Source organism: Panulirus ornatus, chromosome 63, assembly GCF_036320965.1.
Source record: "Panulirus ornatus isolate Po-2019 chromosome 63, ASM3632096v1, whole genome shotgun sequence".
In the NCBI taxonomy this organism is placed as follows: Eukaryota; Metazoa; Arthropoda; class Malacostraca; order Decapoda; family Palinuridae; genus Panulirus; species Panulirus ornatus.
This window is the reverse complement of record NC_092286.1, coordinates 11285178-11357266: the sequence shown is the minus strand read 5'-3', so window position 1 is coordinate 11357266 and position 72089 is coordinate 11285178. Positions and strand designations below refer to the sequence as shown.

Sequence of the window (72089 nt, the reverse complement as noted above, 5' to 3'; positions counted from 1 at the left end):
ATGACCATAGAGGTATGGGTGGTATGGTAAATGCATGTCTCATCGGTGGAGTAAAAATGCCACCAGCCAACACAGTGGAAGTATCTTTTTTAAAAGCGATGCTGTTTCTATTGCACTGAAAGACTTGGTTATAGACCGGCTGCCAGGGACAGCAATTCTGTGACTATGAAGGAACAAAGGTGTGCAGTTCTACGTTGTTGTGATTTCCATAGAAATGACACACACACGTACGCACATATTGTGGATTGACGCCTTAAGAGGGCACAGTGTTTTCCAAGACGTGTGTGTGTGTGGTGATGAACTGTGAAAATATGGATAAGACCTGAAATGTTAAAGAAGGCATAGCAAAGATTGTAGTGGATGAGAGGAAAAGCGAGCAGCATCTCTTGTCGAAAGGAGTTGCACAAACGGGAGCTAAAACTGGCAAGTCTGTGATGATTTTTTTCTTTTTTGGGTCTTGGAAAGGAATATATTCAGAGAAGGAGGAAGGAGAAAACAGAGAAGGGGAGTATATAGTAAAGCTATTCTATGTGATGGATAGCAATTAATTCAGCTCGAGATGTAATAGAAGCCAGGAGAAGTAGACATTACAAGCAAAGGACTGAGTGAAGACCACTAAAGGATAAGACGTGAAAAGAAATTGTAAAGTCGAGAGTTATTCTGGGGTAAAAAAAAAGACGACCAAGAAAAAAAGAGAGGCGTTCAAAGGAGTGTTTGTGACAAGCGTAATAGAGAAAATAGAAATAGCTAAAGAAAAAAAAAGTGTAAAACTGGCAAGAATCATAAAAAGACAAGAATCATATCATGTCAAATGGAGGAGTAATATTCCCACTTTTAGAACAGGGAGGCTTGAACTAAATACTAGAAAGTGCCTTAGGAGAAAGTTTCAGTATGTACATAACAAAACGCACGACAGTTACTGGCTAAAGGAAAGGAAGTGGAGGTAAGAGATCTAACCATAGGAAGCAACTCTGACTGCTAGAGTGGTGGAGACGAAACTCTCAGAGGAGCTAAAGTCAAATCTAATCTGCCCAGAGGCGTACATGATTGCAAAAAGAGAGAATGGGGAGATCAAAGAGGGTGAGTTCATCATAATGTGGAAGAGAGGAACTGGCCATCGTAATGAGGATGAGAGGGACTGGCTATCGTAATGAGGATGAGAGGGACTGGCCATCGCAATGAGGATGAGAGGGACTGGCCATCGTAATGAGGATGAGAGGGACTGGCCATCGTAATGAGGATGAGAGGGACAGGGCCATCGTAATGAGGATGAGAGGGACTGACTATCGTAATGAGGATGAGAGGGACTGGCCATCGTAATGAGGATGAGAGGGACTGGCTATCGTAAAGAGGGACAGCCTTAACTTCCAGGACAAATCGTTAGGTGGCACACTCAAACAAAACATACTGGAAAGAGCAACTGTTGGGAAATAATGACTCAGTGATGATGATGCCATATAATCCCTCAAGGAAATTTGATTAACTGCGACAAATATACTAACGAGACAATGTGGGGACGATTATAATGGTGTATGAAACAGTGAAATTTGCCATTCTCAGACATGGGAAAGTGCTAATAATGGAAGATGACTATGATGAAGAGAAACAGACTAGGAGGATTTGGATTTGCATGGACACAGATTGTCATAGAAACTCCATTTGTTATAGTGAATTCAGATGTTTACCCCAACCATTTTGACACAAAGCGCACCACAAGCGATGGGGCTGTTACACCAACATTACTAATTCAGCGTTACACCAAATACCATGAAAATTAGAAATGTCACGTAAGGTTTAGCAAGTGACAAAAAGAATATCATCATAAAATATTTGAATGTAATCATTGGGTAACTGAAGACGTAAGATAAACAGAGATTGAAATATACACAAAGAGGTAATAAATTCGCGGAAACTATGCAGAGCTACGCAGTTCCTCTGTGAACATAAATTGTGCAGTGGAGTTCAGTGGACATGATAAATTCTGTGAGTTTTGCAAAGGCAGTAAGAACATGGGTACCATAAGTTTTGATTATAGAGAAAAGGTTAAAAGACATTAGAGACGTAATTCTGTGACACATGTCAAAAAAGGAAAAAAAAAAAAAAAAAGAGGTAATTGCCTACAGACCACTTTCTCTGTGGTCCTCAAATTACTGGAATCAGTAAACAGAAAACAAATCTGTGTTTGTTAGCGAAGGAGATGCGACCTAAGGGACAAACAACACAGGTTTGGGGGAAGGAAGTCATGTGCCACGAACCCCATAGACCTCTATGAGAGAGAGGGAGAGCTCCTGTTTAGACAAGACGTGTGGCTGGATGGAATGTGTCTGTCCGAACTACCAGAAAGGATTTGACACAACGCCACAGAAGAGGCTGGTAAAGCGGTTGGATCTGGAGGCAGGAATAAGAAGGAGACTTCTTCGATGGCTAGGCTGTCATCTTACTGGAAGGAAACGAAGAACCCGCGGCAGAGCAGCTCTCTCTCTCTCTCTCTCTCAAAAGAGGTTGGTGTTACCAGAGGCGTTACGGTTCAGTCCTAGGGCATTTTGCCTCTACTTATCTACGTCAGTGACGTGCCGTCAGGGATCGCTGATACCGAGGTCATGAGAAAGCAAGAAAAGATGAGGAGGATTACCTCAGCCTGCAAGGTGAACTTGTACAAAGTTGCTGTGATACATGGTTCGTGAAAATCAGTCTAAGGAAATGCAAAGCAATGAGGAGAATGTGACGTAATGGTAGAAGACATCATTACACACACACACACTGTCTAAGAGGGACTAAGCTGTAGGAATGGGTATTTGTAGGGGATCTGGTAGTCACCATTGTGCCTACCTTGTTGCCGGAGCTTTACCTTAAAAGAATATTAAATCAGAGAGAGACCGTCTGCTGCCATAGTATATGAGTAAAGAAATATGTGATATACAGCTCCAATATGCCTCTCAAGTTTGGTTACGGCACTGAAGGAATCATAGACATCTGATAGATAAGGTCCAGAGGAACGCAACAAATATAGATGTTCCAGGAAGGAAAATAAGAGCATTACGTTAGAATCAAGAGATTACGGGGCAATGATTTCTCCACCAGAGGAAAGAGGGAATGGCTTTGACCAAGGCCTTCCAGACTTGTCATCCCTTCGATGACGTCAGCCGTAAAGAAAGCCTAGAAACATTCAAAGATAGAACGAAGTGAGGCACTACGATGATATCCTTACGTAGCATGATAGTACCAGATGACCGAAACAGAGTGAGTGAGGAAATCGTGAATACTGAAAGCATTCAATAGGTTAAAAAGTTGTACGATAGCAGAAAATTCTTAAAGAATGGGGATCCGCAGATGTAAAACCCACTCCAATACCGTAAAAAAAGCAATTGAACACTCAATATATATATATATATATATATATATATATATATATATATATATATATATATATATATATATATATATATATATATATATATATATATATATATATACCTGGGGATAGGGGAGAAAGAATACTTCCCACGCATTCCCTGCGTGTCGTAGAAGGCGACTAAAAGGGGAGGGAGCGGGGGGCTGGAAATCCTCTCCTTTTTTTTTTTTTTTTTTCAAAAGAAGGAACAGAGAAAGGGGCCAGGTGAGGATATTCCCTCAGAGGCCCAGTCCTCTGTTCTTAACGCTACCTTGCTAACGCGGGAAATGGCGAGTAGTTTGAAAGAAAGAAATATATATGATTATCATACTTGTCCGTGATGATAGTATGAAGGTGAAAGCGCACTTCAGTAGCAGTTCATACAACTTTACGTAACATGTAATTTTTCTATACATGTGGCGCGACATATTTCGTGGAGACAATCCATCTCATCAGGTGCCAGTAATTAACAAAGTTAGTTAGATCCCAACAGCACACTTGATTACCTCCGTCCAACACCAATCTTTATAGACCAAGCACTGTCTACTCTGTCTGGTCGTAAGCGTTGTAAGGGAGAGTGATTAAGAGATGTCACGTGCGGGGGTTTACCTGGGTAGCTGAGTGTATCTTGAACAATTCTTTTTCATGTTTTTTTGTGTTTTGTCAATGCTAGGATGGGCTTTAAAACTACATGAGGACAAATTAAAGTCTTAGTATCAGCAATTAAAACATTCAATGACGTTACGTGTGGCATAATCAGTAGAGGGGTATAAATTAAGGGAACTTTCAAGATCAATGGGATGATCATTTTCATGACAATGTTTAACGATCGCATTTTTGTGGTCATCCCTGCGTACTGAATGACGATGCCAATAACACCTCTCCGTTACAGTTTTACTTGTCTTGCCTATATGAAAATATCTACGAGCCTTGCATATGATGGCATAAACACTTTCAAATTATTGCATGATTTGGCCTACCATTCATTAAGGTCTTACTGATGGTGTTATTGTACTGGAAAGGAACATTACAAGCACTGTTTTCCAGAACATGTCTTAGATTAGCTAAGTTAAGAGAACACGGCAACACTAAACATTCAGACTTATCCTTATTTGTCACATTTGTTACATGAAGCATAAAATGTCTTCCTAGCTTTCCAGGAAGCTTTGTTAACAAACCAACAGGGATAACATAACTGCCTAAAGATACGTTTTATATTACCACATTCATCTACCAGGCCTGTGAGATCACACATCCGTATTGCTCTTAAAAACATGCAGAATCAGTAGAGAATATCATTTTATGTTCACATTTAGTGCACCATGCGCTGTCCTGACCCATACTGACCATGTTCACTCACTTGTGATGTGCAGCGTGCGGGTGTGGCTGCGTTGGTCCTGGTGGCGTTGGTGGCTAGGGCTGCCTCGTACAACACCAGCGACCAAAACGAAGGAGGTGCTGCTGAGGTAGGAAGCCAAGCTACCGATGGAGAAGATGTCTCTCGACGCAACAAAAGGTCAGCGATTGATGTCACCCCTGGTGACGGTGGGATAGAGGTTGATGCTAGATATGCATGTGGTTGTGAAACGGGATCAGGAAATGAGTCTGGCGGTGAAGACAACGCAAATGTTGCGACTGTTGAGGAGGAGAAAGCTTATATCTTGTTGGGTTCTGCAGTGTATAGAAATCGTATGGGTCTGGAGGTGCAAGAACATAAGGTGGAGGATCTAGAAACGGGAAGAGAGACGGAAATTGAAATTGGTTGTGGAGGAATTCACAGTATCGACAAAGGAAGAGGAGTGATTGAGAGCGAGGAAGCTGATCGTGCAAAAGATCAAGGCGTTAAAGGAGCTCTAAAGACGACTTCATACGTAGATATACTTGCCGCTCTTCTAAGATCGTCAGCGGCTACAACAAATGTTAAACCAGGCACATCCAGAGCTGCTCCAAGTCCTTCTGGCCCTAATGTACCAGACTTAGTGGGGATATTTATGACACGAGTGCCGGTGCCCATGATCAAAGGATCAAATATACCAGCCAGAGGGACAACTTTACTCCCTGTCAATACTCAGCCAAGTTTACCAAACTTACCGAAACCAGATAAGCCTTCAGTGAAAACACCTATACCTTTAGCCTTTTCTGAACTAATGTTACATACCTTTCCTTCAATTTCCAATGAAACTACAAAATATTCACTGAAAAACGATAAACAATCTTCACAATATAGTTATGGACTGCCAATGGATAGTACTTATCTTCCACCTGATGTGAAGGGTTCACACTTGGTGACAAAAAACATGCTCACAGACACTTCTAAACCTACTTCACCAATTAGATTTGCGACATCAAAAGACATGCCGAGAGTTTCAGTCATTCCTAGACTTTGGTCATCCGACACATCAGAAGACAATCTACCATCTACAAAGACTCGTATCTTTCCAACTTTTGCTAAACCAAGTCTATCTACTTCCCCAGATACAAACATACCATCAGTAGAACACCCAGTAGTACGAATCATTTCTGAACCAATTTCACCTGAAATCAAACGAACAAAATGGTCACCAGCGATATCACCCACCACTCAAATTGGGAAGAAATCTGGCATACCAAATGTAACTGGTGCAAATTTATCTTTTTTTGGTATACCAATATCCCCCAAATCTACTAAGCCTACACTGCCAGGTATAACTGAGCAAATCATACCATCAAAAGAAACATCGAACCTACAAGACATATTCAAACCTATTCCGCAAGATATTTCAAGAACTAATGTCCCAGAAATCTGGGTACCAAAGTCTTCGAAACCTCTTCTACCCATCTTACCACATGATATTCCAACCGTACAGACATCTCTCCTTCCAAACATTACGAAACCTACTTCACCTGTACTTCCAGTAACTGACATACCACTAGCGGAGAGAACTGTTTTCTCATCTTCTTTGAAACCAATTCTACCTGATACAGCAATAAATAATATATCATCACTATTGGCACCATTACCACCAACGAACTCTAAACCAACTTTACCTGTTGTACCAGGAGCTACTGTCTTACCAGAGATAATACCTGTACATCCAAATATTTCTAAACCTAATTTTCCTAATATTCAGACTACATCTTCTCCATCATTAGGTCCACCATTACTTCCAGACATTCCTAAACCAACTTTATATGATATTTCATATAAAAATATTCCATTTACAGAGAAATATGCCTTTCCAAGAATTGCGGAACCAAGTCCAAATACTTTCTCGAAAACAAACATTCCTGTAGTAGAACATCCAGTACTACCAACTATTTCTAAGTCTACTCCACCTGATAAAACGGGAACAACATTACCACCAGCAATATCACCCATCACTCGTAACTGGATGAAACTTGGCATACCAGATACTGCTGGTACCAATATACCTGTAGTACGTATGCCAATATTTCCAAATATTATTAAGCCATCCCTACCAGGTGTAACTGAGGTAATGAAACCATCATTGCAAACATCAAACCCACCAAATACATCAGGAAATAATATACCTGAAATTTTGGTACCAACGACTTCAAAACCACATCTACCTCCATCACCTGATGTTATTCCAACATTACAGACACCTCTCATTCCAAGCATTTCGAAACCTTCCTTAACTACACCTCAATCACTTAGCATACCACTAGCAGGAACATCTGTCCTGCCATCTCTTTCTACACCAGTTCTACCAAATATAGTGAAAATGAATGAATCATCGTTATTGACACCTCTACCACCAACAATCACTCAACCACCTTTACCTGTTATACCAGAATCTATCTTACCAAAGTTAATACCTACACTTCCAAATATGTCTAAACCTACCTTCCCTAATATTCACGGTACATATATTCCATCATTAGGCTCACCATTGCTTTCAGACACTCCTAAACCTAATTTACCTGATATTTCAGACAACAATATACCATCTACAGAGACATATGCCATTCCAAAAAATGCTGAACCAAGTCTGAATACTTTTTACGAAACAAACATTCCTGTGGTAGAACATCCAGTACTACCAGCTATTTCTAAGCCTACTCTAGCTGATAAGGCGGGGAATAGATTGCCACCAGCAATATCAGCCACCACTCACAACTGGATGAAACCTGGCATAACGGATATGAATGCTGAAAATTTACCTACAGTAGCTAAGCCAATATTTCCAGACATTACTAAGCCTTCACTGCCAGGTATAACTGAGGAAATCATACCATCATTGGAAACACCAAACCAACCAAACATATCCAAATCTTTTCTACCAGATGTATCAGGAAATAACACATCTGAAATTCTATTACCAATGACTTCGAAGCCACCTTTTCCTCTCTTACCTGATGATATTCCAACATTACCGACACCTCTCATTACAACCATTTCGAAACCTTCTTTACCTACAGCTCAATCACCTAGCATACCACTAGCAGGAACATCTGTCATGCCATCTCTTTCTACACCAGTTCAACCAAATATAGTGAAAATGAATGAATCATCGTTATTGACACCTCTACCACCAACAATCGCTCAACCACCTTTCTTTGTTATACCAGAATCTACCATCTTACCAGAGGTAATACCCATACATTCAAATATTTCTAAACCTACTTTTCCTAATTTTCAGACTACATTTACTCCATCATTAGGCCAACTATCACTTCCAGAAATTCATAAACCTACATTTCCTGATATTACAGACCAAAATATTGCACCTACAGAGAAATATGCCATTCCAAGAATTGCGGAACCAAGTCCAAATACTTTCTCGAAAACAAACATTCCTGTAGTAGAACATCCAGTACTGCCAACTATTTCTAAGTCTACTCCACCTGATAAAACGGGAACATTACCACCATCAATATCACCCATCACTCGTAACTGGATGAAACTTGGCATACCAGATACTGCTGGTACCAATATACCTGTAGTACGTATGTCAATATTTCCAAACATTACTAAGCCTTCCCTGCCGGGTGTAACTGAGGTAATCAAACCATCATTGGAAACATCAAACTCACCAAACATATCTAAACCTATTCCACCAAACATACCAGGGAACAATATACCTCACGTTTTGACACCAACGACTTCAAAACCTCATCTACCTCCATCACCTGATGTTATTCCAACATTACAGACACCTTTCGTTACTGGTATTTGGAAACCTTCCTTAACTACTCTTCAACCACCTAGCATACCACTAGCAGGAACATCTGTCCTGCCATCTCTTTCTACACCAGTTCTACCAGATATAGTGACCAGGAATGAATCATCGTTGTTAACACCTCTACCATTAACAGTCACTCAACCACATTCACCTGTTACACCAGATTCTACTATTTTACCACAGGAAATCCCTACACTTCCAAGTATGTCTAAACCTATATTTCCTAATAATCAGGGTACATTTGTTCCATCATTAGGTTCACCATTGCTTCCAGACACTCCTAAACCTACTTTACCTGATATTACAGGCCAAAATATTCCATCTACAGAGACATATGCCTTTCCAAGAATTCGTAAACCAAGTCCAAATACTTTCTCGAAAACAAACATTCCTGTAGTAGAACATCCAGTACTACCAACTATTTCTAAGTCTACTCCACCTGATAAAACGGGAACAACATTACCACCAGCAATATCACCCATCACTCGTAACTGGATGAAACTTGGCATACCAGATACTGCTGGTACCAATATACCTGTAGTACGTATGCCAATATTTCCAAACATTACTAAGCCTTCCCTCCGGGTGTAACTGAGGTAATGAAACCATCATTGGAAACATCAAACTCACCAAACATATCTAAACCTATTCCACCAAATATAACAGGGAACAATATACCTCACATTTTGATACCAACGACTTCAAAACCTCATCTACCTCCATCACCTGATGTTATTCCAACATTACAGACACCTTTCTTTACACGTGCTTGGAAACCTTCCTTAACTACTCTTCAACCACCTAGCATACCAGTAGCAGGAACATCTGTCCTGCCATCTCTTTCTACACCAGTTCTACCAAATGTAGTGAAAAGGAATGAATCATCGTTGTTGACACCTCTACCATTAACAGTCACTAAACCACCTTCACCTGTTACACCAGATTCTACTATTTTACCACAGGAAATTCCTACACTTCCAAGTATGTCTAAACCTATATTTCCTAATAATCAGGGTACATTTGCTCCATCATTAGGCTCCCCATTGCGTCCAGACACTCTTAAACCTACTTTACCTGATATTACAGGCCAAAATATTCCATCTACAGAGACATATGCCTTTCCAAGAATTCGTAAACCAAGTCCAAATACTTTCTCGAAAACAAACATTCCTGTATATCCAGCACTACCAACTATTTCTAATGCAACTCCACCTGATAAAATGGGAACAACATTACCACCAGCAATATCACCCATCACTCTTAACTGGATGAAACTTGGCATACCAGATACTGCTGGTACCATTATACCTGTAGCACGTATGCCAATATTTCCAAACATTACTAAGCCTTCCCTACCGGGTGTAACTGAGGTAATCAAACCATCATTGGAAACATCAAACCTACCAAACATATCTAAACCTATTCCACCAAATATATCAGGACATAATATACCTAAAATTTTGGTACCAACGACTTCAAAACCTCATCTACCTCCATCACCTGATGTTATTCCAACATTACAGACACCTTTCGTTACAGATATTTGGAAACCTTCCTTAACTACACCTCATGCACCTAGCATACCACTAGCAGCAACATCTGTCCTGCCATCTCTTTCTACACCAGTTCTACCAAATATAGTGAAAATGAATGAATCATCGTTATTGACACCTCTACCACCAACAATCACTCAACCACCTTTACCTGTTATACCAGAATCTACCATCTTACCAGAGGTAATACCCATACATTCAAATATTTCTAAACCTACTTTTTCTAATATTCAGACTACATTTACTCCATCATTAGGCCCACTATCACTTCCAGAAATTCATAAACCTACTTCAACTGATATTACAGACCAAAATGTTCATTCTACAGAGAAATATGCCTTTCCAGGAATTGGTAAACCAAGTCCAAATACTTTCTCGAAAACAAACATTCCTGTAGTAGAACATCCAGTACTACCAACTATTTCTAAGTCTACTCCACCTGATAAAACGGGAACAACATTACCACCAGCAATATCACCCATCACTCGTAACTGGATGAAACTTGGCATACCAGATACTGCTGGTACCAATATACCTGTAGTACGTATGCCAATATTTCCAAACATTACTAAGCCTTCCCTACCGGGTGTAACTGAGGTAATCAAACCATCATTGGAAACATCAAACTCACCAAACATATCTAAACCTATTCCACCAAATATAACAGGGAACAATATACCTCACATTTTGATACCAACGACTTCAAAACCTCATCTACCTCCATCACCTGATGTTATTCCAACATTACAGACACCTTTCGTTACAGATATTTGGAAACCTTCCTTAACTACTCCTCAAGCACCTAGCATACCACTAGCAGGAACATCTGTCCTGCCATCTCTTTCTACACCAGTTCTACCAGATATAGTGAAAAGGAATGAATCATCGTTGTTAACACCTCTACTATTAACAGTCACTCAACCACATTCACCTGTTACACCAGATTCTACAATTTTACCACAGGAAATCCCTACACTTCCAAGTATGTCTAAACCTATATTTCCTAATAATCAGGGTACATTTGTACCATCATTAGGCTCCCCATTGCGTCCAGACACTCTTAAACCTACTTTACCTGATATTACAGGCCAAAATATTGCATCTACAGAGACATATGGCTTTCCAAGAATTCGTAAACCAAGTCCAAATACTTTCTCGAAAACAAACGTTCCTGTATATCCAGCACTACCAACTATTTCTAAGTCTACTCCACATTTCTAAACTATTTCTAATATTCAGTACTTTACTCCATCATTAGGCCCACTCATTCCAAAATTTAACTACTTTCTGATATTACAGCAATTCATTACAGAGAAATATGCCTTTCAGAATGAACATCAATACTTCTCGAACAACTTCCTGTATATCCAACTACATATTTCTAAACTCCACTTAAAGGAAATTACACAGCAATCCCATCACTCTAGGTAAACTGCATACAGTTGCGTACATTCCTGTGACAGCATATTCCAACATATACCTTCTACCGGTGTATGAGTATCAACCTGAATCAATACCAATTCTACTACCATAGAATATCCATTGACAACACTTAACTCCTATCTACGATGTTACAATTACGCTTGTTACGTTGACCTTCTTAACTCTCACCCTAGTCTAGAACATTCCTCCACTTTTCTCACATTTACCAATTAGGAAGGAATGAATCATCGTTTTACACTCTCTAACATACACTCACTGTACCAGATTCTAGATAAAACGGGAACAACATTACCACCAGCAATATCACCCATCACTCGTAACTGGATGAAACTTGGCATACCAGATACTGCTGGTACCAATATACCTGTAGTACGTATGCCAATATTTCCAAACATTACTAAGCCTTCCCTACCGGGTGCAACTGAGGTAATGAAACCATCATTGGAAACATCAAACCCACCAAACATATCTGAACCTACTCCTCCAAATATATCAGGAAATAATATACCTGAAATTTTGGTACCAACGACTTCAAAACCTCATCTACCTACATCACCTGATGTTATTCCAACATTACAGACACCTTTCGTTACAGATATTTTGGAACCTTCCTTAACTACACATCAAACACCTAGCATACCACTAACAGGAACATCTGTCCTGCCATCTCTTTCTACACCAGTTCTACCAAATATAGTGAAAATGAATGAATCATCGTTATTGACACCTCTACCACCAACAATCACTCAACCACCTTTACCTGTTATACCAGAATCTACCATCTTACCAGAGGTAATACCCATATATTCAAATATTTCTAAACCTACTTTTCCTAATATTCAGACTACATTTACTCCATCATTAGGCCCACTATCACTTCCAGAAATTAATAAACCTACATTTCCTGATATTACAGACCAAAATATTGCATCTACAGAGAAATATGCCTTTCCAGGAATTGGTAAACCCAGTCCAAATACTTTCTCGAAAACAAACATTCCTGTAGTAGAACATCCAGTACTACCAACTATTTCTAAGTCTACTCCACCTGATAAAACGGGAACAACATTACCACCAGCAATATCACCCATCACTCGTAACTGGATGAAACTTGGCATACCAGATACTGCTGGTACCATTATACCTGTAGTACGAATGCCAATATTTCCAAACATTACTAAGCCTTCCCTACCGGGTGTAACTGAGGTAATCAAACCATCATTGGAAACATCAAACTCACCAAACATATCTGAACCTACTCCTCCAAATATAACAGGGAACAATATATCCCACATTTTGATACCAACGACTTCAAAACCTCATCTACCTTCGTCACCTGATGTTATTCCAACATTACAGACACCTTTCGTTACAGACATATGGAAACCTTCCTTAACTACTCCTCAAGCACCTAGTATACCACTAGCAGGAACATCTATCCTGCCATCTCTTTCTACACCAGTTCTACCAGATGTAGTGAAAAGGAATGAATCATCGTTGTTAACACCTCTACTATTAACAGTCACTCAACCACATTCACCTGTTACAACAGATTCTACAATTTTACCACAGGAAATCCCGACACTTCCAAGTATGTCTAAACCTATATTTCCTAATAATCAGGGTACATTTGTTCCTTCATTAGGTTCACCATTGCTTCCAGACACTCCTAAACCTACTTTATCTGATATTACAGGCCAAAATATTCCATCTACAGAGACATATGCCTTTCCAAGAATTCGTAAACCAAGTCCAAATGCTTTCTCGAAAACAAACGTTCCTGTATATCCAGCACTACCAACTATTTCTCATCCAACTCCACCTGATAAAATGGGAACAACATTACCACCAGCAATATCATCCATCACTCTTAACTGGATGAAACTTGGCATACCAGATACTGCTGGTACCATTATACCTGTAGCACGTATGCCAATATTTCCAAACATTACTAAGCCTTCCCTACCGGGTATAACTGAGGTAATGAAACCATCATTGGAAACATCAACCTTACCAAACATATCTAAACCTATTCCACCAAATATATCAGGACATAATATACCTAAAATTTTGGTACCAACGACTTCAAAGCCTCATCTACCTCCATCACCTGATGTTATTCCAACATTACAGACACCTTTCGTTACAGATATTTTGGAACCTTCCTTAACTACACATCAAACACCTAGCATACCACTAACAGGAACATCTGTCCTGCCATCTCTTTCTACACCAGTTCTACCAAATATAGTGAAAATGAATGAATCATCGTTATTGACACCTCTACCACCAACAATCACTCAACCACCTTTACCTGTTATACCAGAATCTACCATCTTATCAGAGGTAATACCCATACATTCAAATATTTCTAAACCTACTTTTTCTAATATTCAGTCTACATTTACTCCATCATTAGGCCCACTATCACTTCCAGAAATTCATAAACCTACTTCAACTGATATTATAGACCAAAATGTTCTTTCTACAGAGACATATGCCTTTCCAGGAAGTGGTAAACCAAGTCCAAATACTTTCTCGAAAACAAACATTCCTGTAGTAGAACATCCAGTACTACCAACTCTTTCTAAGTCTACTCCACCTGATAAAACGGGAACAACATTACCACCAGCAATATCACCCATCACTCGTAACTGGATGAAACTTGGCATACCAGATACTGCTGGTACCATTATACCTGTAGTACGAATGCCAATATTTCCAAACATTACTAAGCCTTCCCTACCGGGTGTAACTGAGGTAATCAAACCATCATTGGAAACATCAAACTTACCAAACATATCTGAACCTACTCCTCCAAATATAACAGGGAACAATATACCCCACATTTTGATACCAACGACTTCAAAACCTCATCTACCTTCGTCACCTGATGTTATTCCAACATTACAGACACCTTTCTTTACAGACATTTGGAAACCTTCCTTAACTACTCCTCAAGCACCTAGTATACTACTAGCAGGAACATCTATCCTGCCACCTCTTTCTACACCAGTTCTACCAGATGTAGTGAAAAGGAATGAATCATCGTTGTTAACACCTCTACTATTAACAGTCACTCAACCACATTCACCTGTTACACCAGATTCTACAATTTTACCACAGGAAATCCCTACACTTCCAAGTATGTCTAAACCTATATTTCCTAATAATCAGGGTACATTTGTACCATCATTAGGCTCCCCATTGCGTCCAGACACTCTTAAACCTACTTTACCTGATATTACAGGCCAAAATATTGCATCTACAGAGACATATGCCTTTCCAAGAATTCTTAAACCAAGTCCAAATACTTTCTCGAAAACAAACATTCCTGTAGTAGAACATCCAGTACTACCAACTATTTCTAAGTCTACTCCACCTGATAAAACGGGAACAACATTACCACCAGCAATATCACCCATCACTCGTAACTGGATGAAACTTGGCATACCAGATACTGCTGGTACCATTATACCTGTAGTACGTATGCCAATATTTCCAAACATTACTAAGCCTTCCCTACCGGGTGTAACTGAGGTAATCAAACCATCATTGGAAACATCAAACCCACCAAACATATCTAAACCTATTCCACCAAATATAACAGGGAACAATATACCTCACATTTTGATACCAACGACTTCAAAACCTCATCTACCTACATCACCTGATGTTATTCCAACATTACAGACACCTTTCGTTACAGATACTTGGAAACCTTCCTTAACTACATCTCAAGCACCTAGCATACCACTAGCAGCAACATCTGTCCTGCCATCTCTTTCTGCACCAGTTCTACCAAATATAGTGAAAATAAATGAATCATCGTTGTTAACAACTCTACCATCAACAGTCACTAAACCACCTTCATCTGTTATACCAGATTCTACTATTTTACCACAGGAAATCCCTACACTTCCAAGTATGTCTAAACCTATATTTCCTAATAATCAGGGTATATTTGCTCCATCATTAGGCTCCCCATTGCGTCCAGACACTCTTAAACTTACTTTACCTGATATTACAGGCCAAAATATTCCATCTACAGAGACATATGCCTTTCCAAGAATTGCTGAACCAAGTCCAAATACTTTCTCGAAAACAAACGTTCCTGTATATCCAGCACTACCAACTATTTCTAATCCAACTCCACCTGATAAAATGGGAACAACATTACCACCAGCAATATCACCCATCACTCATAACTGGATGAAACTTGGCATACCAGATACTGCTGGTACCATTATACCTGTAGCACGTATGCCAATATTTCCAAACATTACTAGGCCTTCCCTACCGGGTGTAACTGAGGTAATCAAACCATCATTGGAAACATCAAACTTACCAGACATATCAAAACCTATTCCACCAAATATATCAGGACATAATATACCTAAAATTTTGGTACCAACGACTTCAAAACCTCATCTACCTCCATCACCTGATGTTATTCCAGCATTACAGACACCTTTCGTTACAGATATTTTGGAACCTTCCTTAACTACACATCAAACACCTAGCATACAACTAACAGGAACATCTGTCCTACCATCTCTTTCTACACCAGTTCTACCAAATATAGTGAAAATGAATGAATCATCGTTATTGACACCTCTACCACCAACAATCGCTCAACCACCTTTACCTGTTATACCAGATTCTACCATCTTACCAGAGGTAATACCCATACATTCAAATATTTCTAAACCTACTTTTTCTAATATTCAGACTACATTTACTCCATCATTAGGCCCACTATCACTTCCAGAAATTCATAAACCTACATTTCCTGATATTACAGACCAAAATATTGCATCTACAGAGAAATATGCCTTTCCAAGAATTGCGGAACCAAGTCCAAATACTTTCTCGAAAACAAACGTTCCTGTATATCCAGCACTACCAACTATTTCTAATCCAACTCCACCTGATAAAATGGGAACAACATTACCACCAGCAATATCACCCATCACTCATAACTGGATGAAACTTGGCATACCAGATACTGCTGGTACCATTATACCTGTAGCACGTATGCCAATATTTCCAAACATTACTAGGCCTTCCCTACCGGGTGTAACTGAGGTAATCAAACCATCATTGGAAACATCAAACTTACCAGACATATCAAAACCTATTCCACCAAATATATCAGGACATAATATACCTAAAATTTTGGTACCAACGACTTCAAAACCTCATCTACCTCCATCACCTGATGTTATTCCAACATTACAGACACCTTTCGTTGCAGATACTTTGAAACCTTCCTTAACTACACCTCATGCACTTAGCATACCACTAGCAGGAACATCTGTCCTGCCATCTCTTTCTACACCAGTTCTACCAAATATAGTGAAAATGAATGAATCATCGTTATTGACACCTCTACCACCAACAATCGCTCAACCACCTTTACCTGTTATACCAGAATCTACCATCTTACCAGAGGTAATACCCATACATTCAAATATTTCTAAACCTACTTTTTCTAATATTCAGACTACATTTACTCCATCATTAGGCCCACTATCACTTCCAGAAATTCATAAACCTACATTTCCTGATATTACAGACCAAAATATTGCATCTACAGAGAAATATGCCTTTCCAAGAATTGCGGAACCAAGTCCAAATACTTTCTCGAAAACAAACATTCCTGTAGTAGAACATCCAGTACTACCAACTATTTCTAAGTCTACTCCACCTGATAAAACGGGAACAACATTACCACCAGCAATATCACCCATCACTCGTAACTGGATGAAACTTGGCATACCAGATACTGCTGGTACCATTATACCTGTAGTACGAATGCCAATATTTCCAAATATTACTAAGCCTTCCCTACCGGGTGTAACTGAGGTAATGAAACCATCATTGCAAACATCAAACTCACCAAACATATCTGAACCTATTCTTCGAAATATAACAGGGAACAATATACCTCACATTTTGATACCAACGACTTCAAAACCTCATATACCTCCATCACCTGATGTTATTCCAACATTACAGACACCTTTCGATACAGGTATTTTGAAACCTTCCTTATCTATACCTCAAGCACCTAGCATACCACTAGCAGGAACATCTGTCCTGCCATCTCTTTCCACACCAGTTCTACCACATATAGTGAAAATGAATGAATCATTACTAATGACACCTTTACTAACTAGGATTATCCAACCACCTTTACCTGTTATACGAGGAGCTACTGTCTTACCAAAGATAATACCTATACAGCCACATATTTCTAAACCTACTACATTCCTTCCATCTTTAGGACCACTATTACATCCAGGCATTCCTAAACCTGTTTTACCTGATGTTTCAGGCAAAAATATTCCTCCAGCGATGTATGGCTTCCCAAGAAGTCCAAATACTTTCTCGGAATTAAACATTCCTTTAGTAGAACATCCAATACTTCCCACTATTTCTAAACCTACTCTACCTGATTTGGCAGAAACAAAGTCACCCCCAGCAATATCACCCATCACTCATAACTTGACTAAACCTGGCATAACGGATGCAACTGGCGCCAATATACATGACGTACATATGCCAAGATTTCCGAACATTATTAAGCCATCGCTACCGGGTGTAACTGGGGTAATCAAACCATCAATGGAAAGATCATACTCACCAAACATATCTAAACCTATTCCACCAAATATAACAGGGAACAATATACCTCACATTTTGATACCAACGACTTCAAAACCTCATCTACCTCCATCACCTGATGTTATTCCAACATTACAGACATCTTTCGTTACAGGTTTTTGGAAACCTTCCTTAACTATACCTCAAGCACCTAGCATACCACTAGCAGGAACATCTGTCCTGCCATCTCTTTCTACACCAGTTCTACCACATATAGTGAAAATGAATGAATCATTACTAATGACACCTTTACTAACTAGGATTATCCAACCACCTTTACCTGTTATACGAGGAGCTACTGTCTTACCAAAGATAATACCTATACAGCCACATATTTCTAAACCTACTACATTCCTTCCATCTTTAGGGCCACTATTACATCCAGGCATTCCTAAACCTGTTTTACCTGATGTTTCAGACAAAAATATTCCTACAGAGACGTTTGGCTTCCCAAGAAGTCCAAATACTTTCCCCAAAATAAACATTCCTTTAGTAGAACATTCAGTACTTCCAACTATTTCTAAACCTACTCTACCTGATATGGCAGAAACAAAGTCACCCCCAGCAATATCACCCATCACTCATAACTGGACTAAACCTGGCATAACGGATGCAACTGGCACCAATATACCTGTAGTACATATGCCAATATTTCCAAACATTACCAAGGCTTCACTACCGGGTGTAACTCAGGTAATCAAACCATCATTGGAAAGCTCATACTCACCAAACATGTCTAAATCTATTCTTCCAAATATGACACGGAAGAATACACCTGAAATTTTGGTACCAACTTCTTCAAAACCTCATCTACCTCCATCACCTGATGTTATTCCAACATTACAGACACCTTTCGTTACAGGTATTTGGAAACCTTCCTTAACTACACCTCAAGCACCTAGCATACCACTAGCAGGAACATCTGTCCTCCCATCTCTTTCTACACCAGTTCTACCACATATCGTGAAAATGAATGACTCATCGTTGTTGACACTTCTACTACCAAGAGTCACTCAACCACCTTTACCTGTTGCATCAAAATCTAATATCTTACCAGAGGTAATACCTATACATCAAAATATTTCTAAACCTACTTCTCCTAATATTCAGACTACATTTATTCCATCATTAGGCCCACCATTGCTTCCAGACATTCCTAAATCTTCTTCACTTGACATTTCAGACGAAAACCTCCCATCTGCAAAGATACATGTCATTCCAACTTTTGCTGAGGCCAATCTGTCTACTAACCCGGAAACAAACATTCCCGTATTAGAACATCCAGTACTACCAGCTATGTCTACACCTCCAGCAGATGCATCTACTGTTCCGTCTGAGTCTATGCCTTCTTTGACACACGCACCGATAAGGAATATGTCATCACCTGAGACACTTTCACTGCCGATAATCCCTCATCCACTTTCACCCGATATACCAGCATATCTGACGTTACCAGAGATGAACTCTGAACTTTCAACCACCTCTGAGCCTAGTACACCTCATATGCTACCTGTTCGTATGCCATCAACCGGCACAGCTTCACTTCCAAATATTTCTAAACAAGATCTACCTGATATCTCTGGAGACACGATACCATCTTTGGGGAAACAAGTACCTCCAAATATTACTGAACCAACTCTGGATACTTTGCCTGAAGGAAATATATCCTCAATGAAACCCCCAGTGCTACCGGCCACTTCTGAACCTATTAGTCTTCCTGATGTTCTTGAATCAGAGTCGCATCCAATACCATTACCTATGATTCTGAATGGTTCGAAACCTGTGTTACCCACGGGTTCCACTAAGACAAATATACGTGTCGCAGGTGTAACTCTGATGCCAAATATCTTGAAGCCTTCTTTGTCAAGCAAACCTGAGATGAGAACGCAGGCAGCGGAACCATCTGAAGAACCACACATTCCCAAGCCTAGTTTCACAGAAATATCCGGAGATAATGTATCACACACCGGAATAACTGCATTGCCAACTACAACTAGAGCACTTTTACCTGTCATACCAGATCATGTCATACCGTCACCAAACAAGCCTATGGTACCTGAAATACCAGGGTCGGACATACCAACAGTGAGAGTACATGGATTGCCAGATATGTCTAAACCGGTTGTATCAGTGTTGGGCACAAATGTGCCGGCAACTATGATTAAACCTAGTTTGCCTATCCCAAGAGGACCAAATACGATACCGGAGAGATTGTCAGTACCTCCAACCATTTTTAACCCCAGCTTACTTAATGTACTGAGAGCCAGATTATCAGCGGTGGAGCCACAAGGACTTCCAACAATTTCTCAGCCAAGTTTACCTCATAGAACGGAAGCAAACTTACCACCTTTCGAGATCCCAGGCCATCCAGCTCTCGGTAAACCAAGTGGGCTTGCCGTGCCTCAGATAGATGTACCGTCAGCACAAGTACTCCCTCTCTTACCCGAAAGTAACGTGACGACCATTCCACTGGCAAGACCTGTATATTACAACGACACCGTTTCTAACGTACCAGATAAAGTAAATATCAATTTTTCTCTGCTACGTATGGCTTTATTTTCAAAAAATGCTAAGCCTTTGCCATATATACCAGGACAAGGAAAGCCATTATTGGAGACACCTCTGCCGCCAAATATCTCCAAGCCGACAGTTAAGGCGCCTGTGTTTCTCACTATCTTAAGGGCGCCTTTGCTTTCAAACATGACTAAACCTAGTTTTCCAGGTATATCAGGTATGTCACTGAATAGGGCGATTCTACCCGCAGTGATTGGCTTGCAAGACCACACGCTACGGTTTCCAAATATTGCTAAGTTTGATATGCCACGAAACGTGAGAAAAACCATATTGAATATACCATCAGCGAATGTATCCGGATTCAATAAGTTCTCACTTGGTGTTCCTGGGTTAAATACGTCATTAGTAGGTGTACCCAGATTGAAGACTTTAGTAGATGAACCCAGATTGCATCAATCACCTCATAGTGTACCTGCAAAAATTGATGGAGCGACAGAATCACATTATCTACCAAAGAAGATGGAGCGTCTTTATGATCCTGGTTATAAGCCGATTACACCCGAGGTAACCATACCTACCCCTTACACTACGCCCTCCTTTGACGAAAACATCTCTGCTCTACTGTCACAAGATTTAGCGAGGAAGAGGATATTCGAAACCTCAGCCTCGACGGAGTCTGGCGCATCAGATGTAAGTAGTTTAGAACAAGAGTCACTCAAAACTGTGAGGTTTGATGGTTTTAAACCCGCGAACGCTAAGATGCCAGGATTTAGTATGCCATCTCCAAGAAAATTCGTGATTCCAAGAATAGGTGCACGATATTTACCTGACAGACTGAATACAAATATACCATCAATGACTAAATCAATTCCGCCAGCCACTTTTAAACCACGGTTACCTGCTACGCCTCTAGAAATATACCCAGTTCAGAATACTATAGTACCTATTTTCCCGAACATAACGTTTAAAGATTTCCACCCAGTCCACAGGTTTGCATCCCCAGATATCTTTAAATCTCTTTTACAAGACAGACCCAATAGTCATGCAACACCGATCGGGAGACCTGTACAACCAAACTCTCTTCAGCACGTCTTGACAAATATATCAAGACCAAGTATGTCGCCAACAGGCACGCCTGTAGTAGCACCGATCTCTGAACCTATCTCACCGAAATCCTCAGTAAAGCCCAGGCCAACGCTACCGATACTTGCTCTTCCAAACAACCCTCAACCAAGTCAACCGATGGAGTCCAAACCTCGTACACCAATGGCAGGTAAAATGCTTGTGCCACCTAAGGAGATGCTTAGGATTCCAGAGACGCATAACTCCACTTCACCTGGAGGAGTTAATCAATCTGAAAGTGGTGATGTAGTGAGTGATAGAGGAGTAAAAAGTGGCGATGCGAGAAACAGCAGCACTAGCCACGAAGTAGGAGGGAACACTGGTTCTGGAAGGAATTTAGCAGGGGTAAACAATACTGGAAGAGAACTGGAACCAGGTTTCCCTGGTAGATTTGGAAAGGTATGGGGATCAGGAGGAAGTCTTGGTGGCACAGGGGAGTCAGCGGAGAAACCCGATGGCATGGGAGGCTCAGGAGATAAAGTTGATGTGGGAGGAAGAGGAGGAGGAGGAGAAGGCGGCATCTCTGAAAGAAAGCTGGAAGGAACCCCAGAAACACCATCCTCCCTGACACACCCAAAACTGGATCCAGGACGTAAACGTACATCGTCGGCGACGGTAACGACTCTCATGCCGCCAGTTTCAAGACCGTCATCTTTAGAAATCAAGACACGAAGCTTACCTGAGACACTGCAAGTGTTAGCGCCCGCAAGAAAGGAACTTGGAATTAATCAGACGACAGGAGCGGACGATAGACCTAAAAGAGGAAATAGTGATGAATATGAAGGTGAAGAACGGTCAGTACATGGACGCGTTGGTGATGGAGGTGAAGGTGTGAGTCCATATGAGGATGTAAGCGAACTGGTAAATGGTAAGACAAAAGCTGACCTAGATGCCGGAGCCAGTGTATACGTAGGAAAGGGCACTCCAGGCGCCAGATCAGATGATGGAATAGGCGGGCTTGCAGGAAGTGAGGCTCCAGAATCCTACTCGAGTGATGGCACGGGCGAACTTGAAGATAGTGGCGAGTCAGGAAACAACTCAGTGAATGGACATGGTACGCCAGCAGAGAGTGAAGACTCAGTACCTTACACGAGTACGACACACAGGGCATTTGCAGGAAGTGGGAGTTCAGCAGCAGGGTCAGCAGATGGTGCACGGGCGACAGGTAGAAGGTCAAGAACCAACACAAGTATTGACGCAGGCGCAGATGATGATGATGCAGTCGCCTACAGATGATAATCGTCTCTCGCTCTCTTTCTGTGCAAGAACCTGGAGATTCTGTAGGTATGTTGATATGAACAGCAAACCTTATAAGTATGAGTAAAGATACCAAATCAAAGATCTATTAATACATATATATATATATATATATATATTATGGGAGCGGGGGGCTGGAAATCCTCCACTCCCGTTCTTAATTTTCCAAAAGAAGGGACAGAGAAGGGGGCCAAGTGAGGATATTCCCTCTAAGGCTCAGTCCTCCGTTCTTAACGCTACCTCGCTAACGCGGGAAATGGCATACATGTATGAAAGAATATATATATATATATATATATATATATATATATATATATATATATATATATATATATATATATATATATATATATATATATATATATATTCATAAGATGGCTTAAGGTGCTTTTATATCAATCCACAGATCTCATTTCGAGCTGGTACGTGATGAAGAATTGTGTCAACATTTATCCCAGCTTCATGGATGTGTGTACCTGATCCTTTCCAGAAACCCAGCCTGTGGACCACACCGCCGATGCAAACAAGCAGTGGCATGTGTATGAATGATGCAACGCAAAATAAAAAAAACAAAAACAATTAGAAACTTGACTGGTTTTCGATAGTGTATGCAAAATGTTTCACGAGGAAATGCAACCCTTTATTAGTATATCTCATGTGTTCATGAGATTCAAAATGCGCTTTTGTTAACAACTTCTATAATTCGTCTGAACTTTATTTCTTTTTTTTTTTTTCATATCTTGTTTACTGGTGTCCAGTTGGATCCATAAACTTGGATGTAAATTTGTATGGCAGAGGAAGCTTTTACGGAAATGTTCATAAATGACTAGTCACTTAGGATTATGACTGTGTATACTAAGTGTATGGAATAAAAAGAAAAAGTTGCCATGAGCCGATTCGTTTTATATCTCCGTTGTCCACGTTAGAGAGGCAGCGCCAGGAAACAGACGAAAAAAGACAAATCCGCTTACACACACACACACACACACACACATATATATATATATATATATATATATATATATATATATATATATATATATATATATATATATATATATATATATATATATATATATATATATATATATATATATATATATATATATATATATATATATATATATATATATATATATATATATAAGTATACGTATGTAAGTAGGGGAGATGGCCAGAGAGCGTTATTGGATTACGTGTTAATTGATAGGCGAGCGAAAGAGAGACTTTTGGATGTTAATGTGCTGAGAGGTGCAACTGGAGGGATGTCTGATCATTATCTTGTGAAGGCGAAGGTGAAGATTTGTAGAGGTTTTCAGAAAAGAAGAGAGAATGTGGGGGTGAAAAGAGTGGTGAGAGTAAGTGAGCTTGGGAAAGAGACTTGTGTGAGGAAGTACCGGGAGAGACTAAGTACAGACTGGAGAAAGGTGAGAACAAAGGACGTAAGGGGATGGGGGAGGAATGGGATGTATTTAGGGAAGCAGTGATGGCTTGCGCAAAAGATGCTTGTGGCATGAGAAGCGTGGGAGGTGGGCAGATTAGAAAGGGTGGTGAGTGGTGGGATGAAGAAGTAAGATTATTAGTGAAATAGAAGAGAGAGGCATTTGGATGATTTTTGCAGGGAAATAATGCAAATGAGTGGAAGATGTATAAAAGAAAGAGGCAGAAGGTCAAGGGAAAGGTGCAAGAGGTGAAAAAGAGGGCAAATGAGAGTTGGAGTGAGAGAGTATCATTAGATTTTAGGGAGAATAAAATGATGTTTTGGAAGGAGGTAAATATAGTGAGTAAGACAAGGGAACAAATGGGAACTTCAGTGAAGGGGGCTAATGGGGAGGTGATAACAAGTAGTTGTGATGTGAGAAGGAGATGGAGTGAGTATTTTGAAGGTTTGTTGAATGTGTTTGATGATAGAGTGGTAGATATAGGGTGTTTTGGTCGAAGTGGTGTGCAAAGTGAGAGGGTTAGGAAAAATGATTTGGCAAACAGAGAAGAGGTAGTAAAAGTTTTGCTGAAGATGAAAGCCGGCAAGGCAGCAGGTTTGGATGGTATTGCAGTGGAGTTTATTAAAAAGTGGGGTGACTGTATTGTTGACTGGTTGGTAAGGTTATTCAATGTACGTATGACTCATGGTGAGGTGCCTGAGGATTGGCGAAATGCTTGCATAGTGCCATTGTACAAAGGCAAAGGGGATAGGGGTGAGTGCTCAAATTACAGAGGTATAAGTTTGTTGAGTATTCCTGGTAAATTATATGGGAGGGTATTGATTGAGAGGGCGAAGGCATGTACAGAGCATCAGATTGGGAAAGAGCGGTGTGGTTTCAGAAACGGTAGAGGATGTGTGGATCAGGTGTTTGCTTAGAAGAATGTATGTGAGAAATACTTAGAAAAGCAAATGGATTTGTATATAGCATTTATGGATCTGGAGAAGGCATATGATAGAGTTGATAGAGATGCTCTGTGGAAGGTATTAAGAATATATATATATATATATATATATATATATAAGATAACATATACATTCTCATCTCCTCCACATTTGATCGCCGACCCCTGCGTCAACGAGGTAGCGCCATGAAACAGACGGAGAAAGGCCACATCCGCTCACATCCATACCCAAGTTGACATGTATAATACACCGAAACTCCAGCTTCCTATCTACATCCAGGCCCCACACACTTTTCCATGGTTTACCCCCGACGTTTTACATGCCCTGGTTCAGTCCATTGAAAGCACATTGACCATAGTATACCACATCGTTCCGGTTCACTCTATTCAGTGCACGTTCAGGCCTCGATCGCTCAAAATCCTTTTCACTCCATCCTTCCATCTCCAATTTCGTCTCCCACTTCTCGTTCCCTCCACATCTGACACACATATCCTGTTTATCAATCTTTCCTCATTCATACTCTGCATGCGACCAAACTATTTTAACACACCCTCTTCTGCCCTCTCAACCACACTCTTTTTATTACCTCACATCTCTTCTACCCTGTCGTCACTTATTCAATCAAACCACCTCACACCACATACCTTCCTGAATCATTTAGTTTCCAACGCGTACACCATTCTCCGCGCAACCATATCTATAGCCCATGCCTTGCCATCATACAAATTTGATGGCATTATTGTTTATTCAAACATAACCATTTGCCTCCTCCCTGAACCTATGACTCACTTCCGCTACCATGACTTCATCCACTGCTAAGTCCACTCCCAGATAACTAAAACACTTCTTTTCCTCCAATTCTTCTCCATTCAAACATATATCGCAACCAATTTGTCCCTCAAAACTGCTGAACCAAATAACCTACTCCCATTCACATCTATTATTAACTTTCTCCTTTCACACACTCTTTTAGTCTCAGTCACCAGCTTCTGGTATCAAAGGAATGTTTGGATAATTTTATATTACTTCCCAGGTTGCTTAAATCTTTTAACGTAAGGTATCCTTCGGCAATGACAATACTATGAAAACATTTTTACCAAAAACTCATCAGAAAATTTTGTGGGCTGTGTTTACAGAATCCTTTGTAAAAGCTGTAATATGTTTCATGTTGGGCAGACTGAGAATGAGACAGAGAAACAGACAGACAGACGCAGGACCAAACTATTCCTGCCCCAAACATTTTCTTCCCCAATATTTGTGATTTTCATGTGCCTAGATCATAAAGAAAAAAAGATCATCTATTTCTCCTGTGTGCATTATTCCTGGGCATTTCTCTCTATATGCATATAATCATATGAGATCATAAATCTCTAAACAATACCTAATGTTGTCCTTGCATCCGATATCAGAAAAGCTGTTATGCCAAAAAGCCAAATACCTCTTAAAGCAGATGTCAACAGGTCTTCCAAAACAGTTTACAAAACACCTCACATGTTACTCTGATTGGATCAACATTGTGGAAAGTGGAACTCTCCCTCGGTGTTACTAGGGGTCGACAGAACCTTGAAGACCACCTGATACTTCAGTCGTTCGTCTCCAAGTCACAGCTAAAAGAGGACGAGAGTACACAGGTCTAGGAGGAAAAGAGACGATATTTAGAATTCCATGAAGATTTACAGAGTTGCGGCAAATCAAAAATTCCAGCATTCCAGAGTTGGAGAACATCACAGCTCAAAGACAAGAGATTACGAAGGCTACGACAGTCCAGTTTCCAAGCAGTTCTGGAATGTGGTAGCTAAAGAGACCGAAACAGATTGAAACAAGACGAAACGTGAAGGTGTAGGAACGTGACAGCGAAACTCCTAAACAGAAGATAAGGTTACATGATTCTCAAAAATCTGGCAACAGATATGAGAATTTTGTAATGTGATTGCCAGGGGTCAGTAAGCGAAGAGAGGCTTAAGAACGTGGCTTGACGAACTCATTCAAATAATCCAGAGTTATAAAAATAAGTTCCAAGAAGCAAACAGACAGTTTATAAAGGACCCTGCGAGTTCCAGAAGACAGAAGTTTGTAACAAGAGACGAAGGTACAGAGCCATCTCTCCACTTACGGGAAAGCATCAGAAACCATATTACTCGAAATGGTAAGCTGAACATCGTGTGTCCATGAGAGAGAGAGAGAGAGAGAGAGAGAGAGAGAGAGAGAGAGAGAGAGAGAGAGAGAGAGAGAGAGAGAGAGAGAGAGAGAGAGAGAGAGAGAGACGACGTGAGTATTGCTTTGCTTTTGTGTACGTACATTTTGTTTGGGCGAACGAAGCTAGGCTATAACAAGGGAAGCGGATTTCTGGTCAACATCCTTTGCGCAAAGATAATTGATGATAGGATTGAGCTGCACTGGACATGACCTGTATGGGCATAACAGGAGATGGGGTATGGATCGTGCATTAATGCTTCCCCCAGATTGTCGAGAGAGGTCCAAGTGATGATGATGATGAAGATGATGTGTGTGTGTGTGTGTGTGTGTGTGTGTGTGGAAGGATAGGGGGGGGGGGGGGAGGAAGTTTGTACAGATCTTCTTAAGTTACAAGACTTTTAGTGACTGTAATTCAGACATTGTTCATATGATATCAAGCCATTACTGTATCATCAAATTTCACAGCGTCCCTCCTACTCATCCTCTAACCCCTCGGATAATGTGAGCATCATTCGTTTCATTCCGGCATCCCATCACTCAATTTCATTCCTCTTTCTTACGAAACCATCATCTCAAATTTCCCATTTTTTCTTTTTTTTTTTCTTATCCTCAGCGAGTTTGGTTGTTCTCAGCTTTGGTTCTAGTGCTGACGGCCTGCGACGTGGCCTGCAAGCAGGTGGAGGAAGGGATGACTTACAGACACTTACCGGACCAGAGATCCCCCATCTACACATCGTACAGCGACAAAGGTACTGACTGATTCGTAATCCCGTAAGGAAGTTCGTACTTTCAAAAGGCCTTCGGGAACAGACGCACGATTCCGAACGCACGATTCTAACGCGCGACTCTGACGTACGACGTCTCGACCCTTCTACAGGACAATGAGGTTTTAGTCATTGACTTGGTCCGTAGTGATGAGGCCGAGAGTCACGCCATGGTACAGCGGGGCGTACCGTCGTGTTCAGTGGTCGCACCGTCATGTTCAATGGTCGCGCAGTCGTGCTGAGTGGTCGTAAGGCTATGCTCGAGAGTCGTGCTGTCGTGCTCATTGTTCTCAACGTCTTGCTTAAGTGTTGTCCTTTCGTGCTCAAGGGTCGTACTGTCGTATTCAATGGTCGTAACGTTGTGCTCAAATGTCGCACTCTCGTGCTCAATGTTCGTATCGTCGTACTCAAGGAGCGCGCTCAAGTGTCACAATCTCTTACACAATGCTCTTACCGTGGTGCTCAAAGGTCGTACCGTCGTACTCAAGGGTCGTACTCTCGTGCTCAAGAGTCGTACCCTCGTGATCATGGGGTGAACGGAAATTTTTTTCACCCACAATCTCGGGTTTTTTCCCACATATCTAAAGAACAGTAACCTTTATAGATGGAAGATTCATCTTACCATTTTCTCAAACAGTTCGTCCAAAATGCCGTTCTTGCGTCAGCGCTTCGTGTCTGACAAAATCCACATGTATCTCCACCATCATGCAAGCCATTGCTCTCATTGCGCCATAGAATCGAAGAAACATGTTTAATGCAAGTGTTCTATATATCAACATATCCTTTTTATGATTATATGTGAATATATTTGGTAATATCTGTGTCATATGAGTTGGTCAAAGGATCTCTTTTTTTTTCTCATAAGGCAAGCTACATATGGTGTCCTTAGAAAGGGAATTGATTGATTGAAAACAAATTTCAACTCAGTTTCTTCTCTTCCATTGGCTCGTTACTCACAGGCCCGACTGTGTTCCTCCTGGGTCAGGGTTCGAGCCTCGAGATAGCCAGAGAAGTTGATGAAGAAGCCATGTTTGGCTGGTCGGGGCAAGAGACAGAGGTAAGATTACAAACTCTCTCTCTCTCTCTCTCTCTCTCTCTCTCTCTCTCTATATATATATATATATATATATATATATATATATATATATATATATATATATATATATATATATATATATATATATATATATATATATATTATTTTATTTATTCTTTGTTTATGAGTTTTGAAGTATGTGATCAGTGTGTCAACCAATGCTGAAATATATCTCGTGTCAATGATACATTTGAATACTAAACAACTCTTTTTTTCTAGGATAATGCCGGCGACATTTAGTAACGTAAGTGGACAAAGGACTTGACTAGCCACCTTTGTGGTGGTCACGTTGATGATACGTTGAACCTGGAAAAAAAAAAGGACAAAAGAGTGCCATTCGATGCTGATGCTTCTACTTCAAGGTTTAGTATACCATGTTAATGTTAAGAAATCCCATGCCATTTCTTGCATAGATAAAATCAGTTGATTATATTTAACTAATGGTTTTTTCAGTGCCAGTAGAGCATATGGTAGCATTAAGACTTAAAGGAATGCATTTGTCAGATCGCCATAAACTGATGTCTATCACTTATGAATTATATTTAGGGATGAAATAAAGCAAAGAAAATGCCTAGTGTTTCCTTACCCAACATGAGTTAACGAACGAATATAAAGAAAGATTTCAAACACGTAGTCTTGGATTTAACTCTACAACGCCAACGAATTTCTCAGTCATAAGTGTGGATTCTACAATCTTCCTTATAATACGAGAGTTTGATTTGCATAACAGTGAGGCATTATTCCAGTTATAAAATGGCCTACATTATTTGCATGATTGTGGGCTACATTTTCTCCAGGCTCTTAAAGGTAAAACCAAGCAACGGTGTTCTAAATTTTTTTCAGGGTTATGGCTAAAAAGAATATGTGAATAACTGCCTGAGTATAAACTGTGGGATACAGTGACTTCACTCATGGTATGGTTAAGACATATATTGTATGAACCTACCCTTTTGTATTCCATTCCACTTTAAACCTACTCCCAGAGAGAATCGGATTCTTTTATTTTTAAGGTGTTCAAGAAATGAACAAATTAGCACCATCCATCATTCCAAACAGTGAAGATATTGCCTGCATATCTATTACCAGTTCATGCCCTTATGGTTTAATTTGAGAAAGAATATTAGGCTCAAAAAATTCCTTATACAGATTAGATAATACTGATGAAAGGACTCTACCCATTAGCAGCCAAACATTTTTATGATAACAGTCTTTTTTAATGGACAAGAAATTAGATTTTACACATAATTCATTTGAGGGATCGGAGCATGAACATGCAGGAGGGTAAAAGGCTTGCACGGGATAGAGTAAATTGGAACGATGTGGTATAACGGGGTCAACATGCTGTTAATTAACTGAACCAGGGAATGTGAGGAGTCCAAGGTAAACCATGGAAAGGTCAGAGGCGCCTGGCTATGGATGGGGAGCTGTGGTCTCGGTGCATTACACATGACAGCTAGAGAATGGATGTGAGCGGATGTGGCCTTTCTTTGTCTATATATATATGTACATATGTACATATAAGATTTATATCATTTTCTTTAATACACTATCTGCTGTAAACCAACGCATGTCTAACATTGTTTAGCTTTTTTCTTTCTCTCACCACTCGCTTCATTTCATCAGATAAAGCGTGATTATAATGTCCTATATTCAGTTTCAATAAATTTTTGAAATACATGAACTTCAAGAAATATGCAATGTATCCCGTGCACACCTTGCACTTTCCTGAATGTTCAGGCCACGAGCACTCGAAACATTTTTCACTCCATCTTTCCATTTCCAATTCGGTCCCAGCCTCTCCTCTCTCATTCTCTCGATTTATCCAAACCATATTAGCATATCCACTTGAGCTCTTTTATCCATACTCTTACCCTGTCATATCTTAATCGATCAACCCGACTCACGCCACATATTATCCTCAAACATTTCATTTCCATTACATTCACCCTTTTCTCAACATTTTCATGTAGGGCCCATGCCTCGAACCCATTCAGCAACGTCGGGACTACTATACCTTCAAGCATGCTTATCTTTGCCTTCCCAGATGGTGACGTATCTTTCCACGCATCAATCACTATTCCCAGGACCTTCTCCCCCTTACTGCTTCTCTCGCATATGTCAGCAGTGCTTCCTTGAATGCCATTCACTCCTCACCTCACACTCCCCCTTTTCTTCATTTACTTTCACATTGTGCCATCCTTCATTCAGTCTCTACTGGCATCTCTTCACACAAGCATCCTTTACAAGTTCACTCCTCACCTTCACCACCATATGCTCACTCAGTGATATTCCCTTTTCCGTAATCTCCGACAAATATTCACTTTCGCCTCCAATGAGTAATGATTCGACGTGCCATCAGCTGCCCCTTTCAGAGAATTTGCACCCAAGAGTCTCTCTTTTTCACGCTTGTCAACTAGTACGTAATTCAGTGATGCCTGCTTACAATTTTCGTCTTACTAACCAACGTATAATCATGTACTATGTCCCTCTCTTTAAATCAGATATTCAAAAACATCAGTCTTTTTTCAGCACACAACTCTACAAGTTGTTCTTTATCTTTAATCACGTCAATGGGTACCCAGCGCCTCTTATGTATAGCTTCACCTCCCACATTACCCACACAAGTATTCAAATCAACCATCATTATTACCCGATTCCGCGCATTAAAAGTGGTGTCACGCCTAAAGTCAGCTCCTGCCAAAACGCTCGCCTCGCTTCCTCACTCCTAATGCTTCTAGGCGCAGAAGCACCTCTCATAACTCAATGTCGTATTTACCCACATCAGTTTTTGCCCAACCACCTCACACTTTCATGCACTCCCACGATTCCTCCCTCAACAGAAGCTCTAACCCTTCCTTAGCTCTAGCCCTTAAACTAGCCCGTGACTTTACCACATGCACATTTCCAATCTATTCTTCCTCCTTCCCCTTGAGCTTTATTTCACTCAGAACCAAAACATTGAGGTTCGTGTCTACAAACATACAGCATTTCTCCCTCTTCTCATCTTGCTTGTATCCACATATATCCAGATAACCAAGCTTGAACCTTCGAGTAGGATATGCATTCTTCGCTTGGGTTCCATCAGTTCCAAGTTTTAGAAATTGAAATGCAAGAAGGGAAGGTTTCCAATTCTCGATTCTTAAAATTGCCCCAGGACCCCTTCTTGAGACAAAGTCCTGGTGGTACCCAAAACCTCTTTTCCAGGAGAGCGAGGCTGCCCTATTTCCAGTGGTAGGGGAATGATGGACTCTTTTGGAGTTACAAGTTTTTTGAGAAGACTGTACACCGAATGATTCAGCCAGGCCAAAAGTGACTTTTTACTTGCGGTGTAACCTCGTGTAGGAGGAGTTAGAGGAATATATTGCAGTGGTTCTGGTAAAGAGTGAGTCGTGAGGAGTGTTATGTCATCTGAAGGCAAGCACTGAACTTGTTGCAGTATGTTTCACAACAACTCACGTCCGCCTGTAGCTATGTAACGCTCAGACCTACAAATGATTGAGCAATTGTGTCTTCAGCCACTCGTGTGAGCCTCTCGCTGAAACCTTGGTATATGTGTAACATCCGGCTCGGCATCTGCTACACGACTTAGAACACTGGAACTTCGTGAACTAAGTGGGTGCAGCAGAGTCATGGGTCTCTTTTTAACGAACGCAGACACCAGTTAAACAATCAAACAAGTCATATCTCCATCCCATCTAGACCAGTGGAACGGACCTTCGACGGCTCGTGTGAATCACTTAGTTCGGACGGTTCGTTCTCATGACCCCAGTGATGTTTTCTGCCTTCGACGACGCGTTAATGAACATTGGAAGTTGCCATATATGAAAAGCACGGTGCGCATCGTGAATATTGCTGGACAATGGAATGTCGAGAGTCTATGACTGCAGTAGCTTGCAAACTTCCTCTGTAGCCGACCAAATGGAGGTACGGTATCATCACAAATGAAAGACAAGGTTCGTTTGTTAACCTCCCCCACCTCCCACTCCTAATGTTAGCGTGAGTGGGTACGTTGAGCGTATGCGTATACCAGTCTCAGCATATATCATTCCGAGTATGAAACGACGGTGGATTATTTTCGCGTATACACAATGCGTGACAAAAGAACTCCGTTTGAACCAGAGGCGTTTCAACACTTGCACTAACGAGGCCCATGTTTACAAGCAGCGATCGAGACCTTGTGGGGAAGACAAAGCAAAGCGTGTCAGCCCAGCTAGTACCACAGCTACCACCACACTACCACCTACCCCGGCCATGGCCAGTCACGACCATCGGGTACAACTATGGAGATCTTCAGGGCCTCTCCCGCTCCTGAAGTCCACCAGCAGGAAACGCCTCATCAGTATTCATGGAGTATGTAAGCTACTTCATCATTTGTTATTCCCAGGTCGTGTTTATGTGAGTGTGTATGTGTATGTGTCTGTGTGTGTGTGTGTGTGTGTGTGTGTGTGTGTGCGTAGGTATGTAGAAAGAGGAGATGGACCAACACAGAAAATCTGAGGATGTATACAAAAGCATTGCTGCATGTATATCGTTGTGGAGTGGATAAAAGATGAATTTTTCAGCAGTACAATTTCTCTCCCTCTCTCTCTCTCTCTTGTCCCTCTGCAGCGAGAAGTTGTATTGCTGCTGCTCTTGCTGCATTTGACCGTCCTTGTACAATTGTGTGGCGGGGAGCCTCTCCCACAACCACAGTCTTCGGCCTCACTCCAAGAAAGACAGTCTGCAGCAGCACCAGCACTCTCGTCATCGCCTTCATCGTCGTCATCTCAAATGCAGCCCGTGACTTTCCCCGCTCGGCTTCAGCCACTCAACACGGCCCATTCCCAGCGTTCGTTAGCGCCACACACTCCCTCATCACCGACAACACAGCGCCCGTCGTCAACACTTGGTTCTCCATCACAGCTCATGCAGCGCGAGACCGCGGTGGCAACACGGTCTCCAGCATTGGTTTCGCCTCTTCCGTCAGACGGGGCACAGCTTCCAAAGCTGGCAAAGCACATTCTAAGCTTGACAACAAAGCTTCTAACTCTAGCGCCAGAGTTATCCGAATTGGCACCACCGTCATCAGAGCCGGTGACAGAGCCAATGGTATGGGACTCTCTCCCTCCAAGGTGCACCTCGAACTGTGTTACATCATCTCCCCGACGATGGGACCAGGCGACAACGTCTCAATTCCCTTCCGTCTCCATCTCATCCATTGATACGTCACCTTCAGCCCCGCATCCCGAAGCGATATCTCCACACCTGTCACTGAGACTCTCAAAGACACTTGCCATACCAAAGCCCACATCTCCACGACCGATAGTGACCCTCCCACCTCACCTCATGACGACACCAACATCTCCACATCATACGTCTTCCACGCCTCCCCACAGCTCGACTACTGCATCTCACCCCGCGCAACTTGTTCTCCAATACTCAGAGTCACCTCCAACTCTATATTCTCCAGACTTACCCTCAAACCTTACAACATCACCATCACCAGCCACAAATTCACCTTCGTCATCCTTCCCTTCGACTTTGGGACCACTGCTTCCTTCACTGGCACCATATTCCTCAACGCTGGCACTACGGCGTGAGACACCAACCCCAGATCCTTCACTAGGGCCACGTCGACACTCATCATCACCACCAACACCACGATCTCCACCGCTGGAAACACAGCCTCTGACATTAGCGCAAACCAGGTCTTCAACACCTCCACCAGATCCCACAGTGTCGGCGCCAAGAGCTCGAGAGTTGAAGTACCTTGAAGGGACGAAGGATCCAGCTTCACCCTCGTACTCTACAGCGATTTCAACGTCTGTAGATCTTTCTACAGCGACACCGACGCCCACACAATCTACAGCGACACCACCGCCCGAGTCCACAGCAAGACCAGTACACTCACATTCTACAGGAACAACACTTCTAGATTCTACGACAACAGCAACACAACATTCTACAGCGACACCAGCGCCTTCGCATTCTACCGCAACAACGAAACCGGCAACTACAGCAACACCGAGGCCTAAATATTCTACAGCAACGCCGGCATCTTCCTCACCCACAACGACGTCATCACCAGCACTCCCACATTCTACGACGTTGGCGCCGACACTCCTGTATTCTACGACGACACCGGCAACATCACATTCTACGACGACACCAGCAGCTGTACATTCGCCAGCAACACTGACGCCAAGGCTATCATCTTCTGCAGCGACACCAACATCAACATTAACACATTCTACGAGGACGCCGATATATTCTACAATGACAACATCATCAACACATTCTACAGCAACACAAACACCAACACTGCTGCATCCTACAACGACACTAACACCTCTACACTCAACAATGACAACACCTACACATTCTACGCTTCTCGATCCCACAACTACCTCAACACCACATCCTACAAGGACACCAGAACTTCTACATCCAACAAGAATGCTGCCATCTCCATATTCTACGCTGTCAACAGCATCTCCACTCCCCACAACGACTCAAGATCTTCCACGTCCTTTAATGACATCAGAGACACCAGGATCTCCACACTCCTTACATTCTACGACATCAGTGCCTATAGACCCTACATGGACCCCAAGACTACCACTTGGTTCTGTGGAGACATCAGCATCGCAACATTCTACAGTGACAACACCTACACATTCTACAGCGACAGCAGCACCTCTACATCCTACAACGCAACTTTCTTCGACGAAACCAACATCAACATATCTACGCTCTGCAGCAAAACGAGCGCTTCAAAATGCTACAAAAGCAACAATAGTTTTAACAACAACGCCACATTCTACAAGGACACCGGCACAAACACCCCAACAACCAATGACGTGGTCAGTTTCTTCAAATCCTACAACGATACATATACCTCTAGGTTCTACAGCAGCCGTGATCCCTCTACAGTCCACGCCGACATCGGCACCTCACTTGAATACAACATCTCTCACATTCCAATACAATACGTCGATGACTCTCACATTTCCCATCGATACGTCACTTGTATCCGACCTTCTAAAACTTCTTTTCAAACACCTAACGTTACCTCGGCCTCCACACCTGCCGACACCATATACACACTCCACACAAGCACCTCAGCAAGACCCGGGAAGGACGATGACGACGACGACGCCACAGCATACGCCAAGACCTACACCTACGAAGCCACATCTGACCAGTGTGCCGTCATCAGCACACCCTCCTACCCTTGCAACACTTCCTCGACTAATACCGCCGTCTTCTACAACGGCGGCGCCGAAGCCTTCAGCGCCTACTCCAGAGGAGCAGTCGGCGTGGACGCCAGAACCCCTACCTTCGTCACCGCGGCCTTCAACGCCGCCACCGAGCCTTGAGACGCGGAGACCAGACCACCATCCGCTGGCACCGTTCGCGGGAATGGTCGCGGCAAACGTTGAAACGCTGAAGCCGTACTTACCAGTCGTGGCACCGCAGCCGCTAGTGTCGGTACTAAAACCTCCACAAGTGGCGGTGCAGCTTCCACACGGAGTACAGTCGCTCTTGGCATTAAAACCAGACCAGCTGAAGCTCACCCAACGAAAACGCAGCTCACCATCAGCAGATGTCGAGCTTCAGCAACAATCGCCGGACTTGGCCAAGCTGGCAGCATCACAACGCTCGCAGGGACGGGGACCACAACGTAACTTAGTTCAGGCACCACAGGTTCATAAGGTAGGCCTCCGAGCATCACCTTCGCAGACGATGCCGCTGCTTCCTGCAGCGATGGAGCGGGAGAATCCGATGGAGGCTCCACAGCAGCTCTCATCTCTAACACCACAGGATCCAGCAATGACCCCAATGCCTCCGGTACAACCACAGGTCGTTCGCACGTTACCATCGGACTCTAAACCTTTAACGCTTAACCCAGCAAACTGCTCGTTGAACAACATACTCTTGCTTCAAAAACTCTGTTCATACGTACAACTTCTGCACCCTAAGACGCTGCCAAAATCGTCGACACCGCCACGTCATACGTTGTCAACCCCACATACCACATCGTCACCTCTACATCCTACAACATCCACTATACTGTCACCTTCACATAATACAACCTCACCTCCACACACTAAGTCCTCACCTTCACACGCTCCATCATCACTTCCACACACTACACTATCACCTATACTTCCACACCGCCAAACTACGGCTCACCATCGTACCTTGTCACCCTCTCATAAAATGCTGTTACATTTTCCACTAACTCATGCAGCAAAGTCAACCCCACCACCACTCGCTAGAACCTCACACCCACACCGTAAAACATTGCGGTCAGAGCTAACATCTTCAGCATCAGTGACTCCACACTCCACAACCTCAACTTCACGTCTATCGTCATCATTCCCATATCCTCCGTCATCACTTCCAAATCATGCAGTACGACCATTTCTATACCCCATAGCATCATTTCTATTACCTTCACACTTTAGGACGCCAAGCTCACCACGCTCAACATCCAAGCATATCTCCCCGTCATCACCGCGCTCTAAATCATCACTTCTACAATTCATGGCATCTCCACACACTGAATTATCAGTCGTACCCTCTACCTCATCGGAACATGCCTCTAAAATGCTCCCTCCACACACAGAAACACCACCTCCAAAATCCAGCGCATCATTCCCACGTTCTAAAACACAGTCTCTCCACCCAGCATCATCATCATCATCATCATCATCACCTGCTCAACCCATGCATCCTACTGCATCAGTCCTACATTTAATATGCTCACCTCCTTGCTTTAGGTCGCCCCAACACGAGACATTATCACTCTTAAATCCTACTACAACACCCCCTCCACACACTGTACCATCTTCACTATCACGCGCCACAGTGACACTTCCACATCAAATATCATCATCCTCCAAATATCCTACATCATTCCTGCCACTATTCGACCCATCACATCCACATATACCATCGTCAAGCCGACACCCGACACTACTAGCTCCAAACCCGACGACCTCAGATCTACATCATGGGCCATCACCACGCGATGCAATCTTCCCTCCACACATTACACCGCTACCTCCACACCTTTCACCGCGAGCACCACGTCCCAGACCACCACATCGGCAGCCTTTACCATCATCTCCGCTACTTAAGAGATTACTTCGGCTCCCTGTATCACTTCCACGTCCTAAATTGTCATACGAAGAGATGTATCAAATACCACCACCACCACCACCACAATCCTACATATCATACAGCAAACAAGGTATGTTTACGCTATTGTTATATGTATATATATATATATATATATATATATATATATATATATATATATATATATATATATATATATATATATATATATATATATATATATATATATATATATATATATATATTGTGAATAAAGTCAAATGTTGAATGATCTTCAGCAGGTAACAGAAAATCTACACACACAGACACACACACACACACATACACGTCACGACCAGCGCCGTTTCCCAGCAGTTCCTCACTGTGTATTTCTTCCTGTAGGCCCTGTAGTCTTCATCCTTGGATCTGGCAGTAAGTTACTGGTCTCAAGACTACTAGGAACTGACGACATCTAGGTCTCCAACCCGACGAATCTCTGGAAATCAGAAGAAGGGCGCTTGGAGTATGACTGGATTGAGAGTGTGAGCCCCGCAAATGTTCAATCGACGATGTACAAAAGATAATATATTAAAGTTATTTTTCTCTAGACTGACTTTTACTGTACATATCTTTATATATATATATATATATATATATATATATATATATATATATATATATATATATATATATATATATATATATATATATATATATATAATCATTTTGTATTATTATACGTAATCGCCGTCTCCCACGTTAACGAGGTAGCGCGAGGAAACAGACAATAGAAAGACCCAACTCACCCACATACACATGCATATACAGAAACCCCCACACACGCACATATATATACATATACACTTCAACGTATACATACATATGCAGACACACACATATACATATATATACATGTACATATTCATACTTCCTGCCTTCATCCATTTCTGTCGCCACCCCGACACACATGAAATAGCACCCCACCACTCCCTCCTCCCCCAGCGAGGTAGCGCTAGGAAACGACAAAAAAGGCCACATTCGTTCACACTCAATCTCTAGCTGTCATGTGTAATACACCGAAACCACAGCTCCCTTTCCACATCCATCAGGTCAAGAAAGGGAGAAAGGGGAGATCATTACTGATGTCATGTCCCCTTCTTCTTCTTCTTCTTCTTCTTCTTCTTGCTTCCGGCGTAATTGCTAGACCTTTTCAACACCGGCTGCCACTCAGGAGAAATTCAGGCATCTTGATTAAGGTATCAGGGATGACCTTCCAGAACATATATTAACTTCTGTTCTTTGGTGACCATGGAGATAGAGGTGGGGCCCATACAGTGTTGAGGAGGAAGCTATAGCGTGCTCAGATGGTCGATTGTTGCACGATTGCCTTAAAGCAAGCCCCAATGAGCGCAGTCAGGACAAGCAGCAACATCCTCTGATGCTGTAGAGTGACACTGATAAATTCACACCTACAGATATGTATAATCACTCGTCAGTGTGGTTTTGTATCCAGTACACATATACCTGTACAGCAAATGCATATTTTTCTCATCAGAAACATTTTGGCTTAAATTTCTCTTCTAGTTTTCCTTATCAGAAGACAGGAAACAACTTAGACAACAATTGACTGATATTTTTTAGTCATTTGTAATTCATCGTTAGACTAATTTGACTTTGTATAGTATTCTTTTGTCTCTCATTAATCACGTACATGAGTTATCATTGAACTGGATCCCCATCGTTGACCACATTAAATATATCAGTCAACATTAAATATATCGTACAGATTCTTAAACATATTTGTTCATGCAAGTAATCAACTTAGAATGATCATTAAGATCACCATAACCTACAGAGCTGTCTTGAAGATAAAGATAAAAGAAAATACATCACTCTATAGCAAATGGAATATTGGGGTAACCTTTAGCTCAGGCGTGTATCTTGTCTTCGGAACTTCAATAAGAAATGATACCTGAATGTTTTTGGTATAAACAGGTACAATCGCTGGATATATTTCTAAGCAAATACTATGATTCTTTTGTACTTTCTTCCTTAAGCATATGTCAGACAGTCCTAAACTATGGCAAAGGTAAAATGAAAGGAACTTTGTTTTCCTTAAGATTTTACATGTACTTCCAGAGTTGATTGTGAAGGATACAAGACTAAGATTTATTTCTTGTCGAGGTGTTCAGTCCTCTGCCAGTTTATTTATCTTCCACAATTTTATAACAGTTGGTAGCGACTCCTCGTCGTATTGAAAGTTAAAGAATATCAATAAAACATACAAATTAAATCCAATTTCTAAATGTATCGAGACAGAAATATCTCATATGGACGGATGTTTCCACTAAGTCGTCTAACTGATGGCTGTTGACTCGACCTCCTTCATCAAGGTGCAGAGAGTAATCGATCCATGACATTGACCATCTCGATGACAGGAGAGTAATCGACTTTATCTTAGTAAGGATAATCTGTAACAAAAGAAGGAACGCTCCTCATCAACCAAGAAATCAGGAGACATGACATGTTCTACTAAAGTCAAAGTTATATGATAAATGTTCAAAGTATTAGTTTTTCCAGATACACAAGACTTAAAAGTATGAAGACACGTGGAATATTACCCTGCAATATGATCCCACATCTTTAGACTTATCTCTTGTTCATGATATCTACTAAGTTACATATATTGCATGGAACTGGCTTTGATCTTTGTCCATTAGCACATCATCATCAACTACAGAAAGTTGGAGTAATGGAACTGAAGCCAGAATAGTGTTACATTTAAAGATAAAATGTACATTAGATATTAAGGTTAACAATCAAGAATATCTATGGAGAACTAAAGGACTAGTGAGATCTCCTAGAAGGAGAAGAACATTACTTACAAGGTCCATAACTACCAAGTCCATAACCACCAAGTCCATAAGCACCAAGTCCATAACCACCAAGTCCATAACGACCAAGTCCATAACCATTAAGTCCATAACCACCATGTCCATAACCAGCAAGTCCATAACGACCAAGTCCATAACCAGCACCAGTATTAGAACCGGAACCCACACCGCCTGCAAAGCTTCCAGGACTTTGCAAAAGGCCCTTCATATCTGTAAACAGAAAAAAAAAGGATTGTGCATCTACCAAACTTTGTTGGGACAGTAGGAGTGAAAGAGAGAGAGAGAGAGAGAGAGAGAGAGAGAGAGAGAGAGAGAGAGAGAGAGAGAGAGAGAGAGAGAGAGAGAGAGAGAGAGAGAGAGAGAGCTGTCGTCAGTACATAAACAACACTGATTTCGTCCCCAGATGCAGAGGTGCAAGTTGGGATTTGCTATAAACTGTAGCACTTGATCCAGAGTGATTACTAGTTGTGTTTTCCGAGGAGAGAATTGGACACTAGTGTTACCCTGCGTCTCGACCTCGTATATATGTATCAGGTCTTTATTCATTATGCATAGATATAAACACACACACACACACACACACACACACACACACATACACACACCAGACACACACACACACACACACACACACACACACACACACACACACACACCCACCAGCCTAAACTAGTTACACATATACTGACCAGCAATAAGGAGAAGGTGAACACTTGCGTAACATGTAAGCAAACTATCCACACCTAGGATTCGAACCCATGCTACTCTTACCGAAGGCTGGCACGTGCTAACGTATGGTGAGTAACACTGACTAGTGCACAACGTAGTGTGAATATATATATATATATATATATATATATATATATATATATATATATATATATATATATATATGAACAATCGCATTTCTACCAAAAGGCGTCCTACTTACGTTTCTTCGTTGTATATCAACTGACTATTATATTTCTCTCTTGTGTCTTCCCTGATAATGTGGTTATTACACGAAAGTGCACTTGTGAACTTATCGTGTTTCATTTTCCCCGTGGATTCATAGAAATGGCGAATAGTATCAAAGAAAAGAAGAAAGACATATAATTCATATATATATGCGTGTATGTTGTGTGTGTTAGCGTGTGTGTGTGTGTGTGTGTGTGTGTTGGGGGAAGGGAAGATGATTGATAAAGATAACAAAATGTGAATACATTTTACGCAGTAAAGTCATCAAAACATACCTTTTCATTCTTTCAACCATCAAATTACATGTTGGTTCCTCCTTCACGTCAATGCCGCTTGGGTTTGGTAGCCGCCCATTTCCTCGTTCTAGCCTCAGCGTAGCACAGCCTTACTCGGGTCCTGGGAGGTCTACCTGCTACTTGGTCGTTACACCAGTATCCCATCACCCACACTCGACCATCACTATCATCTCACTCGACCAGCTGGTCCAAACAACATACACAACCAGCTGGTCCAAACAACATACCCAACCAGCTGGTACAAACAACACAGAACCACCAGACTCAACCAGCTGGTGCAAACACACAGTATCAGCTGATTCGACCAGCTTATACAAACAACACTCTCTTCCATCTGTCTCGGAAAGCTGGTGCGAGAAACCTACGTGTCTGAGCCACAGCGCCTCCAGCGACGTCGGACAATGATTGGGTGTTCGTCCACAAACCTCCCTGTCCAGCCATATAACCTTCGTATCCTGTGGATATGGTAGAATGTATTAGGCATTGTCAGCAATTAAAACGGCAAATAAGTGGAAAGAATGAAAGAAAGACTTATTGGTATAGAAAGTAAATGGCAAGATAGTGGATGAACAGTTAACTGGGAAAGTAGATGAATGGATGAACCGATGGCAAAAGATTCAGATAGATGGAAAAAGATTCCAATAGATGGATAGATGAAACGTAATCGGCGAAAGAGTAGAGAAGGGATAGATATGAATATTCAACTGTAGGAAATGAGTGACATATGGAAATAACTGGCATGAAGACATTCAAAGATAATCCAAGGAAACCTCGGATCTGTTTCTCTCTGAGGGTCGAAAAAGAAGAAAGTTCATGAATACAAGGCCAGGTCTGACCAGAACTAATCATGAGGTATCGTAATTACATCAATAGTAACTTATAATGCTTATCATAAATCCTAGTTTATATTACACAACAGAATCAGCAAACTGCAAAAGACAAGTATAAAACGTTCTATAGGCCTGGAAGACTGATATCAAGGAGGGATTCTGCCTCCAGTCAGTTATCAAAGTTTGCACGAATCAGGACCTTGAATCCTACAGGCATATGTCATACTGTGACACCAGGTAGCAGTATGCATACTGCTGGGGAATCTTGCTACTTACCGCCACTGCCCATGGACCCATCATCACTAACGGAGGAGACCAGGCCCCTAATTCTGCCGCTGTCTAGCAGTCCAGCTTCCAAATCTGCAATGGTTGAGAGGTCGTTCATATTCAGAATAAGGTCGAGGATGGTGAGTCAGGCCCACAAGGTGGCAAGGAGACTATGCGAGGACAGTATGCTGAGAAATGTGACGCAGGGGTGACGGAGAAATGTGATGAGGTGAGAAGGTGGTCCGTGGGAGGTTTGACAGTGGTGGAGAATGGGAATGTGAAGTAGGTGACGATGCATGTTGGAGCGGGTGTGGGAGAGGTAGTGGTAAAATACTAGTTGAGCAGACGTGGTAATAAGTAGCTATACACAAGGAGGAATGTTGGCAGGAACTGAGCATTAAGGGAGAGAGAGAGACAGTTGCAACGGTATTTGGTATTAGAAACTGACCGGTATTAAGAGGTGATTAATGGACGAAGAAACTTTCATACACTACACACACACAAACGTCCTTTGCATATACCAAAGTTCCCCAGGAGAACATGGAAGCATGTAGAGTGACGTGTGAGAGAACGGGAACACACACACAGCACACACACACACACACTCACACACACACACACACACACACACACACACACACACACAACAGTTCAGTATCTCATGCAACAACAATAGAACATTCAACACATCAGCAAACATACAGTTCATGAAGGTCAACCACATACAGCAACCCAACATGCTACATGTAGCGACGGAGTTAATTACAACAGATATACTCCCGAGCTACGTCATCCCAGTGAAACTCAAGCGTCACTCTACGACAAAAACTACATACGAAGATGGAGCTTCCTATCGTTTCTCCATACAACGACACATAGAACATGCAAAGATTCATCAACACAATCATACACGCAAGAATATATTCAAGAAGGCAATTTCCGAAACACATTAGAATACTCTGACGGTCAAGCAGCCAAATTTCACAACAACGGAAAGATTCTGGGAGAAGCAGTTTATCAAATACTTATACAGTAACAAGTAATTGATTTCACGAGTTAGCATCATATTCATTATCTAGATTTAAGGAATACATTTGGATATGGCTGCCTACCATATTTTGGAATTAGGTACTTATAATTACATCAAGTTACTTTACATTACAGTAGTTATTAACTGTATCAGTTCGTCACAAACTTTGAAAAAGTGTGTTAAGAGAGAAAATTAAGAGCAAATGTGAAGAAGAGCAATGTTATTAGGTTCAGCAGGGTTGAGCAACAATTTAGTTGGGATGTAAGTTTGAATGAAGAAAAATTGGAGGAAGTGAAATGTTCTAGACATCTGGGAGTGGACTTAGCAGCGAATGGAACCATGGAAGTGGAGGTGAGCCATAGGGTGGGGGAGGGGGCGAAAGTTCTGGGACATATGAAGACTTTATGGAAAGAGCGAACGTTATTTGGGAAAGCAAATTTTGATATGTTTGAAGGATTAATAGTTCCAACATTATTATAGGGTTGCGAGGCATGGGCTATAGATTTGTAGGGAGGAAGGTGGTTGTTTAGAAATGAAATGTTTGAGAACAAGTGGTGTGAGGTAATTTGATTGAGTATGTACTTGAAGGGGACGAGAAATGTTTTGAAATGATTTGGACATATGGAGAGGTTCAGTGAGGAAAGGTTGATAAAATGGGCATATGTCTCAGAAATGGAGTGAACAAGGATAGAAAAATAGACAGCATCGATAGAGACCTTCTAGACATGTTTACTACAAGTACTGTCAAGAATACAGGAGCTAGGAAAAAAAAATTAGTTACACCATTAAAAGGAAATTTTCCAGAATGTTTAACGAAACAAATCTGAAAGAGGAACTGCTTCCATTGTACTTGTATGTGTGTGTGTGTGTGTGTGTGTGTGTGTGTGTGTGTGTGTGTATGCACTAAGAATCATATTCTGGTTGAGCCTGACCTGCGCTGGTAATTCCTCTGCTGTCGGAGACGGTGTTCGATTTAGTTTGGGCATATCCTTCTTGATCACCACTAAAAGCTGTAAATATAGACGATTCTATGAGTTCCATGACACAGAAGGTTTATGTATCATCGTATACTTAAATATATGCTTGATTTATCACCAGCTTTATTGGTGGTTTTGAAAACTTTTGGAGGCCACGACACCATTTTGCAAAATTAGAAAGAATTACTTTACCCTTTTTCACAGTAGTCCACTGCAGTCATGATTTACCCCAGAAAAACTTAAGAATGATTCAAACATCATATGTAGTTTCTTACTGAAGCTCATATTGCCGAGCTAAACAACATTAACATAAATTATCAGTTGAGTAAAGGAGAAAAAGATAAGGTTATTATCCACTTAAAACACTAACACTGTAGTAACCCTCGTGATCTTAGAGAATTAAACCAAGTCAATGAAAATTTTGATTTCATTGAAAAAAAAGATATTCACTTTACGATGCTCACATCGAAAAGTTACATACACTCCAAATGATGTTTGCTTCACCTCCACAATTTACAGTAGTAAAAGTTTTATTAATCGTCTTACCTGCGTCAATACTGTAGGAAATAAGAAAGAATAAAGGTGTGGCTAATGACTTACTGGCACGATCCATGAAATTTTGTTGAGGCCAAAAGGGTGCGGCATCTGCCACAAACACCACAGCCGCCACCAAAACCAGCACCGGAAGGACCTGCTGCGCGTCGATGTCATGAAACGAATGAATACATTTAGAAATGGTTTGTGTCCACTTACGAAATGACATTTAAAAATGGTTATGTCCACTTACGAAATGGCGTTTAAAAAAGGTTGTGTCCACTTACGAAATGAATACATGAAGGAATGAGCTTAATAATCTGTCTTGCTTGATCTTGCACATAAACATATGTACAGTGGCGAACCACAATCCTGGAACAAGCCTGACTGAACGAAGCTGTACCGAACCCTCTGCCGAGACCGTTCATTACCGGCCACAGGGTTGTGATCCCCATGTGATCGTTTAGGAATATCAAAGGTTGTATAACTCAACCCTGACACCTGAGCAATGTTGTCCATAATATATATATATATATATATATATATATATATATATATATATATATATATATATATATATATATATATATATATATATTCCTGTGAGTCCACGGGGAAAATGAAACACGAAAAGTTCCCAAGTGCACTTTCGTGTAATAATCACATGTTTACCAAATGGCGTCCTAGCTTCGTCTCTTCGATGTATATCAAGTGACTGTTATATTTCTCTCTTGTGTCTCCCCTGATGATGTGATTATTACACGAAAGTGCACTTGGGAACTTTTCTTGTTTCATTTTCCCCGTGGACTCACAGGAATATCTTGATCACGCGCAAAATTGTGATCCTTTCCAATATTTATATATATATATATATATATATATATATATATATATATATATATATATATATATATATATATATATATATATTTATATATATACATATATATATATATATATATATATATATATATATATATATATATATATATATATATATATATATATATATATATATATATATATATATATATATATTTATATATATATATATATATATATATATATATATATATATATATATATATATATATATATATATGTTATCCCTAGGGATAGGGGAGAAAGAATACTTCCTACGTATTCCCTGCGTGTCGTGGAAGGCGACTAAAAGGGAAGGGAGCGTGTGGCTGGAAATCCTCCCCTTTTTTTTTTTTTTTGTTAATTTTCCGAAAAAAGGGACAGAGAAGGGCGCCAGGTGAGGATATTCCCTCAAAGGACCAGTCCTCTGTTCTTAACGATCAAGTGACGTAACCATCTTTAAAAAGATAAACTTATGAAAAAGAGCGAAATCCATAAATATGTTGGCAGTGACAGACGGCTTAATACAACCCCAACTGAATTCGCAAGAAAGATCAAATATGGAATGAGAGGTGTCCCTTGACTGTTATTCTATGCCCGGCTGCATATAAGAAGCTCAGAAACATAAACCACGTAACCTTGCATATATGAAATGACACTGAGCAGAAGCACTGACCATCGTTGAGCAGCGTATTGAAAGGCCTTGCTGGATCTGGTCCCTTAAACGTCCTCAACTCCTTGTGGAGCGATGGCTGGACTCTCTAGCTTAAATATCTCTCTCCAAGGTCTTTTTGGCCGCTTATGAAATCTTCCAATCGTAAATATTGAGAGAATAAAGAAAGATTTTTGTTGGGAATGAAAAAATTGACGTTGGTTTATTGTCAACTGCGTGAGGTCAGAGGTCAACAACAGGGAAGGTCTGGATGTATAACAAAGACGGGATTAACGGCATTATGATGTTGACTTTACAAGATGTGATTTTCGTCTAAACTCATTCAGTTCCTTGCAGAGCCTTTCATCACCGGATGCTGTAAGTGGGAAACCAAGTCATATCAATAATAGAATTAACAATTATCTTTAATGTTACATGCATTAAGTTCTCGTTTGTTCAGAAGGAGAGGAACGTGAGAGGATGTTCGAAGAAACTTTTCTAATCAAGAAAAAGGCATATGAATGTTTAGGGAATGGAACATTAGACGAATACATTGCAAACTGCACTGTGCTCGATGAGATAAGGGAACAGAAAAGAATATATATATATATATATATATATACGAATAAAGTGTATATGAACTCGCACCTTCATAGGATATACAAAGCTCCAACAGCCAGGATCGAACCTGGGACCCCTTGTGCAAGAGGCAGGCATGCTAACCGCTAGGCTAAGGGACTGTATAATAGGAAACAACTATTCGAAATACTAAGTACTCGAATACTCTTCGTCTCACAATGGTGAGCAACGGGGTCTATCGGTTGTGTCCGAACAGAACACATAGCCAGCTGATAGCGTTTTACCGAACCTGACTGTACAACGCGGAGTTATATGAATACGAATAAAGTGCATATGAACGCGCGCCTTCATAGAACATACAAAGCTCCAACAGGCAGGATCGAACCTGGGGCCCCTTGTCCATGAGGCAGGCATGCTAACCGCTAGGCTAAGGGACTGTATAATATATATATATATATATATATATATATATATATATATATATATATATATATATATATATATATATATATATATATATATATATATATATCTTATTTATTCATTTTGCTTTGTCGCTGTCTCCCGCGTTTGCGAGGTAGCGCAAGGAAACAGACGAAAGAAATGGCCCAACCCACCCCCATACACAATGTACACACACACACGCCCACACACGCAAATATACATACCTATACATCTCAATGTACACATGTATATACACACACAGACACATACATATATATACCCATGCACACAATTCACACTGTCTGCCCCTATTCATCCCCCTCCCCCTCATGTGTGCGAGGTAGCACTAGGAAAAGACAACAAAGGCCCCATTCGTTCACACCCAGTCTCCAGCTCCCACGCAATAATGCCCGAAACCACAGCTCCCTTTCCACATCCAGGCTCCACACAACTTTCCATGGTTTACCCCAGACGCTTCACATGCCCTGATTCAATCCACTGACAGGCACGTCAACCCCGGTATACCACATCGATCCAATTCACTCTATTCCTTGCCCGCCTTTCAACCTCCTGCATGTTCAGGCCCCGATCACACAAAATCTTTTTCACTCCATCTTTCCACCTCCAATTTGGTCTCCCACTTCTCCTCGTTCCCTCCACCTCCGACACATAAATGGTCAATCTTTCCTCACTCATTCTCTCCATGTGCCCAAACCATTTCAAAACACCCTCTTCTGCTCTCTCAACCACACTCTTTTTATTTCCACACATCTCTCTTACCCTTACATTACTTACTCGATCAAACCACCTCACACCACACATTGTCCTCAAACATCTCATTTCCAGCACATCCACCCTCCTGCGCACAACTCTATCCATAGCCCGAGCCTCGCAACCATACAACATTGTTGGAACCACTATTCCTTCAAACATACCCATTTTTGCTTTCCGAGATAATGTTCTCGACTTCCACACATTCTTCAAGGCTCCGAGGATTTTCGCCCCCTCCCCCACCCTATGATTCACTTCCGCTTCCATGGTTCCATCTGCTGCCAGATCCACTCCCAGATATCTAAAACACTTTACTTCCTCCAGTTTTTCTCCATTCAAACTTACCTCCCAATTGACTTGAACCTCAACCCTACTGTACCTAATAACCTTGCTCTTATTCACATTTACTCTTAACTTTCTTCTTTCACACACTTTACCAAACTCAGTCACCAGCTTCTGCAGTTTCTCACATGAATCAGCCACCAGCGCTGTATCATCAGCGAACAACAACTGACTCACTTCCCAAGCTCTCATCCACAACAGACTTCATACTTGCCCCTCTTTCCAAAACTCTTGCATTCTCCTCCCTAACAACCCCATCCATAAATATATTAAACAACCATGGAGACATCACACACCCTTGCCGCAAACCTACATTCACTGAGAACCAATCACTTTCCTCTCTTCCTACACGTACACATGCCTTACATCCTCGATAAAAACTTTTCACTGCTTCTAACAACTTGCCTCCAACACCATATATTCTTAATACCTTCCACAGAGCATCTCTATCAACTCTATCATATGCCTTCTCCAGATCCATAAATGCTACATACAAATCCATTTGCTTTTCTAAGTATTTCTCATATACATTCTTCAAAGCAAACACCTGATCCACACATCCTCTACCACTTCTGAAACCACACTGCTCTTCCCCAATCTGATGCTCTGTACATGCCTTCACCCTCTCAATCAATACCCTCCCATATAATTTACCAGGAATACTCAACAAACTTATACCTCTGTAATTTGAGCACTCACTCTTATCCCCTTTGCCTTTGTACAATGGCACTATGCACACATTTCGCCAATCCTCAGTCACCTCCCCATGAGTCATACAAACATTAAATAACCTTACCAACCAGTCAACAATACAGTCACCCCCATTTTTAATAGATTCCACTGCAATACCATTCAAACCTGCTGCCTTGCCGGCTTTCATCTTCCGCAAAGCTTTTACTACCTCTTCTCTGTTTACCAAATCATTTTCACTAACCCTCTCTCTTTGCACACCACCTCGACCAAAACACCCTATATCTGCCACTCTATCATCAAACACATTCAACAAACCTTCAAAATACTCACTCCATCTCCTTCTGACATCACCACTACTTGGTTTCACCTCCCCATTAGCGCCCTTCACTGAAGTTCCCATTTGCTCCCTTGTCTTACGCACTTTATTTACCTCCTTCCAGAACATCTTTTTATTCTCCCTAAAATTTAATGATACTCTCTCACCCCAACTCTCATTTGCCCTCTTTTTCACCTCTTGCACCTTTCTCTTGACCTCCTGTCTCTTTCTTTTATACATCTCCCACTCATTTGCATTTTTTCCCTGCAAAAATCGTCCAAATGCCTCTCTCTTCTCTTTCACTAATAATCTTACTTCTTCATCCCACCACTCACTACCCTTTCTAATTAACCCACCTCCCACGCTTCTCATGCCACAAGCATCTTTTGCGCAATCCGTCACTGCTTCCCTAAATACATCCCATTCCTCCCCCACTCCCCTTACTTCCATGGTTCTCACCTTTTTCCATTCTGTACTCAGTCTCTCCTGGTACTTCCTCACACAAGTCTCCTTCCCATGCTCACTTACTCTCACCACCCTCTTCACCCCAACATTCACTCTTCTTTTCTGAAAACCCATACAAATTTTCACCTTAGCCTCCACAAGATAATGATCAGACATCCCTCCAGTTGCACCTCTCAGCACATTAACATCCAAAAGTCTCTCTTTCGCGCGCCTGTCAATTAACACGTAATCCAATAACGCTCTCTGGCCATCTCTCCTACTTACATACGTATACTTATGTATATCTCGCTTTTAAACCAGGTATTCCCAATCACCAGTCCTTTTTCAGCACATAAATCTACAAGTTCTTCACCATTTCCATTTACAACACTGTACACCCCATGTATACCATGTACATATATATATATATATATATATATATATATATATATATATATATATATATATATATATATATATATATATATATATATATATATATATATATATATATATATATATATATATGTGTGTGTGTGTGTATATATATATTAGAAAGGATCACAATTTTGCGCGTTATCAAGATATTCCTATGAGTCCACGGGGAAAATGAAACAGGTAGCGCTAGGAAAAGACAACAAAGGCCACATTCGTTCACACTCGGCCTCTAGCTGTCATGTATAATGCACCGAAACCACAGGTCCCTTTCCACATCCATCAGGTCACGAAAGGGGGAAAGGAGAGGCCATTGATGATGTCATGTCCCATTCTTCTTCTTCTTCATTCTTATTCTTATTCTTATTCTTATTATTCTTACTCTTATTCTTATTCTTATTCTTCTTATTCTTATTCTTCTTCTTCCTCCTCCTCCTACTCCTCTTCTTTTTCTCCTTCATGTTCTTCATCTTCTTTCCGGCGTAATTGCTAGACCTTTTCAACACCAGCTGCCACTCAGGAGAAATTCAGACATCCTGATAAAGGTGTCAGGGATGACCTCGCAGAACACATATATTAACTTCTATTCTTTGGTGACCATAGAGATAGAGGTGGGGCTCATACAGTGTTGAGGAGGACGTTATAACGTGCTCAGATGGTCGATTGTTACATGATTGCCTTAAAGGACAAGCAGCAACATCCGTTTCTTCTGATGCTGTAGAGTGACACAGATAAATTCACACCTACAGATATGTATAATCACTCCTCAGTGTGGTTTTGTATCCAGTACACATATACCTGTACAGCAAATGCATATTTTTCTCATCAGAAACATTTTGGCTCAAATTTCTCTTCTAGTTTTCCTTATCAGAAGACAGGAAACAATTTAGACAACAATTGATTGATATCTTTTAGTCATTTGTCATTTATCGTTAGACTAATTTGACTTTGCTTAGTTATCTTTTGTCTCTCATTAATAACATACATGAGTTATCATTGAACTGGATCCCCATCGTTGACCACAGTAAATATATCAGTCAACATTAAATATATCGTACAGATTCTAAAATATGTTTGTTCATCCAAGTAATCAACTTAGAATGATCATTAAGGTCACCATAACCTACAGAGCTGTCTTGAAGATAAAGATAAAAGAAAATACATCACTCTACAGCAAATGTAATATTGGGGTAACCTTTAGCTCAGGCGTGTATCGTGTCTTCGGAATTTCAATAAGAAATGATACCTGAATGTTTTTGGTATAAACAGGTACAATCGCTGGATATATTTCTAAGCAAATACTATGATTCTTTTGTACTATCTTCCTTCAGCATATGTCAGACAGTCCTAAACTATGGCAAAGGTAAAATGAAAGGAACTTTCTTTTCTAAGGCTTTACATGTACTTCCAGAGTTGATTGTGAAGGATACAAAACTAAGATTTATTTCTTGTCGAGGTGTTCAGTCCTCTGCCAGTTTGTTTATCTTCCACAATGTTATAGCCGTTGGAGCGACTCTTCGTCGTATTGAAAGTTAAACAATTTCAATAAAACATACAAATTAAATCCATTTTCTAAAAGTATCTAGACAGAAATATCTCATATGGACGGATGTTTCCACTAAGTCGTCTAACTGATGGCTGTTGACTCGACCTCCTTCATCAAGGTGCAGAGAGTAATCGATCCATGACATTGACCATCTCGATGACAGGAGAGTAATCGACTTTATCTTAGTAAGGATAATCTGTAACAAAAGAAGGAACGCTCCTCATCAACCAAGAAATCAGGAGACATGACATGTTCTACTATAGTCAAAGTAATATGATAGATGTTCAAAGTATTAGTTTTCCAGGTACACAAGACTTAAAGATATGAAGAAACGTGGAATATTACCCTGAAATATGATCCCACACCTTTAGACTTATCTCTTGTTCATGATATCTACTAAGTTACATCTATTGCATGGAACTGGCTTTGATCTTTGTCCATTACCACATCATCATCAACTACAGAAGGTAGGACGAATGGAACTGAAACCACAATAGTGTTACATTTAAGGATAAAATGTACATTAGATGTTAAGGTTAACAATCAAGAATATCTATGGAGAACTAAAGGACTAGTGAGATCTCCTAGAAGGACAAAAACATTACTTACAAGGTCCATAGCTACCAAGTCCATAACCACCCATTCCATAACCACCATGTCCATAACCATCAAGTCCATAACCACCATGTCCATAGCCACCATGTCCATAACCAGCACCACTACTAGCACCGGAACCCACACCGCCTCCAAAGCTTCCAGAACCTTGCAAAAGGCCCTTCATATCTGTAAACAGAAAAAAAAAGGATTGCGCATCTACCAAACTTTGTTGGGACAGTAGGAGTGAAAGAGAGAGAGAGAGAGAGAGAGAGAGAGAGAGAGAGAGAGAGAGAGAGAGAGAGAGAGAGAGAGAGCTGTCGTCAGTACATAAACAACACTGATTTCGTCCCCAGATGCAGATGTGCAAGTTGGGATTTGCTATAAACTGTAGCACTTGATCCAGAGTGATTACTAGTTGTGTTTTCCGAGGAGAGAAATGCACACTAGTGTTACCCTGCGTCTCGACCTCGTATATATGTATAGATGTACCAGGTCTCTGTTCATTGTGCATAAATACATACACACACACACACACACACACACACACACACACACACACACACACACACAAACCCACACACACACACACACACACACACACACACACACACACACACACCATCCTAAGCTAGTTGCTCATATACTGACCAAGCACTAATGGGATGAGCACTTGTGTATGAGGGTGGGTTGGGCCATTCTTTCGTCTGTTTCCTATATGAAGTCTGTTGGGGATGAGAGAGCTTGGGAAGTGAGTCAGTTGTTGTTCGCTGATGATACAGCGCTGGTGGCTGATTCATGTGAGAAACTGCAGAAGCTGGTGACTGAGTTTGGTAAAGTGTGTGGAAGAAGAAAGTTAAGAGTAAATGTGAATAAGAGCAAGGTTATTAGGTACAGTAGGGTTGAGGGTCAAGTCAATTGGGAGGTGAGTTTGAATGGAGAAAAACTGGAGGAAGTGAAGTGTTTTAGATATCTGGGAGTGGATCTGGCAGCGGATGGAACCATGGAAGCGGAAGTGGATCATAGGGTGGGGGGGGGGCGAAAATTCTGGGGGCCTTGAAGAATGGGTGGAAGTCGAGAACATTATCTCGGAAAGCAAAAATGGGTATGTTTGAAGGAATAGTGGTTCCAACAATGTTGTATGGTTGCGAGGCGTGGGCTATGGATAGAGTTGTGCGCAGGAGGATGGATGTGCTGGAAATGAGATGTTTGAGGACAATGTGTGGTGTGAGGTGGTTTGATCGAGTGAGCAACGTAAGGGTAAGAGAGATGTGTGGAAATAAAAAGAGCGTGGTTGAGAGAGCAGAAGAGGGTGTTTTGAAGTGGTTTGGGCACATGGAGAGGATGAGTGAGGAAAGATTGACCAAGAGGATATATGTGTCGGAGGTGGAGGGAGCCAGGAGAAGAGGGAGACCAAATTGGAGGTGGAAAGATGGAGTGAAAAAGATTTTGTGTGATCGGGGCCTGAACATGCAGGAGGGTGAAAGGAGGGCAAGGAATAGAGTGAATTGGAGCGATGTGGTATACCGGGGTTGACGTGCTGTCAGTGGATTGAATCAAGGCATGTGAAGCGTCTTGGGTAAACCATGGAAAGCTGTGTAGGTATGTATATTTGCGTGTGTGGACGTATGTATATACATGTGTATGGGGGGGGGTTGGGCCATTTCTTTCGTCTGTTTCCTTGCGCTACCTCGCAAACGCGGGAGACAGCGACAAAGTATAAAAAAAAAAAAAAAAAAATATATATATATATATATATATATATATATATATATATATATATATATATATATATATATGTGTGTGTGTGTGTGTGTGTGTGTGTGTGTGTGTGTATGTGTGTGTTTGTGTGTGTATGTTGGGGGAAGGAAAGATGATTGATAAAAATAAGAAAATGTGAATACATCTTACGCAGTAAAGTCATCAAAACATACCTTTTCATTCTTTCAACCATCACATCACATGTTGGTTCCTCCTTCACGTCAATGCCGCTTGGGTTTGGTAGCCGCCCATTTCCTCGTTCTAGCCTCAGCGTAGCACAGCCTTACTCGGGTCCTGGGAGGTCTACCTGCTACTTGGTCGTTACACCAGTATCCCATCACCCACACTCGACCACCACTACCATCTCACTCGACCAGCTGGTCCAAACAACATACCCAACCAGCTGGTCCAAACAACATACCCAACCAGCTGGTGCAAACAACACATAGCACCACCTGACTCAACCAGCTGTTCAAACATGCGGAATCACCTGATTCGACCAGCTTATACAAACAACACACTCTACCATCTGAATCGGAAAGCTGGTGCGAGAAACCTACTTGACTGAGCCACAGCGCCTCCAGCGACGTCGGACAATGATTGGGCGTTCGACCACAAACCTCCCAGTCCAGCCATATGACCTTCATATCCTGTGGATATGGTACAGTGGATTAGTGATTGTCAGTAATTATAACGGCAAATAAGTGGAAAGAATGGAAGACAGACTGACTGGTATAGAAAGTAGATGGCAAGATTGTGGATGAACAGTTAACTGGGAAAGTAGATGAATGGATGAGCCGATGGCAAAAGATTCAGATACATGAAAAACGATTCCAATAGATGGATAGATGAAACGTAATCGGTGAGAGAGTAGAGAGAGGATAGATATAAATAGTCAACTGTAGGAAATGAGTGACATATGGAAATAACTAGCATGAAGACATTCAAAGATAAGCCAAGCAAACCTCGGATCTGTCTCTCTGAGGGTCGAAAAAGAAGAAAGTTCATGAATACAAGGCCAGGTCTGACCAGAACTAATCATGAGGTATCGTAATTACATCAATAATAACTTATAATGCTTATCATAAATCCTAGTTTATATCACACAACAAAATCAGTAAACTGCAAAAGACAAGTATAAATCGTTCTATAGGCCTGGAAGACTGAGATCAAGGAGGGATTCTGCCTCCAGTCAGTTACAGCCATAGAGATGTTGTCTTTTTTCTCTTCTCAGAGTTTGCACGAATCAGGAGCTTGAATCCTACAGGCATATGTTATACTGTGACACCAGTTGCCAGGCTGTATACTGCTGTGGAATCTTGCTACGTACCGCTATCGCCCGAGGACCCATCACCGCTAATGGACGAGACCTCGCCCCTAATACTGCCGCTGTCTAGGAGTCCAGCTTCCAATTCTGCAATGGTCGAGAGGTCGCTGATATTCAGAATAAGGTCGAGGATGGTGACTCAGGCCCACAAAGTAGCAAAGCGACTATGCGAAGATACTATGCGGTGAAACGTGACGGAGGAATGTGCTGTGGTAGGAAGGAGGGACGTGGGAGCTTTGACAATGGTGGAGAATGGGAGTGTGAAGTGAGTGACGATGCATGTTGAAGGGGGTTTGGGCGGGGAAATGGCAAAATACTACTAGAGCAGACGTGGTAATGAGCAGCGATACACATGGAGGAATGTTGTCAGGAACTGCATAATGCAATGGGAGGTGATGCATGAGGAAGAGAAAGTGGCACGGGGTATTTGGTATTAAGAACTGACTGGTATTAAGCGGCGATAAATGGAGAAAGAAACTCTGACACACTACACACACACATAAACGTCACTTGAAAATACCAATCCAAACTTCCCCAGGAGAACATGCAAGCATGTAAAGTGGCTTGTGAGAGAAAAGGAACACACACACACACACACACACACACACACACACACACACACACACACACACAACAGTTCTGTATCTCATGCAACAACAATAGAACATTCAACACATCGCCAAACATACAATTCATGAAGGTTCAACCACATTAAGCAACCCAACATACTACATGTAGCAACAGAGTTTATTACAACAGATATACTTCCGAGCTACGTCAACCCCGTGAAACTCTTGCGTCACTTTACGACAAAAACTACATACGAAGATGGAGCTTCCTATCGTTTCTCCATACAACGACACATAGAGAATGCAAAGATTCAACACAATCATACACGCAAGATATATGCAAGAAAGCAATATCAGAAACACATTAGAATACTCTAACGGTCAAGCAGCCAAATTTCACAACAACGGAACGATTCTGGGAGAAGCAGTTTATCAGATACTTATACAGTAACAAATAATTGATTTCACTAGCTAGCATCATATTCACTGTCTAGATTTAAGGCTACATTTGAATATGGCTGCCTACCATGTTTTGGAATTAGATACTTATAATTACATCAATTTACTTTACATTGCAGTAGTTATTCTCTGTCTCAGTTTGCTACTGAGTTTGAAAAAGTGTGGGAAAATAGAAAATTAAGAGCAAATGTGAATAAGAGCAAGGTTAGCAGGTTCAGCAAGGTTAAGGGACAATTTAGTTGGGATGTAAGTTTGAATGAAGAAAAAAAGAATTAGTTATACCTATTGAAAGGAAATTTTTCAGGATGTTTAACGAAACAAATTTGAAAGAAAAATTATTTCCTCTGTACTTGTATGTGTGTGTGTGTGTGTGTGTGTGTGTGTGTGTGTGTGCGTGTGTGTGTGTGTGTGTGTGCACTAAGAATCATATTCTGGTTGAGCCTGACCTGCGTTGGAAATTCCTCTGCTGTCGGAGACGGTGTTCGATTTGGTTTGGGCATATCCTTCCTGACCACCAGTAAAACCTGTAAATATAGACGCTTCTATGAAGTTCCATGACACAGAAGGGTTATGCATCATACCATACTTATATATATATATGTATATGATTGATTTATCACCAGCTATATTAGTGGTTTTGAAAACTTTTGGAGGCCACGACACCATTTTGCAAAATTAGAAAGAATTACTATAGCCTTTTCCATAGTAGTTCACTGCAATCATAATTTACCCCACAAAAACTTTAGAATGAATCGAACATCATATGTAGTTTCTTACTGAAGCTCATATAACCGAGCTAAACAACATTAACACAAATTATCAGATTTCCTCATTGAGTAAAGTGACAAAAGATAAGGTTATTATCCACTTAATAACACTAACACTGTAGTAACCCTCGTGATCTTAGAGAATTAAACCAAGTCAATGAAAATTTTGATTTCATTGAAAAAAAAGTTATTCACTTTACGATGCTCACATCGAAGACTTTCATACACTCCAGATGATGTTTGCGTCACCACCTCAAAGTACAGTAATAACAATTTTATTGATCGTCTTACCTGCGTCAACATTGTGGGAAATTAAAAAGAAAAAAAAGGTATGGCTAGTGACTTACTGGCACGATCCATGAAATTTTGTCCAAGCCCAGTGGGTGTGGCATCTGCCACAAACACCACAGCCGCCACCAAAACCAGCACCGGAAGGACCTGCTGCTCGTCGATGTCATGAAAAGAATAAATACATTTAAAAATGGTTTGTGTCCACTTACGAAGTGACATTTGAAAATGGTTTGTGTCCACTTACGAAATGGCATTTAAAAAAGGTTGTATCCACTTACGAAATGAATACATGAAGGAATGAGCTTAATAATCTGTCTTGCTTGATCTTGCACATAAACATATGTACAGTGGCGAACCACAGTCCTGGAACAAGCCTGACTGAACGAAGCTGTACCGAACCCTCTGCCGAGACCGTTCATTACCGGCCACAGGGTTGTGATCCCCATGTGATCGTTTGGGAATATCGACGGTTATATGTATGTATATATATATGTGTGTGTGTGTGTGTGTGTGTGTGTGTGTGTGTGTGTGTGGAAGGTGAGAACATTGTATCGGAAAGCAAAAATGGGTATGTTTGAAGGAATAGTGGTTCCAACAATGTTGTATGGTTGCGAGGCGTGGGCTATAGATAGAGTTGTGCGGAGGAGGGTGGATGTGCCGGAAATGAGATGTTTGAGGACAATATGTGGTGTGAGTTGGTTTGATCGAGTAAGTAATGATTGGGTTAGAGAGATGTGTGGAAATAAAAGGAGTGTAGTTGAGAGAGCAGAAGAGGGTGTTTTGAAATGGTTTGGTCACATGGAGAAAATGAGTGAGGAAACATCTACAAAGAGGATATATGTATCAGAGGTGGAAGGAACGAGAAGTAGGAAACCAAATTGGAGGTGAAAAGATGGAGTGAAAAAGATTTTCAGCCATCGGGGCCTGAACATGCAGGAGGATGAAAGGCGTGCACGGAAGAGTGAATTTGATCGATGTGGTATAACGGGGTCGACGTGCTGTCAATTGATTGAACCAGGGCATGTGAAGTGTCTGGGGTAAACCATGGAAAGTTTTGTGGAGCCTAGATGTGGAAAGGGAGATGTGGTTTCGGTGCATTATACATGGCAGCTAGAGACTGAGTGTGAACGAATGTGTCCTTTATGTTCTTTCCCTAACGCTACCTCACACGCATGCAGGGGGGAAGGGGTTGTCATTTCATGTGTGGCGGGGTGGCGACGGAAATGAATAAAGGCAGCAAGTATGGATTATGTACATATATATATATATGTATATATATATATATATATATATATATATATATATATATATATATATATATATATATATATTTATTATATATTTTTTTTTATTATACTTTGTCGCTGTCTCCCGCGTTTGCGAGGTAGCGCAAGGAAACAGACGAAAGAAATGGCCCAACCCCCCCCATACACATGTATATACATACGTCCACACACGCAAATATACATACCTACACAGCTTTCCATGGTTTACCCCAGACGCTTCACATGCCTTGATTCAATCCACTGACAGCACGTCAACCCCGGTATACCACATCGCTCCAATTCACTCTATTCCTTGCCCTCCTTTCACCCTCCTGCATGTTCAGGCCCCGATCACACAAAATCTTTTTCACTCCATCTTTCCACCTCCAATTTGGTCTCCCTCTTCTCCTCGTTCCCTCCACCTCCGACACATATATCCTCTTGGTCAATCTTTCCTCACTCATTCTCTCCATGTGCCCCAACCACTTCAAAACACCCTCTTCTGCTCTCTCAACCACGCTCTTTTTATTTCCACACATCTCTCTTACCCTTACGTTACTCACTCGATCAAACCACCTCACACCACACACTGTCCTCAAACATCTCATTTCCAGCACATCCATCCTCCTGCGCACAACTCTATCCATAGCCCACGCCTCGCAACCATACAACATTGTTGGAACCACTATTCCTTCAAACATACCCATTTTTGCTTTCCGAGATAATGTTCTCGACTTCCACACATTCTTCAAGGCTCCCAGAATTTTCGCCCCCTCCCCCACCCTATGATCCACTTCCGCTTCCATGGTTCCATACGCTGCCAGATCCACTCCCAGATATCTAAAACACTTTACTTCCTCCAGTTTTTCTCCATTCAAACTTACCTCCCAATTGACTTGACCCTCAACCCTACTGTACCTAATAACCTTGCTCTTATTCACATTTACTCTTAACTTTCTTCTTTCACACACTTTACCAAACTCAGTCACCAACTTCTGCAGTTTCTCACATGAATCAGCCACCAGCGCTGTATCATCAGCGAACAACAACTGACCCACTTCCCCAGCTCTCTCATCCCCAACAGATTTCATACTTGCCCCTCTTTCCAAAACTCTTGCATTCACCTCCCTAACAACCCCATCCATAAACAAATTAAACAACCATGGAGACATCACACATCCCTGCCGCAAACCTACATTCACTGAGAACCAATCACTTTCCTCTCTTCCTACACGTACACATGCCTTACATCCTCGATAAAAACTTTTCACTGCTTCTAACAACTTTCCTCCCACACCATATATTCTTAATACCTTCCACAGAGCATCTCTATCAACTCTATCGTATGCCTTCTCCAGATCCATAAATGCTACATACAAATCCATTTCCTTTTCTAAGTATTTCTCACATACATTCTTCAAAGCAAACACCTGATCCACACATCCTCTACCACTTCTGAAACCACACTGCTCTTCCTCAATCTGATGCTCTGTACATGCCTTCACCCTCTCAATCAATACCCTCCCATATAATTTACCAGGAATACTCAACAAACTTATACCTCTGTAATTTGAGCACTCACTCTTATCCCCTTTGCCTTTGTACAACGGCACTATGCACGCATTCCGCCAATCCTCAGGCACCTCACCATGAGTCATACATACATTAAATAACCTTACCAACCAGTCAATAATACAGTCACCCCCTTTTTTAATAAATTCCACTGCAATACCATCCAAACCTGCTGCCTTGCCGGCTTTCATCTTCCGCAAAGCTTTTACTACCTCTTCTCTGTTTACCAAATCATTTTCCCTAACCCTCTCACTTTGCACACCACCTCGACCAAAACACCCTATATCTGCCACTCTATCATCAAATGCATTCAAAAAACCTTCAAAATACTCACTCCATCTCCTTCTCACATCACCACTACGTGTTATCACCTCCCCATTTGCGCCCTTCACTGTATATATATATATATATATATATATATATATATATATATATATATATATATATATATATATATATATATATATATATATATATATATATATGTGTGTGTGTGTGTGTGTGTGTGTGTGTGTGTGTGTGTGTGTGTGTGTGTGTGTGTGTGTGTGTGTGTTTATCTATATATTCATAATCATATCTATTTATTATACTTTGTCGCTGTCTTCCGCGTTAGCGAGGTAGTACAAGGAAACAGACGAAAGAATGGCCCAACCCACTCACTTAGGCATCTTTGAAAAGATAAGCTTATGAAAAGGAGCGAATTCCATAAATATGTTGGCAGAGACAGACGGCTTAATGCAACCCCAACTGAACGCGCAAGAAAGATCAAATATGGAATGAGAGGTGTCCCTTGACTTATTCTATGCCCGATTGTATATAAGAAGCTCAGAAATATAACCAACGTAACCTTGCGTATATGAAATGACACTGAGCAGAAGCACTGACCATCGTTGAGCAGCGTATTGAAAGGCCTTGCTGGATCTGGTCCCTTAAACTTCCTCAACTCCTTGTGGAGCGATGGCTGGACTCTCTAGCTTAAATATCTCTCTCCAAGGTCTTTTTGGCCGCTTATGAAATCTTCCAATCGTAAATATTGAGAGAATAAAGAAAGATTTTTGTTGGGAATGAAAAAATTGACGTTGGTTTATTGTCAACTGCGTGAGGTCAGAGGTCAACAACAGAGAAGGTCTGGATGTATAACAAAGACGGGATTAACGGCATTATGATGTTGACTTAACAAGATGTGATTTTCGTCTAAACTCATTCAGTTCCTTGCAGAGTCTTTCATCACCGGATGCTGTAAGTGGGAAACCAAGTCATATCCATAATAGAATTAAGAATTATCTTTAATGTTACATGCATTAAGTTGTCATTTTTTTCAGAAGGAGAGGAACGTGAGAGGATGTTCGATGAAGCTTTTCTAATCAAGAAAAAGGCATATGAATGTTTAGGGAATGGAACATTAGACGAATACATTGCAAACTGCACTGTGCTCGATAAGATCAGGGAACAGACAAAATATATACTTTGTTTACTATAGTTGAGTAATACTGTAAAAGTCAGATTATATATATACATATATGTATATATATATATATATATATATATATATATATATATATATATATATATATATATATATATATATATATATATATATATATATTATCCCTGGGGATAGGGGATTAAGAATACTTCCCACGTATTCCCTGCGTGTCGTAGAAGGCGACTAAAAGGGGAGGGAGCGGGGGGCTGGAAACCCCCCCTCTCGTTTTTTTTTAATTTTCCAAAAGAAGGAACAGAGGGGGCCAGGTGAGGATATTCCAAAAAAGGCCCAGTCCTCTGTTCTTAACGCTACCTCGCTAACGCGGGAAATGGCGAATAGTTTAAAAAAAAGAAAAAAAAAAAAAAATATATATATATATATATATATATATATATATATATATATATATTATATACATATCATACTTAGTAGGATGTCTCCCGCGTTAGCAAGGTAGCGCAGGGACACACGAAAGAACGACCCAACCCACCCCCAAACACATTCATGTACATAAACGCCTACACACGCACATATAGGTACCTATACATTTTAACGTATACATGCATATATATACACAGACATATACATATATACACATGTACACACCCACACTTGCTGCCTTCACCCATTCCTGTCGCCACCCCGCTACACATGAAATCGCACCCCCCTTCCCCCCACGCGCGCGCGAGGTAGCGCTAGGAAAAGACAGCAAAGGCCACATTCGTTCACACTCAGTTTCTAGCTGTCATGTGTAATGCACCGAAACCACAGCTCCCTTTCCACATCCAGGCCCCACAAAACTTTCCATGGTTTACCCCAAACGCTTCACATCCCTTGGTTCAATCCATTGACAGCACCTCGACCCCGGTATACCACATCGTTCCAATTCACTCTATCCCTAGCACGCCTTTCACTCTCCTGTATGTTCACGCCCCGATCGCTCAAAATCTTTTTCACTCCATCCTTCCATCTCCAATTTGGTCTCCCGCTTCTCCTTCTTCCTTCCACCTCTGACACATATGTCCTCTTTGGCAATCTTTCCTCATTCATTCTCTCCATATGTCCAAACCATTTCAACACACCCTCTTCTGCCCTCTCAACCACAGTTTTTTCTTATTTCCTCACATGTCTCCTACCCTTTCATTACTTACTCTCTCAAACCACCTCATACCACATATTGTCCTCAAACATTTCATTTCCAACACATCCCCAAGTTCCTCCGTACATCCTTGTCTATAGCCCATGCCTCGCAACCATATAACATTGCTGGAACTTCTATTCCTTCAAACATACCCAATTTTGCTCTCCGAGATAACGTTCTCTTCTTCCACACTTTCTTCATCGCTCCCAGAACCTTCGTCCCCCCCCCCCCCCCTCCCCTCACCCTGTAACTCACTTCTGCTTCCATGGTTTCATTCGCTGGCAAATCCACTCCCACTAAATCACTTCACTTGCTCCAATTTTTCTCCATTCAATCTTACCTCCCAGTTAACTTGTCCCTCAACCCCAGTGAACATAAAACCTTGCTCTTATTCACATTTACTCTATACTTTCTTTTTTCACACACTTTTCCAAATTCAGTCACCAACTTCTGCAGTTCCTCCCTTGAATCAGCCACTAGAGCTGTATCATCTCTCCAAAACTCTTCCATTTACCTCCCTATCCACCCCATCCATATACAAATTTAACTACCATGGTGACATCACACACCCCTGCCGCAAACAGACGTCCAGTGGGAACCAATCACTCTCCTCTTTCTCTACTTGTACACATGCCTTACATCCTTGGTAAAAACTTTTCACTACTTTTAGCAACTTATCTCCCACACCATATACTCTTAGGATCTTCCACAAAGTATCTCTATTAACCCTTTTATTTGACTTCTTCAGATCCATAAATACCACATACAAGTCCATCTGTTTTTCCAAGTATTTCTCACTCACACACAAACCTCAAGGCAAACACCTGATCAACACATACTCTGCTACTTCAGAATCCACACTGATATTCCCCAATCTGATGCTCTGTATATGCCTTCACCATCTCCATCAATACCCTCCTATGTAATTTCCCAGGAATACTCAACAAACTTATGCCTCTGTAGTTTTGACACTCACCTTATCCACTTTGCCTTTGTACAAAGGCAATATGCATGCATTCCGCCAATCCTCAGGCACTTCACCATAAGCCATACATACAGTGAATATCCTTACTCAGCAATGAAAAACACAGCCAACCCGTTTCCTAATAAATTCTACTACAATAACATCCAAACCCGCCGCCTTGCCGGATTTCATCTTCCGCAAAGCTTCTACTACCTCTTCTCTCTTACCAAACCATTCTTCCTGAACTTCTCACTTCGCACACCACCCCAACCAAAACATTCTATATCTGCTACTCTATCGTCAGACACATTCAACAAACCTTCAAACTACTCACTCCATCCCCTTCTCACTACATCACTACCAGTTATTACTTCCCTGCTGATAGGAAAGAAAGAATACTCTCCACGCATTCCCTGCTTGTCGTAGAAGTGGGAGTGAGTGGGGGGGGCTGGAAACCCTCCTCTCCTTGTATTTCAATTTCTAAAAGGGAAAACAAATATATATATATATATATATATATATATATATATATATATATATATATATATATATATATATATATATATATATTGGAAAGGATCACAATTTTGCGCGTGATCAAGATATTCCTATGAGTCCACGGGGAAAATGAAACACTAAAAGTTCCCAAGTGCACTTTCGTGTAATAATCACATCATCAGGGGATACAAAAGAGAATAATATAACAGTCAGTTGATATACATCGAAGAGACGAAGCTAGGACGCCATTTAGTAAACATGGGATTGTCCAAAACATACAACGAGCGTTCATAAACTTATCAATTTACAAATTTTATCAACAATAAAGTTATCTAATTTGTATAGACCATCACTGATATTGAGATTATTATTCTTTGTGAATTTAATAATAGAAGATTCAATGATATTTCTCTTGGTAATAGAATTAGAGTTAATAACTGAGATGGCGTTACTCTAGTCAAAACAATGACCATAGTTTTTAACATGATTAAACAAGGCATTTGATTCTTGTCCCGTTCTTATACTATATTTATGTTGCTTAAGTCTAACAGGAAGATCCTTACCAGTCTGGCCAACATAAAATTTATCAGTTTCCACAAGGCACTTTATAGATGCAACCAAGAGAATTTTCTGGTGACTTCCTGATTAAGATATTCTTTATAGTATTATTGTTGCTTAAGGCAACATTTACATTAAAGGATGTAAACAACATGGGAAGCAAAGTGAAATTATTATCAAAAGGGAGAACTAAAAGATTCTTGGTGTGAATGGGAGGTTTGGGCTCAACTCTATAAAATGATTTCTTCGCTAACTTAAGGGATTTATCAATGAAAGATCCAGGGTACTTTAACTTAGATCCAATAGAATATATCTTCTTAAACTCACCAGCAATAAACTCTGGACTGCAAATACGTAATGCCCTAAGGAACATAGATTGAAATGATGATAATTTAACTCTGTCATGTTGACATGAGTAATAATGGATATATAAGCATACATTGGTGGGTTTTCTGTATATGCTAAACTTAAACTTGTTTCCATGTCTATGGATCATGCAATCTAGAAATGGTAACATAAAATTATTTTCATTTTCTACAGTAAATTTGATGGAAGGTACTAAATTGTTAAGTAAAGGGAGAAATATTTGTAAATTTTCATTTGTTGGCCAAACACAAAGAACATCATCTACATACCTAAACCAAATTGCATTAGAAGGTAAGATATCCTTTAGTAATTTTGTTTCAAAAAATTCCATATAAAGATTACTTAGTACAGGTGAAAGAGGGTTACCCATTGCCATACCAAATTTTTGAGCATAATAATCTCCATTAAATTGAAATACAGTCTTTTATACACAATTTTATCAGTTCAATGAAATTAGACTTTGAAACAGGTAAATGAATATCATCCAAGACATCAAATAAATATTCTAAAAGGTCATCAACTGGAACTTTAGTGAAAAGTGAGGAAACATCAAAGCTAACTAGTTTGAAATCAAAATTAACATTGATATTGTTTAGCTTGTTGACTAAATCTACATTGTTCATGATATTAGAATTTGATACCTTACCCACTAAAGGGCTTAATAAAGAAACTAACCATTTTGACAATTTATATGTGATGGAGCCTACTGAACTCACTATAGGTCGTGCAGTCCAGAGTTTATTGATGGTGAGTTTGAGAAGATATATGCTATGGGATCTAAGTTAAAGTACCCTAGATCTTTCATTGATAAATCCCTTAAGTTAGCGAAGAAATCATTTTATAGAGTTGAGCCCAAACCTCCCATTCACACCAAGAATCTTTTAGTTCTCCCTTTTGATAATAATTTCACTTTGCTTCCCATGTTGCTTAAATCCTTTAATGTAAATGTTGCCTTTAGCAACAATGATACTATAAAGAATATCTTAATCAGGAATTCACCAGAAAATTTTCTTGGTTGCATCTATAAAGTGCCTTGTGGAAACTGTGATAAATTTTATGTTGGTCAGAGTCAATTGGGAGGTAAGTTTGAATGGAGAAAAACTGGAGGAAGTAAAGTGTTTTAGATACCTGGGAGTGGATCTGGCAGCGGATGGAACCATGGAAGCGGAAGTGAATCATAGGGTGGGGGAGTGGGCGAAAATTCTGGGAGCCTTGAAGAATGTTTGGAAGTCGAGAACATTATCTCCGAAAGCAAAAATGTGTATGTTTGAAGAAGTAGTGGTTCCAACAATGTTGTATGGCTGCGAGGCTCGGGCTATGGATAGAGTTGTGCGCAGGAGGGTGGATGTGCTGGAAATGAGATGTTTGAGGACAATATGTGGTGTGAAGTGGTTTGATCGAGTAAGTAATGTAAGGGTAAGAGAGATGTGTGGAAATAAAAAGAGTGTGGTTGAGAGAGCTGAAGAGGGTGTTTTGAAATGGTTTGGTCACATGGAGAGAATGAGTGTGGAAAGATTGACCAAGAGGATATATGTGTTAGAGGTGGAGGGAACGAGGAGAAGTGGGAGACCAAATTGGAAGTGGAAAGATGAAGTGAAGAAGATTTTGAGTGGTCGGGGCCTGAACATGCAGGAGGGTGAAAGGCGTTCAAGGAATAGAGTGAATTGGAACGATGTGGTATACTGGGGTCGACTTGCTGTCAGTGGATTGAACCAGGGCAAGTGAAGCATCTGGGGTAAGCCATGGAAAGTTCTGTGGGGCCTGGATGTGGAAAGGGAGCTGTCGTTTCGGTGCATTATTACATGACAGCTAGAGACTGAGTGTGAACGAATGGGGCCTTTGTTGTCTTTTCCTTGCGTTACCTCGCACACATGAGGGGGGGAGGGGGTTGTTATTCCATGTGTGGCGAGGTGGCGATGGGAATAAATAAGGGCAGACAGTATGAATTATGTACATGTGTATGTATGTATATGTCTGTGTGTGTATATATATGTGTACATTGAGATGTATAGGTATGTTTTTGTTGACTCACTCCACAATGAACAACACTGGTATTCTCCCAGTCTGGAAGATGATTGCTTTCATCAGTATGTTGTACCGGAGCATTTGATAATGTATGTAGTCTAACATCTGTCCAATGTTCTAGTAATCTCGATAATCCTCTGGAAGATTCCCAAAAATACTTTTTTTTCTGGCATCCATTACATGGGATTGCTGTATACCACACTCAGGTCACTAATCCTCTTACTGGTCATACCTCTGGTGACCTAATTTGTCTTAGCATCTTACGAGCAGACTACCTGACCCCTGCTGGCAGCTTTCCGGGAATCTTTTTTATGACCTCATCTGCTCCAGAGGGAGAGAATGATAACCATTTACATTCTACCCTAACATTTGATCTTACCACTTCATTATCGACCTCTCTTCTCTCCATGATCGGTGTAGCTTTCTTTTCTAGTTTCAAAATCAAACTTCTAGGATACCCGAATCCTGAAAACATCTAGTAATATACTCAAATACATCTTGTATACACTCTGGAGTACAAATTCTTATGATTCCGAGAAAAAAAATCCAATCATCACACCCAATTTTACTCTGTCACTGTGCGCAGAGAGCGGGTGTATGAAATCATTTTCCCTTATTGGTTTTTTTTTTTGTGCATCGAGAAAACTGGCCCGTGATCATCTCTTCTAATCAATATATCTAGGAATGAAATGCACCCATTCTCCTTTGTCTCCACCGTAAACTGAATTTTACTGTGTAAGTGGCTTAACTGTCTGAGTTTGTTTTCTAAATTCATCCCTTTTGGGATTATGACTAAAATATCATCAACATATCTCACCCAGGTTGAGTTCCTTCCCATAATTATCAAGAACCTTTTGTTGTTCCAGTATTTCCATGAATAAACAGGATATTACTGGACTAAAGGGAGATCTCATTGGTAATCCACAATATTGATGTTACTCCAGTTTGTTGTCAACAAATGGACTGAAATTAGCACACAGTGATATCTATTTTAGATATTCTGACTTTGGAAGAGGTAATTCCTCTTCCATCATATTGTCTACCACTTTCTCTACAGCCTCAGTGGCAAAGTCTATAGGCACATTCGTGGACAACGCTGTGGCGTCAAAAATCACTAACAAGGAGTCGAATCAGATTAGTAGATCATATCTTGTTGAGTCAACATCATAATCTCGTCCTTGTTATACCTCCAGACCTTCCCTGTTGTTGACGTCTGGTCTCACGTAGCTGAAAATGCACCAACGTCAAATAACCCATTCTCCAACACATATGATTCTATATTGTTTCAATATTTACTATTGGAAATTCTAATAAGCTCGTGGAAGACCTTGGAGAGGGACATTTAACCTCGAGAGTTCAGCCATCTCTCCACAAGGAGTTGAGGACGTTTAAGGGACAAGATCCAGCAAGGCCTCTCAATACGCTCTGCTCAACGATGGTCAGTGCTTCTGCTCAGTGTCATTTCGTTTATGCAAGGTTACGTGGCTTATATTTCTGAGCTTCTTATATGCAGCCGGGCATAGAATAAGAGTCAAGGGACACCTCTTATTCCTTATTTGACGTTTCTTACGCGTTCAGCTGAGGCTCTATTAAGCCGTTATTCTCTGCCAACCTAAATCAGTGATTCGAATCATATTTATGGAATTCGCTCTTTGTTAATGGGGAAATAGCTAATCGATTTCACATCCATAAGCGACGGGGTCTAAACCGATCAGATTCCATCAGGCTCACGTTACCAGCCGCTAGCATTTTACAGAACCTTGCTGTAAAAACGCGAAAGTAACATGAACACGAATATTGTGCATATGAACGCGCATTTTCCTGGGAGGGTATCACATATTCTTTGAAAGTGCGCGTTCATATGCACTATATTTGACCGATGTAGACCCCGTCGCTCATGGAGGTGAGATGAAAGGTATTCGATTACTAGTAGTTAAATAGCTATTTCCCTGTTTGGGTTGATCATAGCCTAACCTTAAGCGTTCCCATTTACCACGTTAAAGGTCTTTGGCTAGAATCCTGGTTCTTGGAGGGCCTTGTGTGTTCTTACGAAAGTGGGCGTTCATATGCAATATATATATATATATATATATATATATATATATATATATATATATATATATATATATATATATATATATATATATATATATATTTATTATTTTATAAAAAATATATATATATGCAATATATATATATATATATATATATATATATATATATATATATATATATACATATATATATATATATATATATATATGTATATATATATATATATATATATATATATATATATATATATATATATATATATATATATATATATGTGTGTGTGTGTATACATCAGGCGGGTGTACAGTACGCGAAGTGTGTCAATCATTAGCTGTTTGTAGATAATGTTCAGGTGTCAGGGTTGAGTTATACAACCTTTGATATTCCTAAACGATCACATGGGGATCACAACCCTGTGGCCGGTAATGAACGGTCTCGGCAGAGGGTTCGGTACAGCTTCGTTCAGTCAGGCTTGTTCCAGGACTGTGGTTCGCCACTGTACATATGTTTATGTGCAACATCAAGCAAGACAGATTATTAAGCTCATTCCTTCATGTATTCATTTCGTAAGTGGACACAACCATTTTTAAATGTCATTTCGTAAGTGGACACAAACCATTTTTAAATGTCACTTCGTAAGTGGACACAAACCATTTTTAAATGTCACTTCGTAAGTGGACACAAACTATTTTTAAATGTCACTTCGTAAGTGGACACAAACCATTTTTAAATGTCACTTCGTAAGTGGACACAAACCATTTTCAAATGTCATTTCGTAAGTGGACACAAACCATTTTTAAATGTATTTATTCTTTTCATGACATCGACGCGCAGCAGGTCC

At 40.8% G+C, this 72089-nt stretch overlaps 4 protein-coding genes across 7 annotated transcripts; 3 read left to right on the top strand and 1 right to left on the bottom strand.

Moving 5' to 3' along the window:
* The first annotated feature begins 17488 nt into the window (after window positions 1–17488).
* On the top strand, window positions 17489–24044 carry LOC139745823 (uncharacterized). The gene is made up of 2 exons (XM_071656410.1): window positions 17489–23162; window positions 23542–24044. Exon 1 carries the CDS (start codon window positions 17718–17720, stop codon window positions 23112–23114), a length of 5397 nt encoding a protein of 1798 aa, XP_071512511.1. The 5' UTR covers window positions 17489–17717; the 3' UTR covers window positions 23115–23162; window positions 23542–24044.
* An 8596-nt stretch (window positions 24045–32640) lies between these two features.
* Window positions 32641–34778, top strand: LOC139745899 (uncharacterized). The gene is made up of 2 exons (XM_071656560.1): window positions 32641–33931; window positions 34186–34778. The coding sequence occupies exons 1-2, from the start codon at window positions 33595–33597 to the stop codon at window positions 34776–34778; spliced, it is 930 nt and encodes a 309-aa protein (XP_071512661.1). The 5' UTR covers window positions 32641–33594.
* A 1287-nt stretch (window positions 34779–36065) lies between these two features.
* On the top strand, window positions 36066–39289 carry LOC139745900 (uncharacterized). Its single transcript, XM_071656561.1, has 2 exons — window positions 36066–38815; window positions 39085–39289. Exon 1 carries the CDS (start codon window positions 36159–36161, stop codon window positions 36933–36935), a length of 777 nt encoding a protein of 258 aa, XP_071512662.1. The 5' UTR covers window positions 36066–36158; the 3' UTR covers window positions 36936–38815; window positions 39085–39289.
* Window positions 39290–40850: 1561 nt separating this feature from the next.
* Window positions 40851–63058, bottom strand: LOC139745824 (uncharacterized). 4 transcript variants are annotated; one of them, XM_071656415.1, is made up of 7 exons: window positions 63041–63058; window positions 59375–59465; window positions 45889–45966; window positions 43936–44019; window positions 43195–43284; window positions 41568–41786; window positions 40851–41153 (listed from the first exon to the last, which is right to left on the bottom strand). In XM_071656415.1, the coding sequence occupies exons 1-7, from the start codon at window positions 63041–63043 to the stop codon at window positions 41140–41142; spliced, it is 579 nt and encodes a 192-aa protein (XP_071512516.1). In that variant the 5' UTR covers window positions 63044–63058; the 3' UTR covers window positions 40851–41139. The 4 variants fall into 4 exon arrangements, with proteins under 4 accessions (XP_071512516.1, XP_071512514.1, XP_071512515.1 ...); XM_071656413.1 differs by lacking the exons at window positions 59375–59465; window positions 63041–63058 and adding exons at window positions 46534–46627; window positions 48005–48118; XM_071656414.1 differs by lacking the exons at window positions 59375–59465; window positions 63041–63058 and adding exons at window positions 46534–46624; window positions 48005–48025.
* Between the last annotated feature and the right edge of the window lie 9031 nt (window positions 63059–72089).

Bases quoted from the DNA above. Each gene is read 5' to 3' on its own strand.
- LOC139745900 (XM_071656561.1), top strand. From the start codon at position 36,159: ATGGACCCCAAGACTACCACTTGGTTCTGTGGAGACATCAGCATCGCA.
- LOC139745823 (XM_071656410.1), top strand. From the start codon at position 17,718: ATGAATGAATCATTACTAATGACACCTTTACTAACTAGGATTATCCAA.
- LOC139745899 (XM_071656560.1), top strand. From the start codon at position 33,595: ATGCGTATACCAGTCTCAGCATATATCATTCCGAGTATGAAACGACGG. The intron at 33,932-34,185 runs GTAAGCTACTTC...GTCCCTCTGCAG, and splicing joins CATCAGTATTCATGGAGTAT to CGAGAAGTTGTATTGCTGCT.
- LOC139745824 (XM_071656411.1), bottom strand. From the start codon at position 46,696: ATGTCATTTCGTAAGTGGACACAAACCATTTCTAAATGTATTCATTCG. The intron at 45,967-46,533 runs GTAAGTCATTAG...CTATATTTACAG, and splicing joins AAATTTCATGGATCGTGCCA to CTTTTAGTGGTGATCAAGAA. The intron at 43,285-43,935 runs GTAAGTAGCAAG...CCATATCCACAG, and splicing joins TGGGTCCATGGGCAGTGGCG to GATACGAAGGTTATATGGCT.